The sequence below is a fragment of the Glycine max genome, chromosome 3 (genome assembly GCF_000004515.6).
Source record: "Glycine max cultivar Williams 82 chromosome 3, Glycine_max_v4.0, whole genome shotgun sequence".
Taxonomy (NCBI): Eukaryota; Viridiplantae; Streptophyta; class Magnoliopsida; order Fabales; family Fabaceae; genus Glycine; species Glycine max.
The window spans coordinates 31,791,739-31,863,827 of NC_016090.4; the positions used below are offsets into that span (position 1 = coordinate 31,791,739).

Consider the following 72,089-nt stretch of genomic DNA (forward strand, 5'->3'; position numbering starts at 1 on the left):
AAAGAAGTTTAACTACGCACTCCTTGGAAAATGGCAATGGAATTTATTCCATAACCAAGGGGAGTTGCGGGCTAGGGTGCTAGTTTCAGAATATGGTGAATGGAGGAATTGGGATGAAGAGAGAAGGGGCAACATTGAATCGTCATGGTGGAAAGATATCGAATCTATAGCTCATTCCACTGAAGAAGGGAGTTAGTTTGTTAAAGGGATAACGTGGAATCTTAGGTGTGGAGCAAGGGTGTGATTCTGGGAGGATGGGTGAAAGGATGATGGTGTACCACTTATGTTGAAGTACCCCAAACTGTACTTTATCTCCTACCAGCAACAACAGTCCATTCAACAGATGGGAGGTATCACAAGGGCAAGGTGGGAGTGGAATTTCCAATAGAGGCGACCACTTTTTTATACTGAGTTTGATTTGGCAACCAAGTTCTTGGAAGAAATGGATGATATCATCATCTATCCAGATCGTGTAGACAACTGGACTTGGAAGGAAGATTCAAGTGGTGTATACACTGTGAGGAATGTGTATACAATGCTTATTGGCGACTATATAGACAAAAATCAGGATGGGGCTTTCAATGTGTTGTGGAAAGTAAGGGTCCCAAGCAAAGTTTCCTTTTTTAGTTGGAGATTGTTAAGAGATAGACCGCCAACTACGGAAAACTTGCGTAAGATACATGTGGAAACCAATGATCCAATGTGCCCATTCTGCAAAAGTTTCGAAGAAGATGCAACATTTCTATTTTTTAGCTGCAAAAAAATTCTGCCACTATGGTGGGAAGCTTTGTCTTGGACAAACACATCAAAAGCATTTTCCCAATGTCCAAGACAGCATTTCCTTCATCATGCGCTTGGAAAGACATTTGGTGTTTGGTTCCAATGATGGCAGTGCTGGAGGATATCCTTAACCTGGAATATTAGGTAGCATCGAAATGTGATTGTTTTCTCAAATGGAAGATTTGATGCCAATAAGATGATGGAGGAGGCGATTTTCTTGTGCTAGACATGGCTAAAAAGTTTGGATAAGGGCTTTGATCTACCTTTCCATCAATGGTCTAGTAACCTTAGAGAGACATTTTGTAATCAGGGAGGGATGAATATATAAGTAAAGGGTAATACTGGGCCAAAATATTGTCATATTTCTGGTTTCCTAATTCATGTTATACAAATTTTTGTAATTAGCTTGTATTAGGGCACCGCATTTCCTTATTTTGGCCTTCACTTGTATACTTACCAATACATCTTGTATTGCTTTAAATATAATATATTATTAGTTTTATCGATTCAAAAAACAAAATCACAACCTAAGTCAAGATAGTGCAATATCCTCGACAATATTTTTTAATTTGGGTATAAAGAAAGAGTGTTAATTGTTATATTTGAAAAGAGATGTTCTATACTTGAGAAAATGTGGATAAAAAATAGTGTTTATTTATAAGTTAATATTTATAGAAATCTCATGCTTTAAAAAAATTTATTCTCTTTTATCAAACATGAAAAACTTTTATTTCCACAATTATGTTTTGATGTTAAAATATTTTCTATATCAATCGATATCTTAATGACAAAAAAAAATTAAATTATTTTAAGTTTAAATAATTTTTTAGTCTACTATTTCATCATTTCATACCTCATTTTTATCTTTTAAAGAGTAATACCTATTTTGGTACTTCAAATGGGCTACCAATCCAATTTATTAATTTTGTCATACATGAGTAATATAATTTACCAATTAAAGACCAAAGTTAACTTGACTGTTGAGGTTGTATTTCATATTCTGCACTATGAAAATTCAATCTTGTTGTTCATATAAATTGCCGTACATCAAAAAATTGTTTAATATATTTGCATGGGTTAATTCTATGCATAGAATTGTTCAAGTTTGATGATTGAGGAGAATAATTTGCATTTACGAAAGACATTGACACAATTAGACATATGACTAATATTTGTGATAAGGTAGAGGGGTAAAATGTCTTAATAGTAGTTTATTTCACTAACTAGAATGTTGTCTGGAACCTATTTTGGATCATTTGACTGAAATACTTTTTTACATTGACACTAAGGAAATAAAAAGAGTTACCATTAGACAATATGGATAATGGTGTTTTACTAACTTCTATTGTGTGCATAGTATGCATGTTCAAACATGATATGGATTTGTTTGCATGAAATTAAAATGAAAAAAAAAGTTATATATCGTTACCAACTGATGAAGTTGAAATTGCACCTACATGTTGGTCAGGTAAAGTAAACTCCATTGATATAGTTCTTTTAGTATTTTATATATAATTTCTATCTTTGCGGAAAAAAAATTCTTCTCGTATATTAAGCATTAATATTCTTACTTTCTTTTAAAAAATCATATTTATATTTTTTTATCTTTAGTAAAAAAGTTACTCCTCTTATATTAAGTATAAATTTTGTTACTTGCTTTAAAAAAATAATCTTTAGGATAGTATTTGAGTTTAACGGAAATAATTCCCGATCAGACTTTGTTTACCCCCAGGTTGAACTCCAAATTAGTCAAGGTCCATTTTTCCTAGTGAATTGGATGATTAAGACCAGGAAAAAAACATCCTAATATTTTATATTTGAATATATAATTTTTATCTTTAGTTGAAATTTCTCTCCCCGTAAATTAAGTATAAATTTTCTTACTTGCTTTAAAAACAAGTATAATTTTCTTAATATTTTATATGTTATTTCTATCTTTAAAAAAATGTTCATCTCCACAAATTAAGTATAAATTTTGTTACTTATCCTAAAAATATCATTTTCATATTTTTTTACATGATTTACTGGGAGTAAAAGAGGAAAGAAAAACCCCACCTCATAATTTTACATATAAATTTTAGACATTAATTTTACTTATACTTGGTGTTTTAAATAAATAAAATATTCAATAAATCAGTTAAGTGAAAAAATAATAAGCAAGAAATAAACCAAAAAAACATGTACATTAATCCCATTAGTTATATTTTATTCATATTCTTCATACAAAATAGTTTATGTGTATTCTCCATATTTAGTAAAACAAAGTATTCAAAAAATTAGTTAAGTATAAAAGGAAAGAAAGAAATACATTACAAATATTATAAAAATGAATTAAAATATATTCTTTTATCATAACAATTTATATGCTCATTTGATTTCAAGTAAATTGGTCATACTGGTGAATTGAGTGAAAGTTTTTTCTACTTGTTTTCATAACACAAATTATTCATCCATGTGTTTTATATTTTGCATATATTATATATTTAATAAATTTTACATCAAATTATTCAAGTATTTTTTTTAAGAATTTACATATATGAGTAAGAAGATAATAAATAAGAAATACATAATTTACCTATAAATTAATTTTAGATATTAATTTTACTTTTACTTTCTATGTTAAATAAAATAAGATATTCAATATATTAGTTAAGTGAAAATAAAATAAGCAAGAAAGTAAAAAAATTATTTACACAATTCTCATTTATTATATTTTATCCATATTCTCTATATTAAATAACACAAAATATTCAACAAATTAGTTAAGTTAAAAAAAATGAAAGAAAAAAATTTATATTATAATAATTTTAAAAATGAACAAATATCCCAACACTTTAATATCATAGAAAAATTACAATATGGTATATTTTTTTCTAGAAAATTAAATTTTAAGAGGACATAAAAAAATTACATAACAGAGAAGTTTATTATGTTTGTTTAAAATGATTTAAATTTTAAAAAATTATTATTTTCCTAAACAAATACTGTAATATTTCATAGAGAAGTTAATAATCATAATTTTATTGATTTAAATTTCTTAGTTTTGTAATTAAATATATATTAATAAGGAAAAAAAAATTCCTCACAAATTAAATATAGATTTTTTTACTTTCTTTAAAAAAATCATTTTTGTCTTTTGTATTTTATATATGATTTCTATCTTTGGGAAAAAAAAGTTTATTCTTGTATATTAAGTAATGATATTCTTAATTGCTTTAAAAAATCATCTTTATATTTTATATTTATTTTTTATCTTTAGTAAAAAAGTTACTCCCTTAAATTAAGTATAAATTTTGTTACTTGCTTAAAAAAATCATCTTTAATCCAAGTTCAACGAAAATAATTTTCAATCAGACTTTATTTATCTCTAGTCGAACTCTAGATTAGTGAGGACCTCTATTTCCTTTGATGAACGGGAGGATTAAAACAAAAAAAAAATTATCTTAATATTTTATATTTGAATATATAATTTCTATCTCTAGTTAAAATATTTTTCCCCATAAATTAAGTTTACATTTTATTACTTGCTTTAAAAATGAAATTTATATTTTATATTATATATGTTATTTTTATCTTTAAGAAAAATGTTCATCTCCACATATTAAGTATAGAGTTTGTCTCTTGTCTTAGAATTATTATTTTCATACATTTATTTAATTGACTGGGAGAAGAAGAGGAAAGAAAAATCTCACCCCATAGTTTTACATAAATATTTTAGACATTAATTTTACTTATACTTTGTATCTCAAATAAGATAAAATATTCAATGAATTAGTTAAGTGAAAAGATAATAAGCAAGAAATAAATCAAAAAAAATATTTACTTTCCTTTGATGAACAGGAGGATTAAGACAAAAAAAAATTATCTTAATATTTTATATTTGAATATATAATTTCTATCTCTAGTTAAAATATTTTTCCCCATAAATTAAGTATAGATTTTATTACTTGCTTTAAAAATGAAATTTATATTTTATATTATATATGTTGTTTTTATCTTTAAGACAAATGTTCATCTCCACATATTAAGTATAGATTTTGTCACTTGTCTTAGAATTATTATTTTCATACATTTATTTAATGGACTGGGAAAGAAGAGGAAAGAAAAATCTCATCCCATAGTTTTACATAAATATTTTAGACATTAATTTTACTTATACTTTGTATCTCAAATAAAATAAAATATTCAATGAATTGGTTAAGTGAAAAGATAATAAGCAAGAAATAAACGAAAAAAAAATATTTACATTAGTCCCATCAATTATATTTTATTCATATTCTTTCGTAAAAAATCAGTTTATCCGTATTTTTCATATCCAGTAAAACAAAGTATTCTAAAGATTAGTTAAGTAAAAAGGAAAAAAAATGCATTACAAATATTACAAAAAAGAATTAAAATATATTCTTTTATAATCATGATTTATATATTTATTTGATTTCAAGTAAATTGTTCATGTTTATGAATTAAGTGTAATTTTTTTCTAATTGCTTTCATCACACAAATTGTTCATCCTTATGTTTTATATTTTACATATATTTTATATTTAATAAATTTACATATGCACAATATAAAAAAAGTTAAAATTTGTCCACGTATTCTTTTTTAAGAATTTACCTATATGAGTAAGAAGATCATAAATAAGAAATACATAATTTGCCTATAAATTGATTTTAGATATTAATTTTACTTTTACTTTCTATGTTAAATAAAATAAGATATTCAATATATTAGTTAAGTGATAAGATAATAAGCAAGAAAAAAAAATATTTACATAATTCTCATTCATTATATTTTATTCATATTCTTTATATTAAATAACACAAAATATTTAACAAATTAGTTAAGCTAAAAAAACAAAGAAAAATCATTTATATTATAATAATTTTTAAAATGAAAAAAGATCCCAACACTTTAATATCATATGTTGATTGTTTTGGTGAATTTGTTTAGGTATTGATTGTGTAATACTTTTGAATGTCACAGCAACTAACATATGTAACAAAAAAAAGTCTAGCTTGGCAATGAACCACGCCAACAGTTAATATAGCAGCATCCACAGTAGAGTCATGCAGTTCCTCTAAAGATGGAGCTTGCCAATAAGATCAGCCACAAGATTTTCCAGCTTTCTTTTCTTCCTTTACCATCGGAGCAAGGTCATACATACAATGCTTTCTTTTCTTCCTTTACCATCCAAGCAAGGTCATACATACCATTCTTTCTTTTCTTCCTTCCAACTTCTTTGTTTGTGTAGGATAAGATAGATAATGTAACGCCTTAAAATTTCGCTAACTGTAAATTGATGTTTAAATGTATTTTTCATGTTATTCGAATATGTGATTTACTTAGATGAATTGAGGTATTGTGTGAATTAACCATGTGTGATTTGCTTGATGTGGAGTTTTATTGACTTAAGTCAAAATTATGAGATTTTAAGTTTTACCTCAACCTGTTTAGGTAAAATCGCGATCCCAAATTCGTCAACCATTGGATCACCTTCAAATTTGGACTGTAGGTTCATAACCCACGTCTTCATGTTTTAGCCAATGGGATTTCAAAAATAACAATTTCTCACATCTCGCTTAGCGTGAGAAGTGCGCTAAGTGCAATTCCAACCCGATAGAGAATTGTGCTCAGCGTGAAATGTCGCTCTTGGTGCAATAGAAATTGCACTCGATGTGAATTGTCTCACTCAGTGCAAATCCCAACTCGAGAGGAATTGCGCTCAACGTGAAAAGTCGCGCTTAGCACCAAAAGTGGATTTCCACTTAACGAGACAAGCTTGTTAAGCAAGATCTATAGATTATAAATATGTTCTTCAGCGTAAAAAAATATGATTTTCATGCCTCCCTCTCTCAAAACTCCGTCAAACCACCCTAGAAACTCCTCCTCCACCACCGGTGGCCACCACGAGCCGCCGTTGCTTGCTACCAAACCATCATATGGAGAGAAACATTTTAATCGGAGCGGAATCCTCGGAATCCATTTCAAGAATTCAGTGGAGAACAAGCTCTCAATCCTTTTTTCGTAGTTTCTTTGAGGTAATCTTGATTTCTATATCTTTCTCCTAGTTAGTTTGAGTTTTTCTTAGTGTCTCTTTTGTTTTGGGCACCATAATAGAATGTTTTTACATTTCCTTTGAAAAACCCTTAAAAATGAAACGTTGTAAAAATTATCTTTTATAAAATTGATATTATTTTTGTGATCTTCACCAAACCCCAGTCACATTTGCGTGTTCAGAATTTCAAAATGACATCTCCTTGTAGTAGAACCCAAAAACCCCTTGGCCCATTTTGTTTTGATAAGGGTAATTGACCCCGAATATTATTATTAACCTTGTTTTTTAAATCTATTCTAAATTCCTTTTGATTTGGTATATAAAATCTTGTGTTTGGACCAACAAACGTGAACGAGAGAGGTCTCTAAGCAACGCAGAGAGGAGCTGACGAAGAGCTCATGATAGGTGAGGAGAGTTTATTATAATTTTATGGCTTTGATACCATAATTGGGATCAGGGAATCCAATTATGGGAATGTATGTATGTCCCTATGTATGCTGGCTTTCAAAAAAAAATAATGATTTCGACTAATGGGATGTGATGCGTCTATTATTGATAAATGACATTATTGTTTTTATTAGACTTGTGTTGTCTAAAGACATGGGGAATGTGAATCTCAGGCATGAACTATGTATGCATGTATGTGCGGAATATGATTTACTGATGATATTGTTATTGATGATATTAATTTATATGAGGTGACGTTGATGTTTTATGATAATGTTGATAGAAAATAATGTTGTCATTGAAGATGATATTGATAATAATTGATACGAGACAACGTTGGTGTTTATTATAATATTGATATGAGATGTTGTTATTGATGATTATGTTTATAGGAGATGATGTTGTTATTGGTTATAATGTCATTGAGATGAGATGATGTTGATGTTGATGTTGAGAATGACATTGAGATGAAATGTTATAGATATTGAAAATGTCATTGTGATTATGTATGTTGTGTATGTACATAGGAGGTGCAGTGACCATGATGGATATCCCTGGGGAAATAGAGTAGTTAAAGAGTCTTAAGCATCTCTAGAGGGGGGTGACTTAGAATTTTTAATTATACATGGCCAATGCATTGATGGTGCTCATGTTTAATACTTCGTATTGCATAGAAATAGTATAAACTTTGTTAGTAAGTACTTGTACTTTCTCATGAGGGGGAATACTTGTACTTTGAGGCATGTCAATTGGTTTGGAACTTCCTTGAGACTCAGGTTGATCACCATAGGAGGGAGTTGCCTGTGCACGACAAGATGACCTCGACACTTGCTGCCTAATTTTCCTGAATGACAATGTCACGTGGACACGCTTAGGCTATTTCTTGATGAATGGTATATCACATTGCATTTGAGAGTTGATATCAAATGCAGACATCATACTGAGCATGATTGATTGGAATTGTGGAAGGCTGGTGACTACTCGTTGAGTGTATGTTGGACTAATGGATGTTTGTATATGATTATGATATTTGTTAATGTTTTCTTACTAATCATGGTCATTTGATTATTGTGTTATTTTTTTATAATAAACTTACCCTTACAATTTTTGTATCGTGTGGTTGGTACCTGTGATGATCGCGAACCTTCGTTCATGGGAGCAGATGGACAACAATAGAATACATGAATTGAGATTCTTTTGTGGAGCCGTCAGACCTATGTGATGATGTTAGGATTATTTTGAAATAGAGTTGTGTTTTGTTAATCAACTCCTTCGTAGTTGGTTTTACAATTCTTTTTGAATTAAAGATGTAAATCACAAATTTAATTATATGTATGAACTAATTAACTTTTCGTTATGTGAATGATATGTACTAAGTTAATATATATATATATATATATATATATATATATATATATATATATATAGTCATTTAAGTAATTGTGCATTGTTTGGTGAATGTATATCGCACAAAAATTACTCTCATTTTTCATAAGTAAATTAATGGAGTTTTCATTTAAAAATTGAAATTTACAAGATTTGGAGTAATGATATTGTAGTGATGAGACGGGTTGTTACATATAATGCTAGAGTTTGTAGTGTGACTTGGATTTAGTATTGCAACTCTTTACTAGGTTCACTTTTTGGGAAGAAGACTTAACTTTAGGAAGATTTTTCAGAAATTTCAAAACGACAAAACCACATGCCAATAGGCATACATACCATGATATTTTTAATTGTTCATAGCCTTTGTAAGAGCTACACAAACAACTAATATAGTAGCATCCACATCTTCCAATTTTTATTCTATCAATTCTTGCTTCATAACAATTAACACAATGAAGCACAACAATTCAATAATACATTTAGAAACACAACAATTCAAGAAATTGATGTCATTGTCAAATAACCCCAAATCTATCCTTCCACCTACTGCAAACCAATTTCAAGCTTAACATCCAGCCAAACCAAAGGCATTCATTACAAATGCTACCCACCCGTTTCATTTAATTGAAATTGAAAAATGAAGTAGCATCATGTAAATGATATCAATGAAAATATTTTTAGACAAATTCCAGCCACCACTTTCAATTAGATCTTGAATGATAAAGATGTTATCCACCCTTTTCAATTAATTGACAAAAAAAGTAGCATCACGTGAATGAAGCAAAGTATAGTAAAACAATGTATGTCATGAAGCTTTGAAGCCAAAATCATATAAACTATTAGCAAGGTTTTACAAAATAGATTTCAGAAGACAAAAATAAATCAGAGGTAAGGATCTTTAATGGAAAAATATATTATCCCAACCTGACTCTGATACCAATTATTCTTGATTTTTTAGAGTTCTCACAAAGTTCTCTTATGTGAGACAAAGTAACAATAAAAACTTGATAGATGAGAGAGAAGTTATTCCTTTTGTAAAACAAACTTTTTGATAACTTTTTCCACAATTTCCTTTTTAAATTTCTTTTTCTTTAATGCTAATATTACCCTTAATGAAGTGAGAAGAGAGGGAACTAATTTTAATAAAACTAAAATAATCTCCGATGACTTTAATACATTTAAGTCTAACAATTATCACATTAGACATATTTTCATTAAAGTCATTCTATAATTACATGAGCCAATATTATATTAAAATTATCATTCTGGTTCAATTATCATTCTTAGTAGAAATTTCAACACACAATTGAGACTTTAAGAATTCAAGCAACGTTTTCATGCAATAGCAAAGTACATAAAAGTCTATCTTCAATAGCAAAGTACAATAGTAATAAAGCACACAAAGTTTGTCTGCAATAGCAAATTACATTTAAAAAAGAACTATCCCTAAGCAAAGTTTCTTCTAACTTGATAGTTAGAAACATATTCATAGCTAATGTATCTCAAAATTTTGTCCACTCCTCAGTAGCTTGAATAGTTGTAATATCATCTATGACATTATTTTGAACTTCTTCTCTTAATTGATGGACTAACTCTTCATCAACAACAGATAAGAATTCTAAGTCTTGAACTTCTAAAGGCTAATCAGTTTGTTGTTCGTCTCTTATGAAATTGTGTAACACAAAACAAGCATTGATAATTTTTATTTGTGTCTTTATATCAAAAAATGAAGGAGTTCTTAATATACTTCATCTTTTTTTCAAGATCCCAAATGACCTTTTTATTGCATTTCGGGCACTTGCATGACGATGAGACTAATGCAGCATGGATTTGAATAGTTTCCAATGCAGCAACGATGTCTATATTATGATACTGACATACTCATGAAGTGTTATGCTCTAAGTACTAAGCAGTATGAGATAGGAGTTGGGAGTGATATCCATTGATTCTGTTTGCATATGTTTGGTATGCAGTGTCCCAACTATTTCCTTGTAGGTTATGGACTGGATTTCGCTGAACTCTATAGAAATTTACCTTACATTGGTGTCTTGAAGCCTGAACTTTACAAGTGATCTTATATTTCCTAGTGAAACCTGTGACACGTGGTTCTAGAAGTTTTTCTGCCACACATTCTTCCAAGAATAGCAGATAGAAACTAGAAGAAAATTAATATCATGGACTTGCTATGCGCTTTCCTTGGCTACCATGAAATAAATTGTTTCAGAGCTTTTACATTTTCATTTTCACTATTATCTTGTTAAAGTAACGTAACAGTGTGTTACTTGGACCAAGTATTAGACAAGGAAAATGTTTGTCAATACAAGATCAAATCAACAATAGTGTGTTACTTGGACCAAGTATTAGACAGTGTGTTACTTGCCACCCTAAACTAATTCAAGTTCCAATCATTCATTATTCTGAGCATAACCTAGAAACTTAAGAAACCTTCATGCGAAGCAGAATTTTGACACGAGGGTATAATGGTATATTTGCTTGATATATACATATCAGATAATTTAAGTACAAAGAAATGATAGTATAGGCACACTATTGTATGTATTCTTATTTTTTTTAACTATAGCTTATTGGTATATTGCAGTATTGTATATTTTTAATAGATGATGGTAATCAATTTGTTGTCACTCTCATCTGCAGAAGTAACAGATCCGGGAAGTCTTACTCTAGAAATAGTCCAGCAGGTAGGTATCTAACTTAAATGATCCATAGAAAATATCAAAAACTCAAATATTTAAAAAGCCTACAACGTTTTACAAGACTGAAGCTGAAGTAAAGAGATTGGATCAACTAAAAGCAAGCAAGATGAAGGAGCTATTCCAGAAGAAGCAGGAGGAACTGAAATTGATATGCAAGAAATCACATGTGGAGATTCCTTCAAGGGAAGAGATGAAGAATATAATTAACCTCATAAACTCAGGTGAATCTAACTAATGTGTGTGTATTCAATTTCAAAAAATGTAGGTGTTTATTTACTTTAAAGACCAGCCTAGAAATTGACTTACATCTACAACGGGGGAGATTGATCATTCTGATCTCCTCCTGAGCATGGATGAACAGATATCAAGAGCAAAAGAAAAGGCTTCTAGTAGGAAGGCTATCATGGAGAAAGTGGAGAAGTGGATGTTAGCATGTAATGAAGAGCATTGGCTAGAAGAATATAGCAGGGTTAGAATTTTCATTTGAATTAATATTCATAAATAGGTTTAAAGGGTGATTGTATCTATTGTATTGTATGTTTCACTATCCAAGTATGCTATATCAGGATGAGAATTGATACTGGTCAGTAGAGGAGCTCACAAAAACTTGAGACGTGTCGAATGTGCCCGCATAATGGTCAGCAAAATGCCAGGTACACACACATATATGATGAAAACAGATAATTTGGACCAATTGGCTTGGCAGCAAACACACTAAGCTTACAAACAATTCACAAAACCTTCTTCTGCTCCTTAGTCAGAGAACCATTCGGGAAGAAGGCACGTCAATCCCTATTCACATTTTCAATCCCCCAATAAGACAATTGTGACATAAAATAGCTCAACAAATAATAACTCCCAGTTTAATCAACACAAACCCCTTCATTGACAAAAAACAAACAACAACAAAAAAATTGATTTGCTCCGGTTAAATTACCATATCCAAACGCAAACTTAGGGATTTTATGAACAACCGAATATCTTTCCGTATACTCAAAACATATATAATGGAAGAGGTTGTGCAGGCCCAATTTGAAATCAATCTGCCAAATTTTCATTCAAATTTCAAATTTTAGAATTACACTACCTCATGCTATTTTTCATCGCACTGTCAGGTGTCAGCCTCCATGACTGTCTTTGTTCAACTTTGAAATTTCCTCTCTCAACATTCTTCACTTGGACTAGTAAGAACTAAGAAAGCATTACCTATTGCTTCTTTATTATGCCTGAAAATTTACCTCTTATAAGTCACAGCAAGCATCGCATACGTACTCAGGCTTCTCTTTTGCTTTACTTGGACAGCATAAATATTTTGTCCTGTATCACCTTTGAAAGGCTTTTGTTTAGGTTTATTGGACAGTTTAGATTTTCTTTTATTTATTATTTTTTTAGTCCTAATAGATTTCTTAAAGTGTTAGACCTTTTATTTTTATTTTTTACTTTCACATAAGGCTACAGTAAAATTTGATTTATAGTAAATAAACAAACACTTTTATTTTAGCGTAAATAAAATAATAGTTAACTTTATTATTTTCACAAAATAATTAAATCAAATGAGGTATTTTTTTCATTATCAGTATAAAACGTCATAAATTATAAATTAAAAAATTAAACTTATTTTAAAAAAAGGTAAGTTAAAAAATGTGAAAATGAAATATTTATAAATAAGTTTTTTTTTAAAAAAAAAAAAAAAGCTATTATCTTTATAAAGTAAAAATTCAAAGAAAAAATCTATGTAGCTAATCTAGACATAAGAGATATAGCAAAGTAATCATTAGCATGCAAAAATGTACCAAATCATAGAAGCCAAATAAGTTGTGTAACAAAAAATCTTCAACGAAAACAATCTTAAAAAAGCACAAAAAAAATGCTAGATAATTACCATTGTAAGTCAAAGATTTACTAAAACATACAACCAATAAGTATAACATTAAAATGCTCTACACAAAATATGCAAGAAGTATTGTTTGACCAAGCACAAATAACTTACTTGAGGGAAAGTCTGCTATCAAAGTACCAGGAACCCAACCTTGTTCGTCCATTTTAGACCTTAAAAATGCATCTTTCACTAGATTAATATCACCAAAAAAAAATGACAAATGAATAGAAAATTCAATTGTCAAAGATTTATTGACAAACAAAATAATAAAAAATAGATTAATGTTAGCCAAAGTAATATTCAATTTGGTAGACTATCATATTAGAGAGAGGAGATTCTGCAGCACAGAAGAACGGTGTAGGAGGAGGGTTGTGAGTGAAGAATGACATACCCGAAAATTGTTCTAATGTTACTGGTTGATAGTAATAGAACACTAAAATGGAAAAGAAAAAAAATATTTATAAATAAGTTTTATTTACCTTACTTTCTTCTCAAGTAGACTCAATAAAACAAAGCTAAATCATATATCAAACGCAAATCTTGCAGAATCAAAACAAAACACTAACATCAATTTCACAAAGCTAAATCATTTAGGAATAGTATTTAGCCTATTAATTAGATATATTTAGAATTTCTAATTTAGGTTGTACAAATCAGGAATTAGGATCAATTGTCATTAAAGAAGTTATAAATGTTATGTATTATTTATAGAAATGAATGGAGAGAAGAAAAAGGCAGAAAAGCCAAATTTCTAACATGGTATCACGAGTCTCCTTGACAGTGATGTGAGTCTTTCCAATTTTTTGTTTGCACTTTATTCGTGATTCTGTTTTTGTTCTTTGTCTTGGTCCTTGCTTGGCTGCACGCACGACATCGACGCTCATTTGTTTGCGTGTGCTCCTGGTTTGTTCCTGTAACTCTCTCATTCGTGGTTCGTGTTTCAGTTCCTGGTTCTTGTCCCCTTTTATTTTTTGGGCACGAGCTCTTGGCTTTTTCTTTCCATGACTATGGAGAATCTTTGTGTTCGTTTTAACGACAAGAACTATGCTGCTTGGGAGTTTAAGTTCAAGATGTTCATGAAAGGGAAAGGCATGTGGGGAAATGTCAATAGGTCCTCCTCTAAACCCACAACCATGGCTGAGTTGGCTGCTTGGGAGACGCAAGATGCCCAGATTATTTCTTGGCTTTTGGGGTCCATTGAGCCTTTAATGGTCAATAACCTGCGATCATTTTCTACTGCCAAAGACATGTGGGACTATCTCAAACACATTTTCAATCAGGACCATTCTGCCAAACGCTTTCAATTGGAATTGGACATAGCCAATTACAGTTAGGCTAATTTCTTTATTCAGGAATATTATTTTGGTTTCCTGAACTTATGGGTTGAACATTCTGCTATACTTTATGCTATTGTTCCGAGAACTTCTTTGGTTGTTGTTCAAGAGGTTTATGAGGTCACTAAACGGGACCAATTCCTCATGAAGCTTAGACCTGAATTTGAAGTTGTACGTGCTGCTCTCTTAAATCGGCACCCACTTCCCTCTCTGGATGTATGTGTTGGCGAACTGCTTCGGGAAGAACAACATCTTCTCACTCAAGTAGCTCTATCGCATGACTCTTCTATTTCGAAAGCTATTGTTGTTGCCTATACTGCCCGGGATAATGGCAAAGGTCGTGATACATGACAAGTTCAATGTTATTCATGCAAGCAATTTGGTCATATTGCTCGCCATTGCACCATGAAGTTTTGCAACTATTGTAAGCAACATGGCCATATCATCATGGACTGTCCCACTAAACCACCACGGCTTCAGGTGCAAGCTTTTCATGTAGCTAATTCTATGAGTGAGACACCCACTTCTATCCCAACCAATGTTGATGCCTTAACTCTAGAGAAGGTGCAGCAAATGGTGCTTTCTGCATTATCTACCTTAGGCATCCAGGGTAAGTCTAATGATATATTTTCACCATGGTTTGTTGATTCTGGAGCCTCCAATCATATGACTGGTGCCTTGGAACATTTAAACAATATTCACACTTATAATGGCACTCAAAACATTCAGATTGCTGATGGTAATACTCTTTCAATCACGGCTGTTGGTGATATTACTCCTTCCTTTCGTGATGTCTCTCCTAGACTTGTTTCTAATTTAATTTTGGTTGGACAATTGGTGGATAACAATTGCAATATTAATTTCTCTCGGGTTGGTTGTGTGTGCAGGATGACGTGTCGGGGAAGGTGATCGCGACGGGGCCTAAAGTGGGCAGATTATTTCCATTCTGGTTTACTCTACCTAGACTTTTGTCTTTTAATTATACTGGTGTCCCAAATAAGTATGAGGATTGGCACAAAAAGTCGGGTCACCCAAATTCAGTTGTTTTGTCTCATTTACTGAAAAATGGATTCTTAATCAATAAAATTACCATTCCTGGTTCATCCTTTAACTGTCCTGTATGCAAACTTGTTAAAAGCAAAACCCTCCCATTTCCTTCTAATGCTCATTGTGCTGACAAATGTTTCGACATTATTCATAGTGATGTTTGGGGTATATCGCCTATCTTATCACATGCCAAGTACAAGTATTTTGTGACATTTATTAATGATTATAGCCTCTTTACTTGGATATATTTTCTCTGTTCTAAAGATCAAGTTTTCTCCATGTTTAAGACATTTTATGGAAGCTCAATGTTCCACCTCGTGTGAAGGTGAATTTATGCAAAAACTCATCCATGAGTTGCAATGCTACTTTGGAGGCGCAGAAACCATTAACTATGAGAGGATACATATAAGGTGTACTAGGATATCTCTCAATTTTGCATAAATCTTACACATATTTTCAAGATTGGTCTAGAGCTAAAGACTACCATGTGAACACTGAGTAGGCACATTCTCCATATATTTGTTGCATTGCAATGCCTAACTAGTCGGTAACCCGTGCGCATGCACGGGTCTTTTGTCTAAATGATTTTCGATGGAAGAATAATAAAAAAGACATTATAAAAAGATAAAAGAAGCAACATTCATATTAAATCGTTGTAATCTCAAATTGTTTGAAGATAAATATAAAGACGTGTGAAATAAACATAAACAAACATTGTTTTGCAAAATGACACCATAGATTTTCCTGCTAATGTTTCATTTTCATGGATAATTAACAGCAAAATAAAAATATTGTTTGTTGCACCAGCAAGATAGCAAAATAAAAAAATTGTTTGTTGCACCAGCAACATATTAACAGCAAAATGATAAAGACAGCCTAGTCACTGTCATCATCTTCCCAATCCTCCTGCCTCCTGATTATGATATCCAAAATTTTTTCATAATACCTATAATAAATATAGATTTCATCTCCATCATCAAAATCCATTTCTTCAAGAAAATCATACCATGGTTGGATAACACCTTTTCCACCAATAGCAGGATTCAGCGTTTCAACTTTCCATTGCAGTGGGGGGCCATGCCGCCTTAAGACTGTCATGTGGTTGTCGCAAGCTCTAAGAAGAACTTCTGTACAATGGGGGAGTTTCTGTAATTTGGAAAAAGTTAAATTCTTAAAATGGTAAAAATGTGTTTAAAGAGATTAAGATATGAAAGTCAGCTTACCAGGGGTTCAGGATGATCCAGCATTTCCTGAGTAAGTTGAAGAGTCCATATGTGCTTCCTGGATGAATGCCTCTACCTGCCGCAAGTTTGCCGCTCCAGTGGTGGTATGAAATGTATGTCAAAAACAGAGTGATGGCCACATGCAAAAAAGTTGATGTTGGTTGACTCATAGATTTTCAAATCTTTTCAGAAGTTTTGGAGTCCATCTGCTAAATACACTTTGTCTCTGCGTTGTCTGACTCGTATTTCATAAATGGCTCCATTGTATCTGAGATGAACAAACTCAGGAAAGTTTGGTGCCCATTGAGTATGATAGAAGGCTGGAAATTGTATGGTATCCTGAAAAAAAAGTGGGAAATATAAATGCATGTATATGTAACAATAATAGTAATGGAAGAATTGAGAAAAAAGATGACCTTGTCATTGTTGAAGGCAGTGGTAAATTGCATGATCAGTGGTCGCCGCATGATGCCATTTTTCATCTGTAATCACAAGGATATAAAACCAAATGTGAAAAGAAACTTGTCAACCAAAGGAAAATTATAAAATGACAGGGATGCACAATATAAAGGTTTGTAAACAAAACACCAAAAAAGAAAAACAGCGGAAAGGACTAATGTACATATAAACCGAAACCAAATCAAAGGCAAAGACATTAAACGAAAAAACAGAACAACGACAACAATAGAACAAAACAAAAGTGGAAAACAAAAATGAAAATGATAGCCATGCACATAAAAGTTAGAAAAGAAATGACCAAGCCATGCACATAAAAGTTAGAAAAGAAACGACCAAGGAGGGCCGGACACCTTCAAGTCCAGTTTTGTTTTCAAACTTGAAAAAGAAAGAAAGGAAAATGACACGACAAAAAACAACGGCATTGCACAAAACCCCTAAACCACGTGCATCAGACACATAGCAGAAAAACTGCAAACCAAAAACCATGAAAATGAGAATAAACGCAACAAAAAGGTAGGTGTCGTGAAGAGAAGAGTAGAAATGATTTACCTCAGTTGATGCGGTTGAAGATGTGGTGCTCATTTTGTGTATGGCGTGAAAGTAGAGTTTGGACAGAGGAATGAAAAAGGATTTGCAGAAGAAAGTAGATGATAGGCCTTTAGTGTGGTATTTAATATTTCCTTCTTTCCAATGCCACACGGTTGTGAATAAATGTGATATCAATAACTGTGAATTGAAGAGGTACGAAGTAGATGAAGAGTTTTTGTTCGAATTTGAAGCCTAAGACCGTTGGTATTGTAGGGCAGTAACTATCTAAATTTATCTTGGGCCAAGATATGAGCATTGGGCTAACTTCTAGAATTGCTTGTTAACATTTCATTTTTTATGTATTGTAGAGGGGGGTATGAACGAATTATTTAAAGGTGATTATGTCATCTTGCATAACTACATTTTTTAAATGTAGTTTTTTTTATGTAAAATAAGAATGATGTTGGTTTGAAGGAATGCAGTATATGCTACATGATGTGCTACATTTGGACGATTGGCATGAATGATTTTTTAAAAATATTGTTTAAAGCATAATTATCATATAAGCAGTAACATATGAACGCTAGATATTTCATCATTGAACTTCAGCAATTAAAATTTCTATATTTCACAGAGAAATAAAGAAAATTTGTACATGTAAATGTCAAAGCAAATGTTAAGCTGTGATAAACTGCTAAATAATATAATGTTAAGTAAATGAAATTATAAATGGAAGATATTAATGTGCTGATTAAGATTGCATACCTGACAATGTTAAATTTAACATTGTAATATATGATATCATCTTTGGTTGTATGTTAGAATGTATATTAGTAAGATAACAGTTTGGAATTATTGCGGCTGCCTCTTGGAATGACTGGCAGGATCTGCCGGAAATCTCCACCAAAGACCATGACTTTACCTCCAAAGATTGTATTGTCCTTTGAGTTGTGTTTGATGATATCTCTAAGACTGTGATCAAGTGCCTCAAAACAGAATTTGTGAGCCATGGGTGCTTCATCCCAAATGATTAGACTTGTCTGATTTAATAGCTCGGCTAATTGAGTTCCTTGATGGATATTGCAAGTTGAGTCTTCAAAAACTAGAACTGGAATTTTAAATTTTGAATGTGCAGTTCTACCTCCAGGCAATAGCAGAGAAGCTATGCCGCTAGAGGCCATCATTATTACAATTTTATTGTCAGCTCTTAGTGAACTTGCAAGTGTTTTCCAAATGTATGTTTTTCCTGTACCTCCATATCCATAGAGAAAAAACATACCACCTTCATCTTTATTAACAGCTTCAACAATCTGGTTGTAAATTGAAGCTTGTTCATCTGAAATCATCGATATGTGGTGTTAGATTTAAAGATAAATGAATGAAGTTAAAATACTAATTTATAGATGAGAAAAGCTAAGAAGGAAATGCACATAATAATTTTTAGAGGGGTAAATTGCTCTGTACTTAATGTACCTGTCATGTGAGAAAATAGATGTTCAAACTCTGATCTAAGTTCTTCATTGTTGTAGTTCAGTTCAGCTAATATAAGGCTATTGTCTAGATAAGCTGGACAATTCACATCCTCTGGATATGGCATTGAAGGATAGTCTCTTAGCGATCTTTGATTTGCTTGCAGCAGTTGTTCAATTTCAAGCAAGACCAAATTTTGAAGAGTTCTATCATCAAGCTGCAATGCTAATACACAAAAGAGAAAAAAGTCAAATTATGTGCCGTATCAATATTGATTTGTCTGATGGGAAATTAGCACAAACCTGGACTTGTTGATGATTTTTTATAATTATAGACAATGTCATCAGCCATCCAATGCCAAGTTTGGTCCCAAACTTGTTCAGGTTTGCTCATTGTTGCAGATAAAAGTAACAACACAAATAGCTTTCTTATATAATGTGCTGAACCCCAATCTTTTGCTTCTTTGATTGCCTCAATAAATTCTTTATCATCTTGTAAAAATCCCATATCAAAACATGCTTCTTTATATGTAGAATATTGAACATTATCAACTGTTCTTAAATCCTCAAATGAGGTAGGTCCTTTACAAATGGAAAGCATCATTCTCAAATAAAATAATTCCCCTGTAATTGGTGGAACCCATAGTAATCTGCCAATGGTATAGCCTTTCTTCCTAAGGTGCCAACATCTTTTCTTCTGATTGTATACAAACTTAGAAACAAATTCTGCATAAGTAAGATTTCTCCCTTCAACAGAATTTTGGTTGGTGTTCATCCATGAAATAAACTTTGAATCAGAGATACTTGGCCTAGACAATACATCATCAATATGATCATGGTCTTCATAGAGAACACTATGTTGGCCTGGAAGATGGAAGTGTAATCTTTCAACAGCAGGTTTTCTGCCATGTATTGGAAATCCAAAGATTCTCCAAGTAGATTCACAGGGACATATGTATTTGTTAGGAAGATAGAATTAGTTGTTATAACAATGATGATCAGATAAATTAGAGATCAAGTTTTAAAAATATCTGCAATCTAGATATTCTTTGATCTCATCATTATGGGTGCCACCATTCTCAGTTTGATCGTTATCTTCATCAATCAAAACAACAGTCACCCTATCATATCCCTTGTTGATGTACTTAAATAAATATTTGATAGAAGTGCTTTGGTTACACCATTCAATATTGATATGCGCTTGGTATTTTCTGAGCAATCTTGGATTGTAAGGTACAATATACATGTTATCAACTATAACACCATTTTTCTCAATTGCATTACCGTTGTTTCTTCTACGATAGACTGGAAAACCATCAGCATCTAAAATAGTATGCAGCTGGAACATTTTAGGATAGAAACGACTACACTTGCCTTTTTTCATGCATGGAGATCCAGGATTCAGACTTCCACATGGACCATGAACCATATGGTTTTTTACTAATGAATACAGTTCTGGATCATCTTGCTGTGAAGGTATCTCTGCCAATACAATTTGATCAATTTCATCTGAGGATGGGTATTTGTTATCAGGATGTAAAAAAAGCAACAAATGGACATGAGGTAGGCCTCGTTTTTGAAATTCTATTGTATACATATATGCAATTTATTAGTAAGTCTGTTAATAGAAAATAATTAAAGTTATTAGATATGATTGTGTGATTAATATTGGCAATGTAAAATAACAATGTCACACATAATATAAATTCAACAAACTTAGAATCAACTTACATGCAATAACTTTGCCTAGCATGTGATTCTTTGTCAGGTTCATAAGCATTTGTTCATACTTTAGTTTGAAGACTCTGGAGATTATGTCTGGCCTATCTGCTGCTTTCATATTCAACGGATTCAGCAATCTATGGATTTCGGGCCAGTTTGGATTGTAGGTTAAAGTAATAAAAAGATTTGGGAAGCCCACATGGCTACATATGGTCATACCATCAAAATAAAGTTGATCCATATAGCGCGGACTGCCAACAAAAGTTGAAGGCAAAATGACTCTTTTACCTTTATTTAGGTCTCTCCTACTTCCATCATCCAATGACTATAGTAAGCTACAAAACTTGTCAACTCGAAGTTTTTTTTGGTTGTTTCTGATGTAAGAAAGTCTTTCTGACTCAACCATAGTATAGCCATCAACAACAAATTGTTGGAATAGTCTCCTAGAATTCAACAAAGTCATAGATTCATTTGATCTGCACTGTAGCCTATAAGAAAACCACTCCCTCATTGTAAGACGATTTCTTTTCCTTTTCTTACCATCTGATCGACTGCTATGTAGAATATCAGGTCTATATCCATTTTCCCCGTAAGGAAATAAGAGAGGGTATTGTAGAGGTAGATAGCTAGAATGTAATTCATGGATCCTTTGTAGTTGTCCATGCTGAGTTTCAATAATAATATCTCTTTTTGAATTTGCATCAAAATCGCCTACTATTAGTGCTGCAACTTCAGGAACAGTAGGTACATTATATGTACGACCATGTTTCTCACGATTAGCAATCAATTTAAACTTGATATTATTCACTTGAACATCTTGTAATCTATCTCTGGCCATCCTGAAAGTTTTTGCATGCACGTTGTATTCATCTAGCATCTCACTAAGTTGTGAAACAATGTGTTCTTGAATTTGATTATGTGGACTGCTGACCAAAATAAACAATTATATATACGATGATTGGAAGATTAGTAATGCAGAATAAACAATTGAATCATGTTTAAATGTAAGATTGTTGATCAATGTTATGCATTTATAATAATAATAATGAAAGACTAACTACCTTATTGCATTAATCCTATTATGCACTTCATTTTCTGTGTCAAAGATATACAATTGTGCAAATTTTGGTTCTTTCCCAGGCATCGGTAACATACTACCTATTCTATGACATGGTTGACCTTGAATTCTTATTGTAGGAGGTCCTCTTGAATGATTAATTGATTTGTCAAACTTAATACCAGCAGAAGTAAAGGCAAACATCATGTTATATGTCCTTATGTTCTGTTGGTAATTTTTACTATCAGATGTACCATGATCATACAAAAGTTGGTAGAGATATTTAGGTGGACTTTGTAACAATGGAAGTTCAACCTTGTCATTTCCACAACATAAACTGAATCTTGGATTTGTAGTTCTTTTATCTTTTGAGACTCTTTCATCATACCACATATTTGCATTACAGTGACTACACTGCATATGGCAAAGTGAAGTTGGTCATTGAAAATGTTTTAGGAAAACATGTAAATTGAAACACGATAAACAAAAGCAGTTTTGTAGAGTGAAAGATATTCGACAGCGAGCTAATAACATAGTGTTTATCAATATTAATTGTTACCTTCTCTATTAATTGCGGGCTCATTTCTCAAGTGAAGAAACTGAAACACAGCCCATGAAAATTGCATTTAGATTAGATTATAGCATTATAATGTAGAAAATTAATTTGATAAAGTCTATTTTAATTGGTACCTTGTGTTGATTCAGAACTCTCATCCTCTGATGAATCACGAATATTGACTAAAAAAGTGAATTGAATCTAAGTTTAGTGGAATTTATTTAATGTGGAATGGATTCACATAATATTGAATGTACCTTACAGTTTGCTTGTCCTTGTGTGAAAAAAATTATGGATATTGTATTACTAAATCAACAAACTAATTAAAATTATTAACTGTAATTTGGAACATAATATTTTGAATTGCTTACAATCAATATTCTGAGCCAGATCATTAACTTTGTGCTGCCTAATACCTTTATTCTTTATCCTGGCTTGTGCCGTATCACGATGATTTGCATGCTCATGGTTATCCATGTTCTTGATGGTTGTTGTTAATCTTGACTGAGTTATAAAATTTTCGCTGACTTCTTGTTTTAATATATTACAATACATGCAAAATTAAAATTGCAAAAGTCCATGGACATGCAGAAAAGGAATGTTATTCCACTCGAACCAAGACATAACTTGACTTGTTGACTAAAATTATAAATGTTGACACCTTGTTAAATGGATCATACTTTGATAAAAATGATTAGACATGCATGTATAGCCATGATTATAGTCATGGTTTTGACGGCCACATTAAAACTTGAAAAGTAAGTAATCAAAAGTAAGCATAAGGAAAAACACTAAAATTATGAATGCTGACAGCTAATTAAATGCACTAAATTGATTAGACTTGCATTTATAACCATTATTATACCTATGCTTTGGCACCATCGATAAGAAATATGATATCGAAAATGCTATGCATGGCAGAATTAGGATGTCAAGCTAAAGAGAAATTGTTTTTTTACTTGTTTTATTAATTGTACATCATATTGAGACATATGATGAAAGATGGAGTAAATTTATCAAATATCCGATTCTGCATTTGCGAAAGCAAAATCAAGCAAAAAATGCTATCTAAATTAACAAATCATGCTAAATAATGATTGATAATAAAGAAACGCTTAATTACATATCATTGATGATCCAAGATCATGTTTCTCAAGACTCCAAAGCTGATACTTTTGTCTTGGTGTGTATATTCTACTGTTAGAAAATTAATCAGATATGAATGCTGATTTAGTTGTGCTAGTGATCAATATTTCCTGATCATCATTTCTAACATTTTAATTTGTTTCCCGTGAATACTTTGTGCTCAGACAATTAAGGATGCACAACATAAAATCAGATGAATTAATCATATATTAATGGTGATTTAGTTGTGCTACTGATCAATATTTCATGGTCATTATTTCTAATATTTTAATTTGTTTCCCATGAATACTTTCTGCTCAGACAATTAAAGATGCACACCTTAAAATCAGATGGCTTAATGGCCGGTTAAAACTTTAATTGAATTTTAACTTATCATCATTGTGAAGAACATGTTTTCTGAACTTTCTGTCTGGCAATCTCTAATTTTTATTTTCAAATCTTACTTGTTCTATCTCTCACGATATATTTCAATTCATAACATTTGCATAGCTCGATTTCTTTAAAGATGGCTTTATAACCATTAATATAAGCATGGTCTGTCGATAGTTATTTTAACAATTGAACAAATAAGGATTTTGAAATATAGTGCAATAGTTAAGGTGACATCGGATAAGCCACAGAACTAAAATGCCAGGATACTCGCATACAAACTAAGATTAAAATTTAAACAAAAGTTCTGATCAGAGTTCAAAAGCAACACCACCACAACAGAAATAAGGTAGAAGCCAATGTACAATATACAAATACCAAGGGGGGGGGGAATTGTTCAACACAACTTGGAAACAACCAAATGCACTAAATTCAGGCATGCTTTTTTAATTTGTTGGATGAAAGCTGCGCAGATGAAATTTGAGAGATCCCTGGTTCATCATCACAATCCTGAAATGCCTGCCGCTTTGTAGGTGTCAAGGGGAGTCCAAGCAGGGGATCATGATCTGGATTGCTAGATAAAACAAATGGCAATCAATAAGTTGAATGCTAAGTTGAAAGTCATGAAGTGTCAAAATGCAAGAATTGCAAGAAAGATCATATTTAAAAATGAGAGCAGTCATCAAAACTCAGATTCATGTTGAACAGAATGATTCGAATCAGAAATCGGGATATCCATTTTTGAAGATGTCTGAATAAGACATACATTGAAGATAACACAACCCATGGAAAACAGATAAATATGAATAGAATACATACTTTTCACAATAGTTAATGTCAAATAACTTGCACTGAACATTACCTCAGCATCAGCTAGCATATCCATCACAACATTTATCAAGCTCGAGTCAGCTGAACACTTCAAAACAGCAGAATTCCTGAACTTGGGTTGCACATTTATCTTGAAAGCAAGTTCATGACCCAGCAGCTTATCAAGTGCTTGGGGTGAAGCATTCAAATCAACATCATCATCCTTGTTCAAAGAGAATAATTGTATTACACAAACAAAAAATAACATATCAAACATAAACAGTTACAGTTGAATCCAAAAACACACTTCAATTTTAAGCTTATTAACTGCATCAGCTGATTGGCCAATTAATTCACTGCATTCACGGTCCCAAAGCAGGAATTTTGTGCTTTCATTTCCCTGGTTGATCATCACCTCAAGCCTATACCTGCCACCATATGCACCAATAGTCAAAAAATGATGAAGGCATAAAAAATACACAACATTTTAAAAGATCACAATCACCTAAGCACAGCTTCCTTATTGTATTTGCCGCATGCACATGTAAAGGGCGCCATCTCTGCATCACTTTTTTATGGCACTGAATGCAAGCTGTATAACACCATGAATGATTGTCTAGAACAATCCTAGTAATTGTGCCAACAGTGACACAAACAATTTCCTGCATGAAACAGCATAGACATCAAATAAAAAACTTCAGATAATGCACGACAAAGAATTAAAATCTATATAAGATCATTACTTCAGAGATGGTGTTAATCTCAGCAATAGTCTTTGCCTCAGCCTTGCCAAAGAATGATTCTTTTGATGATAATTGGATAAAACCTGAAAGTTGTGTACTCCCTTCACCATGGGATTTAAAAAATGACCGGGCCTCAATGCCCAACTCTGCAAGCCTACAAATATACAATGAACAACAAAAATAAGACAAAAAATAATCAACATATATTACATAACACATACAAAAAATACCGTTCATTGAATTCTTGAATCTCCATCACAGGCTGGTTAATAATTAACTTTGAAGCCTTGAAAGAATTACTGATCGATGCAGGATAAGATCTTGAATCATTTTAAAAAACAGAACCATAACATGCAATAGCATAAACAGAGAAATCAATAAATTCAAGATGAGGATATACCTTGCGCTTCCTTGATCCTACAATGACTTAATAGAACTGCAATTGGACCATCACCTTCATAATCATCTAAGAACTTCACAAACTGCAAGCAATAATCATCCCACAAAGTGAAAGATAGCAATTGCTGGCTATCAAAAACAAATAGTTATGAAACAATCAGTTATTAATAATAATATAATCATAGCCACAACTTGACAAAGCATATCACATAAATTGTCACCAAGAATCGAACTTCACCTCAAGTCCTTTAATTTGAAAACTACCCTTCTACCTTTTCCTGAAACTTGCCGAAAACCTCCTCCACAACACCAATAACATCTAAAGCAAGTAGGAAAATCAAGGAATGTTATTTAATTCCAAAAACAACAGAACTTTCAAAATAAACTCAATTGCAAAAATATAACTTAACATACCAACCAATAGTCCACGTTCAAACTGGCCATCCACAACATCTGCAAATCTAGCAAACCTGTATTTTCTAAAAGGGATGTCCCCTAGAACACACTCCCTCACAACAGTAACCCCAATAAACACTAATTTAAATTGATGATCACACACTCTGTACTGACCATTGTTTTTTAGCACTTTAAAATTGTGCATGACATAAGTACAATTTTCTTTCAAGTCCATTTTTTTACTTCAATTGGTCTTGTTTACAAACAACGTGGATCTCATCACCCTGGATTGCATTAAGGTTACAACACAATGAACTGAACAATGAGTAATAAGTAATAAAGCTACAAAAAAAAAACACAGAATTGAAGCATACATCGGAGGCCACAAACACCATTTCAGCTTGCTCAGATTTGTTAGGCATGCCAATAAACCATAGATAACTGATCCTCACACTGAGTTTAAGAGTTTCTTTTGAGCCATCGATGCTCTTTATCTTGTCTAGAGAACGTGCCATAACACTGCAAAAAAATACAACAAAGCCACCATCAAAACAGAAACACGATAAGCTAAACAAAAATCCAAAACCTCGTTCAACACACAAAAATGAGAAGCTAACATGCATGTAAGAAAACACACATGAAAACAGCACCAGAACAGAACATCAAAAGTACCACCAGCCCTAAACCAAACATGCAAACCAAACATCGTCCAACACAACAAAATTAAAAAATAACATGCATGCAACAAAACAAACATAAAAACACCACAGAAACAAAAGCCAAAAACCCTGAAAGGTAATATGCATGTAAGAAAAGAAAAGCCAGAAAACCATAAGCTAACATCGAATATAACAAAACATACATCAAAACAGCATCAAACAGAACCCAAATTAAACTGGTCTGTATCTGCAAAAATGAAAACCAAAAACGCGCAAACTGAAGAATGAAGATTGAAATGCAAGAAACCACGTAAAGAAGCAAAGGCCAGCACATGTACAACATGCAAAATAAAACACATGTAAATGCCATAATCAGCAAAATTAAACACCTGTAAGCATCAAAAGAGTGGTAAATTAAGGGCTAAAAGACCAAAAAACCAACAAAATGGATAGCTGTCACAATCTTAAGCAGGGGTATTTCAGTAATTTCCAGAGAATTCTCTTTTATAGATAATATATAAATGTAGTATTTTTTATTTATTTTATGCAAATTGCACGAGATTCGGCTTATGTATTAATTTTGATCATGAAGTCATAGTCATATCTAAGACTAACTGCAGGAGCTTGTGTCTTAGTGTGTCAAGGTATCATATCCGCTTTGGCTGTAATATATATGTTATCTCCTTGGGGCTACATAATGTGCATTTTGAGATGGATTGTAAGGTCATTATTGATATATAAAAAAAACAAACAAATTTAGATGTTTATGATAGTTAGGTAACATTCTTGATGAATGCCAAAGTTTTATCCCATAATCATGGCTTTAGCCCTGGTTATGTGAGGAGAAAAATTGATATTGTTGCTCATTCTCTTGATAGAGTGGCCCCATATATTTATTACTGTGTATTAATAAAATTAATTTTAAATATAATTGATTTTGAAGTGATATAATTTATATTTAAATATTTTTATTATAAAATTAAGTTATAAATAAAATTTAATATAAAATTTTGAATTTAATACATAAATTAGTCAAAGTTACTTCAAATCATAATTAATTTTCAACTATTTCTTAACATCAAACCAAACATATAAAATATATTTAAAATTAATTTTAGACTTAATCAATTTCAATTTTTTAACATAAATCAAACACACTTAATTTCATAATTTTCAACATGTTCCTTCATATATTGTCTCGTGATTATTAATAAATAACTATAACTTGTTTTTGTAATATATATATATATATATATATATATATATATATATATATATATATATATAATCTTTATACTTTTAATTTTTAACTATAACTTTGATTGATTTAATATATCAACTTTACAATTCATCCCTCCTCACCGTATGTGATGAGGGACAAAAACTATTATTTTTCTAAAGTTAAAGTGCCAAATTGATTAAAATAAAAATACCATCACTAATACCATATTTTACCCCCAAAAAAACTTATACTAGTCTCGAAAAAATAATAATAATAACAATAATAATAATAAAATTAATCTATCAGACTGTAACTAAAAAATAAAGACTAATCTCTTTTCAAGTATTAAATTGAATTTTGTTTTTCTAATAAAAAATTTATGTACAGAAAAAAATTAAAATCCTAATCTATATGATGAAAAAATCCAACCATCTATTTTATTAGTGATAAAATATTTTTTTATACTTTACAATAGACTTGCAGGCCAAGTATCGAGTTTTCCGTACCTAATTTGAATTCAACGTTATAACATCAGCAGTAGCAATCCATTTTTTTTTCCCTTAAAACTATTCTACAAAGGATTGTTGACCAAATTATTATTCACAAATAAACTATGTTAAGTTATTTTTAATACATATTGTTTATTCATTCCCGCAATGGATGACTACGTCAATTCAAATGCAGACAAATTAAAAGGATTGAAATTAAACCAACGACACTTCCAAGGCACAAAGCTATTGCTTTCTTTTCTTTCTAATAATGTTATCCCGAATTCAGAAGTTTTTTTTAAGAATAATTTTTTGACATTAGAAGAAAAAAGAATTAAAAAATTTAAATCCTTCAACTATTTTCTTTTGCTAGTTTTATACTTATTAAATAAAAATATTAAATATGTCATTTCCATTTAATATTTTTATAAAATATTAAGATGCTTAATAAAAAATCTCATAAAAATACAAATAAAAAACTCAATTTTTACCCTTAACCTTTAATTGAATATATAGTTCCAAAACGTTAAATTTATCTTATCAAATCAATTTTATATGAATTCCCTTACCTCACTTGTTTTTTCTTGGTGAATAACTCTTAGGGCAATTTTCAAATTGAGTAATAATAATTAAGTGAAACTGTTTGTGATTTAGGTTTGTATAATAATCTTCTAGCAATCAAAGTAAGTCTATACTGGCAATCACAATATGCCATCAAGCCTTGCTTAGCAATATTGTACGTGCTGCTCATTCTACCATTTTTTTTTACAGTTCTTTTCTATTTTTAATCAAATAATTTGATGAGATGAACTTTTATGTCAAATAAAGTTTATAGAATATCAATAAATCAAAAATATGTATAACTTTTAAAATAATTATTATTTCTTTTTATAAAAAAAATTATTTATTATTATTATTTTTGTAGAGATCACACTTTTCTGAGTATTTAAAATAATTATGATAAAAATTAATAAATTTTATTCAAAAGAAAAAAAACAAATTTATTGCAACAAATTTTATCAGTTAGTATTAAAAAATCATTTACATTTTTATATGTTAACTTTAAATAAATAATACTACTTGTTTAAAAAAATTTTAAAATAAATTTGTGTACATGTTTTTTTCTATAATAAATAGTGTATACATTAATACTACAATGTGATTCAAACTACATTAGCCACAAATTTAATAACCTTTATAATACTGATTACATTTTAATTAATTAAAAGTGTATTTATTTGTTAACATGCTCACATTTATTAAATTTAGCTAACACAATATATATTATCCTCAGAAATTTCCAGTGATTTTCCTTTCAAGGAAAATTACTCTCTTACCCCCCACCCCCACCCAGTTGCAACTTGCCGCAGTTCTTTCTTTTTTCCTCCAAATGCCAAGACTTTCTCACCATTCCTCTCAGCATTCATCGCATTGCCTTAACTAATAAATAGACACGGAAGGAAACTCAAAAAACCACCCAAAAAAATTCAAAAAACACAAACAACAACCTTTGACACAACATAGTGGAGCAAGAAGAATCGAAGTTGTTTGGTTTCTGTTTTTTTTTTTTTTTCTTTTTCTCCTATGTAATGCATCAGAAGAAATCCGAAGTCCAGATCGGAAAAGAAAGCAGTGGCGTCTCTTCCGATTTCAACCACCACCCACTCCCAATCCTAACTCCGAACCCAAACCAAGATGCTCTCCAATCACTAACCTCCACCGCACCCTACAAAAGACCTTCCCTCACCACCCAACCCCATCTTTCCAAATCCCCAACCCTCCACAAATTCCCAACCCTAAAACCACGCCACGTCACCACCACCACCGCCGCCGCCACCACCACCGTTCTCTCCCTCCTCCGCCGCCGCCTCCGCCACCGTCTCCGCCTCTTCCTCTTCCTCTTGCTCCCCTTCTTCTACTTCCTCGTCTCCCACCCCACAAACTCCTTCCTCCTCGATTTCCTCTCCGCCTTCTCCTTCTCCGCCGCGCTCTTGTTCTCTCTCAACCTCGCCCTCCCTCGAATCCCCTCCCTCCGCCTCTTCCTCAACCTCAAGCCCAAGGCCAGGTCCGGCCTCAAACTCCCAATCTTCTGGACCGTGGGAGCCCGCCCAGGCCCGGCCCAGGCCCAACCCCAGCCCGCGGGCCTTCGCTTATCCGTGGTGCCCTACGCGAACGGCGACGTGTACGAGGGGGAGCTGAAGGGAGGGAAGTGTTGTGGGAGTGGGGTTTACTATTACAGTATGAGTGGAAGGTATGAGGGGGATTGGGTGGATGGGAAGTACGATGGGTTCGGGGTGGAGACGTGGGCCCGGGGGAGCCGGTACCGAGGGCAGTACCGGCAAGGGTTACGGCACGGGTTCGGGGTGTACCGGTTCTACACCGGGGATGTTTATGCCGGGGAGTGGCTGAGTGGACAGAGTCATGGGTGTGGGGTTCACACGTGCGATGATGGGAGCAGGTATGTCGGGGAGTTCAAGTGGGGCGTTAAGCATGGCCTTGGACACTACCATTTTAGGTATGGATTGCGGGAGGTTTGTGTTTAATTGAAGTGATAGAAATTTTGTGTTTGAATGTTTTTATTTTATTTTAAAAGTAAGTTGGTAGTAAAATTCGATATAATTTTTTTTGTAATCTAATTATGTAATAGTTAGGTAAGGTTGTTTTAATTCACAATCAATTCTGGACTCAGAATTGATTTGCCAGTGTGAAACTGAACATGTGAATATTTACTTAAGATTGGGTTAGTTGGTGTTTCGATGTGATTCTGGATTATCTTACTTGAATCCAAACATGTCTGAAATCAGTTGGTTTGTAGTAGTTGATGGCTGTTTGTTGGCTTGGATTTGTTGGAAGTTGATTTTGGTGTTATTGATTGGTGTTTGATTGGGATTTGGATGTGAATTGGTGGTGGGTGTGTTTTTTATTTGGTTTGTTGTGTGTGTGTGAATGTTTTGTGAGGTGTTTTTGGAATGGTGTTGGTGCTTGGTTTAGTTTTGTGGTTTCTTAGGTTTGTGGATTATGGCAATATCCTACTTCTTGAATGATATTTAGCTGCTTGTGTGTGCGTGTTTGGTGGCGGGGGTGCTTTGTTGTTTAGGGTTTGAGAATTGAGGATGATGTTATGTTATGGAGGCTTTTGTAGTATGTAATTATAAAGTGATTGGATGTTTGTTTTGCTTTGATTTGTTGTGTGTATGTGTGAAGCTTTTGTGAGTTAGTTTGGCAGGATGTTGGGGCTTGATTTGGTTCTGTACTTTGTCATCAGTTTTGTAGGTTTGCCTCAATTTCTTCATTCAATAACCTTTTACTGCTCTCTGTCCGTGTGGGTTGTGTTAGGGCATATAATCTTGAATGTTGGAATGCCATTCATTTCTATTCAGTTTTTACGGTTGAAAGCATGTGCATAGGGGATAAAGATACACAAGAGCTTGATTTGCTTCAGTTGTCAATTGTTAGTTGTGACTTATGCGTTGTGTGCGTGTGGTTATGAACTTATGATTTTGTTGATTGGTCTTTGGTGTTTAGCAATCAAGCATGGTTTTGTTGGTGTTGATTTTTATTTTGTTTGTTGTGATTGCGTGCATGTTTTGGTTTTGTTTGTTTTGCATGTATGAAAGTTTTATAAGATGACTTTGGCAGGTTGTTGGTGCTTGATTTGGTTTTGTGCTTTGCCTTTGGCTTGACAATTTCTTCCTTCTGGAATAGTGTATGTTGCTCTAGCTGTCCATGTGGGTGTAGGTCTTGCTTTGTTGTTGACATGTTGCTTGGCTATTGGTGTTTAGTGTATGACAATTGAGAATGGTGTGATGGCGGCTTTTTTATTGGATGTAAACTGATTGCTTCCCTGTTTTGTTTTGTTTTGATTTGTTGTGTGTAAAGCTTTTGTGAGTTACTTTGGCTGGATGTTGGGGCTTGATTTGGTTATGTACTTTGTCGTTAGTTTTGTAGATTTGCTGCAACTTCTAAGTGTAACCTTTTGCTGCTCTTGTGGGTTGTGTTAGGTTTTATTTTATTATCTTAAAAGTTAGAATACCAGTCATTTCTTACAGTTGAAACCATGTGCATAGAGGATAAAGATATAGAACATGTCTTTGATTTAATTTGCTTCAGTTGTGGCTTCTGTTTTGTCAAAAGTACCTGTAGGCCTTTGAAATTATACTTGGCTTGGGTCGTGTATCAGTTGTGTGTACCTATTGGTAACAATTGTTGGGCATAATATGTCATGTACTTATTGCAAAGCCATTGTTTTGAGATTTTTGAGGATGTTCATTTTTACTGTATCTTTAGCTTTTCCAGGAAGGAAGTAAGATTTAAATAGACTGAATACCCGTAACATACTATTCTAATGGTAGTTTGTTTTACCTACATTGGCATTTGTCTGCCAACTGACTAGCTGTGTGAAAGCTAATAAATGGGATTTTAATATTGAAATCAAAGAAAAGATGCAGTAAGCATGAAATCTCATAATGAAGTTGGTCAAATTGCTTTGAATAAATGGCCTGAGACTGATGCTCTTGGTTCAAAAGCACCTGCACCACCCCTGATGGGACCTCATATGGGGAATTAAGAAGAAAGGAAGAGGCAGCAAGAAAGGAAATGCCACTTCTTTGTGGAAGTATACTACTATTATATGAAAAGCCACATTCATTTGTGGTGTCTGATTACTAATTTAATACAAAACATCAGTCTGAAAACCTTTCCTTCTTATTGTACTACATTTTAAGTTTTGAAATGGTAAATGTCTAGTGAATAGCAAGTATAAGTTTATAAGTTTGTAGGGAGAGAGGCAAGCATACTTCTTACCCTGATCATGATTTAAACACACCCGCCATAGCAATCATTTCGAACATGTTTGGATCAGTAAAACCCAAAGGGAATGGAAGGGGTAAAGATTGTAGAATTATCAATGGCAGTATGAAATAGGATTGATGGATATCACATAAAGGGACCCTTTCCATCAGAGTAAAAGGAAAAAGGAGGTGATGGAAGTATTTTATGATATTATTGTATTTGCTTTTGAGGTGCTCTCTTTATTTATAGTACTGGTTGATGAGAATGAGTTCATTTTCATTATCTGGGTGAACAAATTTTTATGTCCTTCTATGGAAGAAAGACCAATACAAGAGGAGAGTAGAAAACCATTTTGAGGGAATACATTATTTACTTGTTATTTTATATTTCTTTTGTGATTCATTTGAATAAAAGATCAAATAGTTATCTATAAAAACCCCTAATACATTATTTATGTTTCATAAATTTCAAGTTGGTGAATCTTGACACAAATTAAGGGTTTGTGGATTTTTGTTTATTATGAATACATGAGACAACAAATATAATTACTAAAATGCAGTAAAAACTGAAAGATTAAAAGTGTAAACTTGCATATGACCCCTATTTGTATGTATTCATGTTCTTAGGACTTATCTTCATTATTGCTAATTTCAGTTTACAAGGGAAAGAGTATCTGCTCCCAAGGATAGACTCTGTTTTGAAGGTGCTTTATACCTCTCAAACTTTAAAACAATAGGTTATTCCATAATAATAACACAACACATGTTCTGAAGGGACACATAATCTCGAGTTCCTTGCAAGGAGCTAATTCCACAAGTTGGCCTTTGTTAAGCATCTACAATCTACACTGATTCCTTCTGTTTTTTCATTTCAAAATGGAATGTGCTGTCTTGGGCGTGCATTTTATGAAAATCGGTGCTTAATCCTATGATGCATGAATACATTTTTCTGATTTTTTCTTGAATGTGGGTTCCTCTCTTCTCAGGATCATTGGTGCATTATTTTTTAATTGAATTACACTGGACTTTGAGTGGCTGCTTTTTCTTTGCTCACCAGTAAGTGTTTTTATTTTTGTTGGAACTAATTATTTCTGTTTTTATCAGAAATGGCGATACATATGCTGGCGAATACTTTGCGGATAAGATGCATGGATTTGGGGTATACAGTTTTGCTAATGGCCATCGTTATGAAGGATCCTGGCATGAAGGCAAAAGGCAAGGTCTTGGAATGTATACATTTAGAAATGGAGAAACCCAGTCTGGTCACTGGCAAAATGGAGTCCTTGACATTCCAAGCACACAGAGTACCACCTATCCTGTTTCCCCTGTTGGGGTCAATCATTCCAGAGTACTTAATGCAGTCCAGGTACACTCTACATTTTATGATTTAGTTTACCTTAATATATTGCTTAATATTATTTCTCAATGTATCATTAAAGAACAAAGAAGTCGGCATAGAATAGTCTGGGTGATATTTATGTCAATGGCATAATGATGTGCCAATTTTTTCTGAGCAAATTGTTTTACCCTCTCTTGAGAGAGATGCTTAAATGACACTCCCCTCTCTTAATCGGGGAATACAAGTTGCATCGAAATAATTTTCAATATAAACAAACCTCTTAAACAATTGTAAACAATTATTAAACAAGAGAAAGAAAAGAACTCTAGAAAGTTCATTTACATTAAAATAGACTCAAATGTAACTTATATCCATCTTTCAAGGAGGAGTGCATAATTTAAGCATTTCTCAAAGTGAGAAAATTGTACATTCTCTCTTTTGATGTAAAATGTGATATACTTTAGTTACATGCTTTATTGTAATTTTTTATTTCTGAATCTACTAATTTTTTATATTGGTTTCCTTGCTCTATGTTTCTTGGTTTCCTATCACTGCATCTTAACAATTGTTTCACTAATTCCAAGTAAAAAATAGTATTACTACACCCCTAGAAATAAATAGCCAGAATTCTCACAGATTTTAGCTAGATTCAAGAGTTGTTGGATAAGATAATACTAACAGTCCCTCATTTATCCAATAGTCAATAAGTTTGCCATTCATTTTGTCAAAAATTCTCTCTGCCTACAATTTTCCATATTATTGAACATTTACTTCTATACGTGTAAAATTAGCTCATTTGTGTAGAAGAAGAGACAAAATCAACTGCAAACAGTTATGTTTGCATCATTAGGAGCTTTCATTATTAGTGATGTGTTTCCTTGTAAAAAACAGGAAGCAAGAAGAGCAGCTGAGAAAGCCTATGATGTGGCCAAGGTAGATGAGAGGGTTAATAGAGCAGTAGCTGCCGCTAACAGAGCAGCCAATGCAGCTAGAGTAGCTGCTGTCAAGGCCGTGCAAAACCAAATGCTTCATAATGTTAACAGCACGAGCATCCCAATTCCCATTGTGTGAGGCTGTCAGCTGCAAACTTTTGATAGTAGAGATGCACGAGATTGTCAGAAGAGGTCGGTAGTTTAAACTGCTTTGTTTACACCGTCATCATCACTGCTGGCTGAATGAAATCAAGCAGATTTATTATCCATCTGCCACGAGTCTTGTATAGAGGGAGGAAGGGTGATGGCTTCCACATGGTAAAATACTACATATACATACTATATTTTTTCCCTTTGCCTACATTTTGTAAATTTACTTAGATGTAAATGCTGGTGTGCGGGTGAAACCTCAACCCAGCTACTGTTGTAAGATCGCTTGGTAAAATAAGGAGAGAAACAAACATCTAGCCTAAAATATTCTATTTTTTCCCACTTGCTATTTTTGCTTTATCTGACTTTGGAATGAGATATGTTTCATGTCACGTGTTAACCAGAGTTTTCTATTGGTTAGATAATGCATTGTGTTTGTTAAAATTAAATTGTAAAGATGAGGGTTTATAACTATATTTTATATATCAGTAATATAAATTGATATAAATTAAATTGTGTTTGGTGTAAAAGGTTGAAAGCATGATTGGCTTAAAGAATTTTGGGTGTGATGTTTTGCTTTATCTACCCAAATGTCTGCACCTTTAATGTAACTGAAAACAATGCTCTTTATTGATTGGGTTACATCTTTAGTCGGTGGGACTGGGAGAGCATGTGAGAAAAGCACAGTAGTGAGAGGAGGTTTAGATTCTATGTTTTCATATGCCGGATCTGATTTTTTTGCTGTTCCTTTTTCAGTTGTTTCTATGCTGTCCATTAAAAATCACACAATTTTAAAATTGAATCATTAAATTAAATATTAATAAAATTAAATATTAATACAACTACATGAACAGTATAGGAACAGTTGGAAGAAGGACAATAGAAAAATCAATTTTCATAAGTCAATTTTCATATGTTTAGTGTGCATTTGGTTTAGCACTTTAACGAGTTAGAGGAGGTTTAGATATTATTTTGAAAAGGTTGAGAAAGAAATTCTAATCAAACGAGTTTTTTTATTATTACTGGGAAGTGTTAGAATCTATTTTATATTAGAACTCAATTATGAGTTGCTTCTTGCCAAACTTCATTTTGGATTCTAGAATCACCAATTGAAAAACCCTAAGGGCGAAGCTAGATTACATATAAAAAAAAAAAAAAATTTGGGGAGGGTGTAGTTTGGCTATAATGAGTGCCAATCCAAGAATTGCTTGTTGAGTATAGTTTTATACTGATTGCAAGTAAAATTTCTATATCTTTTAAAATAAATTGTTTATTAGTGCTAGTTAAGAGAAATATTAACAATATAAATTTTAACACTTCTAATCATAATTTTTTATCATCAATTAAAATATATTAAGATTAAGAGATGATGTGGATTTCAATTTTTATTTACTAAATTTTACTTGATTTTATAATTTTAATAAATTTCAGTTAATAACAAAAAATGTGTTTAAAAACATGTATTAGAAAGTAAAGTGTTAACACTCATCTAAATGTAATTGTTAAACATTTACAAACTATGAATTTATCAGAGCCATAGTGAGTTTATTGTGTTCCGTATGAATTTTCTTTTGTAAGAATACAACTTTTTTTAATCAGAAAGTTGCTTATTTATTAAAATGAATATTTATTTTAACAAATTAATTTAAACAAACTGATACATGACTGATCCAGTTATGAGTAATTGATAAGTGAGTGGTGATATGTGAATGTTCTATCATTCTAAATACATTATTAATATTTAATATTTTTTTATTACTCTTTTCTTATCATATATATATATATATATATATATATATATATATATATATAATCAATCTTTATTGTTGATAGTTGAATAATTTTATTTTAAAATTCTTTTACCACTTTGAAAGCCCGCAAGGGGTGGGCCTGTGGTAGCACCTTCTGTCTGAGACATCCCCATCAGCTGTTATTCTCTTGTCACCTCACGCCACCTCATCCATGTTAATCCCATTATTTTTTCATCCATGTTGGCTTCACTTTTGAGGGGTGTTTGTGTGTGGTTTGAGGTGATTTTAACTTAATATTAATCAGAATCAAATAAGAAAATTAAGTCATGGTTTGGTTAGTTAAGATTATTTATGAAATTAAAATTAAATTATATCAATCTTTTATGCTTTGGTTCAGTTTAATTTTTACAATTTAAAAATTCTGCTAATAAGTATTAAAAAAATATTTAAAAAGTTTTTTTTAATTAAAAAAAACTTGAATAATAATTGGTTCAAGTTGTAATGATTAAACTTAAAAAAAAAAAAGTAAAACAAGGAGCTAGACACGTGGGAGAGAAACATTGGGGCAAACGAAGAGAGGATCACAGAGAATGATTTTAGGCATTAGTCTTAGGGTTTCAATTTTAGGCATTAGAGGAGAGAGTGAGAGTCCGAGCGTTAAGTTTAATGTTTTAATCTTAGTGTATGATTGTATGTAAGTGTCATTTTCACAAATGTTTAAATTAAATGTTGTGCACATATATAAGTTCTATAATTATTAAACTGAGTGTGGTTTAATTTGATTTGGATCAATTTTTAATGTCAAACAAAAAATCGATCTGAATCATTTAATTTGGGAAAAATAAAACTAATATCCTTCAATTATTTTTTGCTCTATAATTTTTTGGATTGATTTTTTATTTTACTTTGATTTGGTTCGGTTTTCAACACTCATACAATCATAATTGTGTACATTTTCTTTTTTGAATTTTGAAAACATTATTTTAAATAAATTTGCATTTAAAATTATTGAACGTAATTAAGCCATGTGTTTAAATTTTAAAGTAATATTATTTGTAAAAAAATACCTTTGATCCAGAATCAATAAGAGAAATTTCAATGGAGAAACTTTAAGTGAAATAAACTAAAATGAAGCATCATAAATAAAATAATTATTTTATTTTTTATATATTTTTACTGTATAATGCAAAAGAGATTAATTTCATTTCATACTTCTAAATTTGAAAAAAAAAATAGCGATGCTGAATGAATTTCGTTGTATTTTTTTATTTATATACCTCTATCAATAAAACCTAATACATCTTTTTATTTAATCTCTTTATATATCTTTCTAATAATTATTTTATAAGCACTGCAATCTTTTTATTAATTTAGATGTTGTATGAGTAATTAGTAGTATACTTATATAACTTATCCAATAAGTATAGCTCATGTGACAACATTAAATCTCGGACAAAAAATTAATTTCATAATTGACTTAAATGGCTAAAGCTTGTAAGGATATATTGGATATTACCGGGAAACCAACGTAAATTTTTTTTTATAGTGATCTTAGCGACAACGTTAGTAATGGTATTAATGATAGAGATTAAAACACAGTAAATTTAGTGGTCCAGACACCAAACTTAATTTTTCTACATGTATGGTCGAAATAGTAAAGTACAGATTATTAATAATTAAACTTACTATTCAAAAATAATAATAATTAAACCTAATTTGTAATTTCTTTGTACTTTTCTGAATGATAAAAAAACTAATTTGTAATTCAAATTTTTTTTATGGAATGGGATATATGTTTCTTTTGGAATGCTAGCATGCGTCTAAAAGAAAAAGTGGATATATGCAAGTATTTTCGTTTTCGAATTCATGTTAGCATGGGAGCTATATCAAAAGAGTAAGTGATATTAAATCAATGTTAGTTATCTCATACAAGAAAACTTTTATCGTGGGAGACTTTGTTCTATCTCCCAAGTTGTGATATTTTTATAAACCATTGGATGAAGAACAAGATAATCTGATGGTCACAATGAGACTAAGTAAGTAGTTTATTCCTTAATGATGTTGATCAAAAACAAAATTAATATTTAGTTATATTCCATGTGTAAAAAATTCACAACATTATATTGTCAAAACCTTCGTCCTCAACCAATATCTTCTGCTTGAACCTCATCTTCTTCATCATTCTCTAAGTTGTTCATTCATTTCATTTTCAACTGACCCACAAATGAAATTGTCCTATACAGCCCATACAATAGCAGCAACTTACTGGGGTAAGTTGTTTTTCCGAAAAACTCATTTCCGTTTACTTCAATTTGGCTCTTAGAAATACTCTCACACCTAAACCAAAGGCGGTTATTTTGGGCATCTAACATTTTTACTGGGACACCCAGCAACTAAGGTGAAAAGACTAAAATATTCTTTATCTTTTCTCTATAACTTCTTCCTTCATTGCTAGCAACCAAGGTGAAAGGGTCGAAATGCCCTTTACCTTTTCTCTATAAAAAAAAAAGTGACTCGTCCGTATACGAGTCACTTCTTCCTTCATTGGTGCTTCTTCTTCCTTTCTTCTTCTATGTTCCATGTTCTTCATTTCTTCCATTCAGCAAGCTTCTTCTCCATTCATTGGCTTGACACATTTTTGTTCTCCTTCGAGATAAGTTATTCTCTTTATCATTTTCGATTTGTTTGTGCATTGTTTTATTTGAATCATTGTTTTGGTTGTTGGTTGTTTGAATCATTTCCCAGTTGGTTGTCGCACAATGTGAAAATGACATTTTTTTTAACAAAATGTCATACGGATTGGCAATCCTTATAAATCATACGGATCAGTAATCCTTATGGGTCATACGAATTATCCGTATGACATTTTTTTTAATTCTAAATTTATTTTTCTGATTTATTTTTTAATTTGTTTTGTAATGTAATTTTTTATATTAGCAATAGTTTTAGCAATTTTATAAGTATTGGTTTGGTGATATTATTTTATAGTGGTATAAAAACAATACAAAAAAAATTAATTTAGTAATTAGATTGGTAAAAAAAATTATAATATATATAAACGAATTTAGAAATAACAATACTGTAATATTAAATTTGTTTAACTTTTAAAAAATATTGAAACCAATATTTAAAAGATATTAAATTTGGTAGTTATAAAAAATATTGAAACCAAAATTTAAAATAATTTTTTTAGACAAGTGGTCTCAGATATCTTAAGAAAGGAGGTTGAATTAAGATATTACAAACTATTTCCCCAATTAAAAATTCTACTTTGATTTTAATGCAAGTTCCATGTTCCCTTAAAGATAGATTTCTAAAAGATGATTCAAAATAACCAATTTGAATGTAAATGTAAAGCAACAATAAATAAAAGAATTTAAGGGAAGAGAAAGTGCAAACTCAGTTTTATACTGGTTCGGTCACACCCTTGTGCCTACGTCTAGTCCTCAAGCAATCTGTTTGAGAGTTTCACTATCTTGTAAAAACCCTTTACAAGTTCTGAATCACACAAGGACAACCCTTTCTTTGTGTTCAGATTGCTTTACAACAAGAGACCCTCGGTCTCTTAATCCCTTTTCAGAAGTAAGAAGAAGAGAAGAAGAAATCTCTCTTGAAAGAGATAGATTGAACAATGAAACACTCAAATAATTTCTTATTGAATTGCAAGTGTTTTGGCCAATGAATATTTTAGAGGATAAGACAATTTTGCTTTTGAGAGGATAAGACTTTTTGTTCAGAAAAACTCTAAGCAAATTCGTGTTCCAAGTCACATATAAATAGACCTTTGATGGTCATTCAAAAACCATTTGAATAGATGTGACTCTTGAAAATTATTTTCTGAAAATCTCCTCTGGTAATCGATTACAAGACTTATGTAATCAATTACAGGCTTTAAAATTTGAATAAAAAACGTTCAATAACTGCTGGTAATCGATTACCATCTAAGTGTAATCGATTACACATTGTAAAATTTGAATTCAAATTTATAATAGTTGTTATAAATAGTTTCAACTGCTGGTAATTGATTACAATACTCATGTAATCGATTACATGCTTCCAAAAGTATTCAAAATTATTTTAAAAGCATTTCAGGAAGTAATTTGGCCACTGGTAATTAATTACATCCTCTGGTAATCGATTACCAGAGAGTAAATCTTTTGTAAAAACATTTTAGCGTAAATTCTTTGGCCAAACCTCTTGTTGTTTCAACTTGGAATTCCCTTCCTAAGTCTCTAGAGATTATCTTGATCATATATCTTGAATTTCTTGGATTCTTGTCTTGAATTAAACTTGAGAAGCGCATGATCCTTTGGCATCATCAAAACATCAAAATGTCTTTGCTTCTACAATCTCCCCCTTTTTTATGATGACAATTTAATTCCTGAAATCAAGATACAAGATAGAATATATACAAGATAGAATGTTCACTCATCCCATACTCCCCCTATGTTTTGGAATTTATGATCTCTTGATTTCTAAGCTCCTAATCCTCGTTTCTCTCCCCCTTTGGCAACATCAAAAAACCAAAGTACGTGGAAATTAACATAAGGCAGAAAATAACACAGCCATAACCATTCACAAGTTGAAATCAAGCACAATAACATATTTAATCAATCAACACAAACAATCAATCATTAAACATAAATATTTCAATCAACCAATCAATCCTTATTTATCCAAATCACTAACATCTAAGAGGCCTAATTCTCTTCTAATGGCAAAGAATGTTTCCTTGGGGAGAGGTTTTGTAAAGATATCAGCAAGCTGATTCTTTGTATCAACAAATTCTAGCACACAATCTCCCTTCAGAACATGATCTCTTAGAAAATGGTGCCTAATTTCTATATGCTTGGTTCTAGAATGTTGAACTGGATTTTTGGAAAGATTAATTGCACTTGTATTATCACACCTAATAAGTATATAGTCAAGAAGGATTCCATAGTCAGAGAGTTGTTGCTTCATCCATAAAATATGTGCACAACAATTGCCGGCAGAAATATATTCCGCTTCTGTAGTGGATAAAGCAACACTATTTTGTTTCTTACTATGCCAAGACACTAGAGCTGATCCAATGAATTGACAAGTTCCACTTGTGCTCTTTCTATCTGTTTTGGAACTGGCAAAGTCTGAATTAGAGTATCCTATTAAGGTACGTGTGGAATTCCTAGGATACCATAAACCTATATTCATAGTGCCTAACAAATATCTTATGATTCTTTTAACGACACTAAGATGTGACTGTTTGGGATTTGATTGAAATCTAGCACACATACACACACTAAACATTATATCAAGTCTGCTAGCAGATAAATAAAGAAGGGATTCGATCATACCTCGATATTGCTTAACATCTATTGACTGACCGGTTTCATCTTTATCTAAATAGCAAGCAGTGCTCATTGGTGTAGTCATGTGCTTAGCATTTTCCATCCCGAATCTGTGAATTAACTCTTTGCAGTACTTGGATTGATTGACAAAAATTCCAGTCTTGGTTTGTTTAATTTGTAATCCAAGAAAGAAATTAAGTTCTCCCATCATTGACATTTCAAACTCACTTTGCATGTCATGAGAGAATTCCTTGCACAATAATTCATTAGTAGATCCAAAAATAATATCATCAACATAAATTTGAACCAATAAAATATCATATAATTTTCTCTTTATGAAAAGAGTAGTATCTACTTTGCCTCTAGAGAAATCCTTTTCTAAAAGGAACTTACTCAGACGCTCATACCAAGCCCTAGGGGCTTGCTTTAAGACATATAAAGCCTTTTTTAATCTAAAAACATGATTAGGCTTGTCTAAGTTTTCAAATCCAGGGGGTTGATCTACATATACTTCCTCTTGAATAAAGCCATTTAAGAATGCACTTTTTACATCTATTTGATAAAGCTTAAAGTCCATTATGGATGCATAGGCTAATAACATTCTGATGGCTTCTAATCTAACAACTGGAGCATATGTTTCCTCATAATCTATCCCCTCTTCTTGATTATATCCTTTGGCGACTAATCTAGCCTTATTTCTAATAACTATGTCATTTTCATCTAATTTATTTCTAAACACCCATTTTGTTCCAATGATTGGGTAGTTTTCAGGTTTCTCAACTAACTCCCAAACATTATTTATTTCAAATTGGTTTAGTTCTTCTTGCATAGCTATTATCCAATTTTCATCTATTATGGCTTCATTTAAATTTTTAGGTTCAATCGTAGATACAAAACCATGTTATTGCATAAATCTTTGAGAGAGTGTCTAGTTATTACCCCTTTTGAGATATCACCAATAATGTTGTCAAGGGGATGATCTCTTGAAGCTTTCCACTCTCTTGGAAGATCATTATTTGCTTTGACTTCTACTGGAGAATCTTCATTGCTTCCTTCTCCTTTTCCTTTAGAATCTTGTCCATCAATATGCATTTGTTCTAAAGATTCTGCAATATCATCTAAAATATCCTTTCTTGGAGAAATAACATTAGACTCATCAAAGGAAACATGAATCGATTCTCCAATTGTCATTGTTCTCTTATTATATATTCTATAAGCTTTACTATGCAAGGAATAACCAAGGAAAATTCCTTCATCTGACTTAGCATCAAACTTTCCTAAGTTTTCTTTTCCATTGTTTAATACAAAACACTCGCAACCAAAAACATGAAGATGCGAGATGTTTGGTTTCCTAACATTGAACAGTTCATATGGAGTTTTCTTTAAAATGGGTCTTATTAAAGCCCTATTCATGATATAGCATGCAGTATTAACGGCTTCAGCCCAAAAATATTTTGGAAGAAGAGTATCATTTAATAAGGTTCTAGCAATTTCTTTCAAAGAACTATTTTTCCTTTCAACAACTCCATTTTGTTGAGGGGTTCTAGGTGCAGAAAAGTTATGTTCAGTGTCATGCTTATCACAAAATAAATCAAATTATTTATTTTCAAAATCACCCCATGATCACTCCTAATAGATATAATTTTGAGATTTTTCTTATTTTGAATAACTTTTGCAAGTTTCCTAAATGCTTGAAATGCATCATTCTTATGAGTGATAAATAGTGTCCAAGTATATCTAGAATAATCATCAACAATGACAAGTGCATAATAGCTTCCACCAAAACTCATAATTCTAGAAGGATCAAACAAATCCATATGTAACAATTGTAACGGTTGAGTAGTTGAAACAATGTTTTTGGATTTGAATGAAATTCTAGTTTGTTTTCCCTTTTGGCATGCATCACACAGTCTATCTTTTTCAAATTTTAGTTTAAGTAAACCAACAACTAAATCTTTTGAAATTAATTTATTTAAGTGTTCCATGTTTATGTGAGCAATATGTTTATGCCATAGCCATGGATCATCATCTTTGCTAAGAAAACATTGATTATTATCTAGTTTTTGACTTAAGTCTATCATATAAACATTGTTGATTCTATATATGCTTTATATTAGTATCATGTTTATGTTCAATGAGACATTTTTTAGAATCAAATGATACTAGATAGCATTTATCACATAATTGACTAACACTAAGAAGTTGTGCTTAAGGCCTTCAACAAGTAGAACATTTTCAATGGAGTTTGAAGAATTCGTACCTATTTTTCCAACTCCAAGAATTCTACCTTTATTGTTATCACCATAAGTTACATGCCCACTTTTCTTGGGAGAGATATGTGTGAACTTTGATGCATCTCCGGTCATATGTTTTGAGCACCCGTTATCTATGTACCACTTTTTCCTCAATGGTTCCTACAAGATTAACATTGTGACTTAGGTACCCAATTTTTATTGGGTCCTTGAGTGTTAGTGTGAACAATGGATCCTTTTGGGACCCAAATCATCTTAATGTTGTTACAATTTTTCTTAAAATAGCATGTAGATGTTCCATGTCCTTTTCTTCCACAATAAAAACATGTAATGAAAGGAGAATTATATTTTTGTGAGGAAGAAAAGAAACTTTTGTAAAACTTTTGTTGTTTTTCTGGTTTGTATCCAATTCCTGCTTTATCAAGAATACATCTTTGATTTCCTAATATGACATCTAGGTTATTCTTGCCAATAGAAAATTTTGCAAGTGAGTTTTTCAAATTTTTAATTTCTTCTACATATTTGATACAACATTTACATGAATTTACTTTTTCATTAGTCATAGTAGAAACATGAACTTTATCACTAGATTTAGCGATTGAAACTTCAGTTTTAAGAAGATCTATTTCTTTGTTTAATTTTGAAATTTCTTTCTCTAAATCTGAAATTGTTTTCTTAGATGAAGAAACAAGTTTTGCTAGTTTAATTGATTCACTATGTAATTTAGCAAATGCATCTTGTAACTCATCAAAAGAAATAGATTTGTTAGAAGATGTTACCTCTTCGTCGCTTTCATAGTATTTGCCCATTAGACATAGATTAATCATTTCTTTTTCAGAGTCATCAGACGATTCTAAGTCTTTATCATCCCATGTGATGTAGGCCTTCTTTGCTTTCTTTTCTCCAATAGTCTTCTTTTCAGACTTCTCTATTCTTTTCTTAAAGATTGGACAATCAGCCTTCAGATGTACGGGTTGATTGCACTCAAAGCATTTTGGAGTTTGAAATGACTCTTCAGTCCTTCTTTTAGGTTTGAAGTTTTGTCTTCTTTGATTTCCTCTCATTCTAATAAATTTGTTGAATCTTTTGACAAAGAGGCTAAGATCTTCATCTTCATCTAAGTCAATTGAATCTTCTATGTCACTTTCCTCTGGCTTTAAGAGCAATTCCCTTCTTCTTATCATTTTCTTCATGTTGATTTAGTCTTTGCAGCTCCATCTCATGTTCCTGTAATTTTCCAAATAGTGTAGCAAGAGACATAATAGACAAATCTCTAGATTTTGTGATGGCTGTTACCTTTGGTTGCCACTCTCTACTTAGACATCTTAACACTTTATTTATGAGATCCTCGTTTGGAAATATTCTTCCTAATGATGCAAGATCATTAACTATATGTGTGAAACTTTTCTGCATATCTTGTATACTTTCATTTGTCTTCATCCTAAATAATTCATACTCATGAGTTAAAGTATTTATCCTAGATCATTTGACATCAGTTGTTCCCTCATGTGTAACTTGTAGAGTGTCCCACATATCCTTAGCACTCTTACAATTTGAAACCCTAAAATATTCATCCATTCCTAGGGCAGAAGTAATGATGTTTTTAGCCTTTTAATTATACTGCACTAATTTTATGTCATCTTCAGTCCACTCTTTTCTAGATTTTTCTATTGTTGCATTTCCAGCCACCATGGTAGGTGATACAAGCTCCATTGGAGCTTGTAGGCCTAGGATCTTCTTCATCAATGGACTCCTTAGCTTCTTGGAAGATGAATGGCAGCGGAATGGAGAAAGGAAGAGAGAGAGGAGATGCCACTTCAAGGAGAAGATGAGTCTAGAAGAAGCTCACCACCATAGGAGGCCATGGATAAGAGCTTGGAGGAAGAAGGAGATGAATGAAGGGAGAGGAAGAGAAGAGCACGAAATTTTGTGCTCTAAATGAGCTTTGAAATCTGAATTTTAATATTTAAATGATCAAAGTTAAAAAAATGCACACACATGACCTCTATTTATAGCCTAAGCGTCACACAAAATTGGAGGGAAATTTGAATTTCAATTCAAATTTCACTTGAATTTGAAATTGAATTTGTGGAGCCAAACTTTGGAGCCAAAATTTCACTAATTATGATTAGTGAATTTTAGTTATGGTTCAGCCCACTAATCCAAGATCAATTCCAAGATTCTCCACTAAGTGTGCTTAGGTGTCATGAGGCATGTAAAGCATGAAGGACATGCACAAAGTGTGACTATATGATGTGGCAATGGGGTGTAGTAAGCAAATGCTCACCTCCCCCTCTAAAATTTAATTGGATTGAGCTTCTACCAATTCAATTAAATTTATTTCCCAACACACATCAAATATTCACTTAGTGCATGTGAAATTACAAAACTACCCCTAATACAAAAACTAGTCTAGGTGCCCTAAAATACAAGGGCTGAAAAATCCTATATTTCTAGGGTACCCTACCTACATTATGGAATCCTAAATACAAGGCCCAAAAATAATGAAACATTAATCTAATATTTACAAAGATAAGTGGGCTCGTACTTAGCTCATGGGCCCGAAATCTACCCTAAGGCTCATAAGAACCTTAAAGTCTTCTCTTGCATCTTTGGCCTAATCTACTTGGAGTTTTCTATCCAATGCCGTTGCGGGGTAGGATTGCATCAGTGGGTACATAAGGTCCTACTTCTATGGCTTCCCAAATGTTTAAGTCTATTGCCTAAGGGAAGATTTGCATTCGGGTTTTCCAGTAGTGGTAACCCTCTCCATTAAAAATAGGAGGCCTATTTATTGAATTTCCTTCTGGGAATAAGAAGTTTGCTGAGGTCATTATTCTTGAAGCTTCTAAACTTTATACAAGAATGAAGCTCTGATACCACTTTTCAGACAAGTGGCCTCAGATATCTTAAGAAGAGCGCTTGAATTAAGATATTACAAACTATTTCCCCAATTAAAAATTCTACTTTGATTTTAATGCAAGTTCAAAGTTCCCTTAAAGATAGATTTCTAAAAGATGATTCAAAATAACCAATCTGAATGTAAATGTAAAGCAACAATATATAAAAGAGTTTAAGGGAAGAGAAAGTGCAAACTCAGTTTTATATTGGTTCGGCCACACTCTTGTGCCTACGTCCAATCCCCAAGCAATGCGCTTGAGAGTTCCACTATCTTATAAAAGCCCTTTACAAGTTCTGAACCACACAAGGACAACCCTTTCTTTGTGTTCAGATTGCTTTACAACAAGAGACCCTCGGTCTCTTAATCCCTTTTCAGAAGTAAGAAGAAGAGAAGAAGAAATCTCTCTTGAAATAGATAGATTGAACAATGAAAGACTCAAATAATTTCTTATTAAATTGTAAGTGTTTTGGCCAATGAATATTTTAGAGGATAAGACAATTTTTCTTTTGAGAGGATAAGACTTTTTGTTCAGAAAAACTCTAAGCAAATTCGTGTTCTAAGTAACATATAAATAGACCTTTGATGGTCATTCAAAAACCATTTGAACAGATGTGACTCTTGGAAATTATTTTCTGAAAATCTCCTCTGGTAATTGATTACAAGAATTGTATAATCGATTACAGGCTTTAAAATTTGTATAAAAAACGTTCAATAATTGCAGGTAATTGATTACCATCCAAGTGTAATCGATTACACATTGTAAAATTTGAATTCAAATTTCTAATAGTTGTTATAAATAGTTTCAATTGCTGGTAATTGATTACAATACTCATGTAATCGATTACATGCTTTCAAAAATATTCAAAATAATTTTAAAAGCATTTCAGGATGTAATTTGGCCACTAGTAATTGATTACATCTTCTGGTAATCGATTACCAAAGAGTAAATCTTTTGTAAAAACATTTTAGCTTAAATTCTTTGGCCAAACTTCTTGTTGTTTCAACTTGGAACTCCCTTCCTAAGTCTCTAGAGATTATCTTGATCATATATCTTGAATTTGTTGGATTCTTGTCTTGAATTAAACTTGAGAAGCGCATGATCCTTTGGCATCATCAAAACATAAAAATGTCTTTGCTTCTACAAATTTAAATTTGTTAGTTTTGAAAAATATAGAAACAAATTTTAAAGTGATAATAAATTTGTTAGTTTTAAAAAATGATTGAAATAAAATTTTAATATATTTTAAAATTGTTAGTTTTTTAAAAAAATTAAAACCAAAATTTAAAATATATTAAAATTCTTAGTTTTAAAAAATGATTGAAACCAAATTTTAAAATATATTAAATTTGTTAGTTTTAAAAAAATGTTCAAACCAATATTAAAAAGATATTAATTTTTTTAGTTTTAATAAATATTGAAACCAAAATTTAAAATAATTTAAATTTGTTAGTCTTAAAAAATATTGGAACAAATGTTTAAAAGTGATAATAAATTTTTTAGTTTTAAAAAATGATTGAAACCAAAATTTAAAATATATTAAAACTGTTAGTTTTAAAAATGATTGAAACCAAATTTTAAAATATATTAAATTTGTTAGTTTTAAAAAATATTCAAACAATATTAAAAAGATATTAAATATTTTAGTTTTAAAAAATTGTTGAAACTAAAATTTAAAAGATATTAAAATATTTAGTTTTAAAAAAATTGTTGAAACCAAAATTTAAAATATATAAAAATTTGTTAGTTTTAAAAAATATTGAAACCAATTTTTAAGAGATATTAAATTTGTTTGTATTGAAACCAAAATTTAAAATATTTTAAAATTGTTAGTTTTAAAAAATATTGTGCAAATAATGGTTAGAACTAGATGTCCTTGGCGTGCTTTAGGCCGAGACCAATAGGAAAAGCCCTAGGTAGAAGAGGGGCTAGTGACGATGATAATGATGCCCCCACCGGTGAAAGCTTACCGCATCTACCCGTAGGCAGCAACAAGAGGCGCATGTTAAAGAAGGTGTTACTGATGTTGAGGATTTTCCATACAGACCCCATGACATATCAGTTTTGAGAGATTTTGAAAATCACATTGCTTTGAGAATTTGGAATGGAGAAGTATGTAAATCTTAAAAGAAAAAACATAAAGCACGTAACTTAGAACTTATTATTTTTTTGTTACATGATTGATATTATTGTTTTTAGGAACATCCTGAGCAAAAGCTATCTTCCCACGGAAGGAAGATGACTAAGTTCAGCTGGCCTGCTCCAGAGATTTAAGGCCTTGTGGCTGCCAGCCGACTAAGTCCTTTGATCCCATGTTTCCTAGATACGGGCGATTGAGGACTTATATTTGCTTTCGTGGAATGCTAGCATAAGGAAACTAGTAGTTTCCATTTTCTCGTAGGAGAGGTGACTATCAACTTGGATGACGTGGCATCGTTGCTGTATTTGTCGATCATAAGGGTGTTCCATAGCTTCAAGCAGCTTCATGTCGACAACATTGTCTATATGTTGGTGGAATTACTCGAGGTTAGCACTGCAGAGGCAAGAGCTGAGACGATTCAATGTCATGGCTCTTATGTTCGACTATCCTGCCTATGAGACATGTATTAGATGAAAATCAACGCATGTCACTGGATCATAGCAGCGCAAGCGTATTTGCTACATCTGCTTGGATGTATACTCTTTGCTAACAATAGTGTCACACACGTGCACGTGGTATTCTTGGATGCACTGTGTGACTTGATGCAGAGTGAGACTTACACTTGGGGTGTTGTTGCACTTGTGTATATGCATGATAATTTAAATAAGGCATCAAAGAGCACGACGAGGCAACTTGTAGGATATATCACTCTGTTACAGGTTAGTTGACATGTTAATAAAACATTTTTTTTCATTGGCTTTGGTTATTATATGTTGTCACTTATTTTAATGAATATGTTTGCAAAATATTTGTAGTGTTGGATCTACGAGCATTTCTTGTTTATTGGTTCTGCCATAGCTGTCAAGGATTATGACTAGCGGAGACTGCGTGCATGTCGATGGACCTCTAGCAAAGCATTACCTATGTCGACGTATCGTTGGCATCTAGATAGACTGACCCCTAATGTTGTGTGTTGGATTCCATATGGTGACCACCATTCATTTAGAGAATTTGAGGTCATCTCCTTGTTTTCTGGCCATCTCAGATGGGGCCCCTTGACGGTTGTTCACCAACCGAAGAGGATTGTACGATAGTTTGGGTACATCCAGACCATTCTGCTACATACAGTTGCGCCTTCGACTTCTGTTGAAGAAATGGATGTTAGATGGATGCAGTTCAGTGACTATATTGCACCTATAGGGCAAATTTGTGTAGTATATGGTCAGTGTTTGCCAGATTACATGAAGTGGTTCTACATGATTTCACACCCGCTTATGACTCCGGCACAGCCAGGGGATCCTCCTAGAGTTCTGCCGGTTCAGCACTATGACACATTTGTTAAACCAGATGTGTCTCAGCAACTGGTGGTGGTAGCGGCACCTAATGAACCAGACGTTGATGTGCATCATCCTCGACATGTAGTGGTAATATATTTTTTCTGTTTTTTGTGTTTGTTGTTTTGTTTTTTTATTTTATTACTAACAATTTTTATGCTTGTTTTTTTCACTTACTGGGATGGTTATGTAGCAATTGTTGATAAATTGGAGAGGCTACTAAACCTGAGGATCTTGATCGAAGGAACAAAAGTCTATATTGTTACTGAAGAATGTCTGAGCATCGTTAGAAGCTACATTGGCCAACCAACTAGAGGTCACAAATCAAGGCATAGGCGGCATATGGACGATCATTGAAGTTTTTTTTGCCTTATATATGTTATTTTTAATTTTATAGATATTTTTTTATTTGGTACATTTATTTATTGACATGGACATTTGGTTAATTTATAAATTTGGTATGTTACTTACGGACAAGTGGTTAATTATTTTATATAAATTTTTTGTTATCTGTTTATCGTTAATTAGCCATTAATGTTGATTTGAGCAACAAATTAATTTATCACTAACAAATTACGAATGCATGTTTTTTGCAACATTTAAGCATCATAAATCATTTTCAAACTTGACAACACATTGTGAATTGCATGCGTCTATTTAAAAAAATCAATACTACACCTACATACTGACATAGAAATGACTACTCAGTTATTTTAGTTCTGATAGTAACAATGCATGTCTGATGCAACATTAAAGCATGAAACAACATTATTGTACTTGACAACACATAGGAAGTGGCACGCGTCTATTTAAAAAAAATACTGCACCAACAAAACTAACATTCAATTGCCTACTCAGTTATTTAAGTCTAATGGAACAACATCTATAAATACCACAAAAACACTCTCAACAATTACACATTCTCACGCAATCTACCTTTAGAAACCAAATCGTAATCTCAAAATTATGACATTTTTGGGAGAAACAAGCAATCAAACCATTGTCAACACCATATTAGCTTTTATTTTTCCAAATGGATCAATTATTCACAACGAGTCTGGTGTTTATTTCCAAAGTCCCACTCCGATACCCATGAGAGTTCCTAATGATTGTAGTTTTGAAATACTAAAGAGCGGAATGCACAATACACTTCAACTAACCAACGATCAATATTTGGATGAAATTTACTACTGACAATCATTCGCAGATGCAGGTAACCAATTTGTCTTTCAATCTATGCAATTGAAAAATGATGATGATGTTAACACAATGTTAATGTGTAATGATCAATACTCATGTGTTGGCCTGATTGAGTTATTATGTACCATTGATAGAACATCGAATGGTATATTAAACTTACATCAAGTCACTATAACTCCTACTCATGATGTCCTCCTATATTACAACGGGAGGTGGTACATGCCACGCCAAGGCGACTTTGTGGGTTACTCGTTCATAGGAAAAAATCCAAAAGAATTTGACATTCCTTCGAGATGTAGCATTGACGGACTCAAGGATGTGATCAAGCAAGTTGCACCTCAAGGGATTCCCCCTTATGGTATTCATGAATCACAAACAATAAGACAATTATTTTTTGACAGCCAAGTCATTCTGAGTATTCATAAAAAGTTATCAAATTTGAAATAATTAAGTTGAAAACTGACGATGACGTGCTGAAGGTCTTAATATAGTCTAACTACTGGAAACGATTTTGCTCAATAGAAATTTTAGTTGTTTTTAGTAAACAAGTAACCAAAATGGAAGGCAACATGTCTCGATCGCAACATGATTCAATGCAAAATTAGTATTATTTAATTGTATTTTTTGATGCATTTTCGGTTTGTTTCAACTCTCTTTTAAGTTAATGTAATGCTTAAATTGATGTCCATTAGCTAATGGAACCAGATGTTTATTATTTTCAAAGTACTTATTTATGTCCTAACTTTTTTAAGTTATATTAACAAAGCAACACAATTAGTGGAAATGACATGGATAACATAACAAAATGCCAAGAAAATAAATATTTATAGAAACGTCAGTGGAAATAACATATTTTATTTTCATTCTTTACCTAAATCAACAAATTCAGTTTTTAGCTTGGACAAATTTGTGTAACGATGCATTCTACCTATGTATGGGGTGGTCCACTACTTTGCCTGATAATGGCAATGTGTATTCCACAACAACACGAATGGTGGTAAAGAATAATGGTCTCATAAAAAAACTTGTTACATAACCACAAACAAATTCAATGTAAGATAACCAACAACATAGTCAACATTTATACTAACATAATAATTATGCAATTACCTAAACAAAATAATTCTCATACACATGATCAATGCATATTACACGATGCACAAAAGAATCTGGTGGTGGTTGACTTCTAAGAGGAAAAAATGTCATGTTTTGTTTTTGTGAAAGAGAAACAACGATCACGTTGTATCATGAAGCAATGACATATCTCATATCCATAATATTCATCCACTTGTCTATGGTAACCTACATGTAACAGACAACACATACCGGTTACTTAAATGTTATTTTAAGAAAAAGTTACATAACAATAAGCTTACGCACCATAGATAATCCGTCAACAAGTAGGGAATGCTTTAATTCCTTAAATCTCTTTATGCCACCAAGCAGGTTGATATACTTTTCCGACTAGCTTATGAGTTCTTTATGCAGATGATTGTGCACCAATGACCATGAATCTTCACCTATACCCAATAAGGCAACTATTGCACGGTAACCACAATTACCATCCACTTTGACATCAATAATGTTTTAAATAGAATCCTGGATGCACGGATGAAATTGATCCAACATTGGAATATTTTGTCTCTATATTGGATGCTCAGATGATGACGCACTACGTTTCACTGAAGAATTACTATTTTGTACAGAGTGTAATGCATCAACATACTCCCAATAAGACGGATTACATTTTGTTGACTTTTGTTGTTTGGTCAACGATTTTTTTGGAGCACCTTTGGTCTTCACCTTTTCTGGAGAAGGACACAAAGTTCAGATCAGGATAAGCAATTTCCCGAAGCTTTTTCTTCAAATGTACTTTGTCACAAACATCGAGTTGCTCAAATCATTTTGATATGATTTCCATCTCCTCAGTTATGGTCACCTCAGCCTCACATAACCCTTGATCTGAAAAACTGAGTCTACGCCAAAAAATGTGGATTGTCTCTATTGGTATGGAGCCAACAACATATTTAGACAACTCACATGCACATGAAAGACCATGGGTAGTCCTCATGACACATCTACAACGTGAAGGGTTTTTGTCTGCATAAGTTACACGTTCATACTCAACAGCAATTTCATTTAAAGCGTACCTTGATACCATGCCAAGTAATTTTTTTGTACAAGGTAACTTTAAACACATGTCCACTGACGTGCGTACTTGTCTCAAAAGATGCTTTAATTTGGGTGTGTTGAAGTGTCATCATGTTCATTGCTTCCCAAACACTGCATATGTCACCAAAACTGTTTTGTAGAAGTCTCTTTAATGACCAATGAGCACTCTCAATCCTACAAATGAAATATACAACAACGTATAAGCAACCGCAACATTTTCAATTAAGGCAACACTTAAACAAATCAACACAAACAAAAAATAATATTCATACTTGTTAGTAGTTGTGTTTCCTAGATGCATCACTTTGTTAGTCCATGTTTTAACAAATTTTTCTTTGTGTGGAATCACCCATGTTTGGCACACATAGTCGACAAACATAGATCATGGAGAGCAAGTCATTTCAAAGTTCTTAAGATACTCATTAAAATCACTCTCACATGGACAGTCAACCAAACTCCCCCAATCCTCCATCATATAATCCCATGCATTTTTTTTGTGTCTAACCTCATTATCACGGTAACAAATCCAATTTCATGAGTCACCAATCGAGCCCAATGTAAAACTTCATCACGGGAACCAAACAAATATAACATAATTCAAAAAAGGTCAGAGATTAATGAACATTTATGTAATATAATTATTGTACCAACAACAAATTAGACAAATACTTGAGAAGTATTAAAGGCATCAAAGCAATCAACGTGTTCTACTTTCACGTCGGTATCTTCCTCATTTTTAACATTCATATCAACTTCTTCAGACATGATGGTATCATACATCCACTGTTCTTCATCCATTTTAATAAAACATTTAACAAATACATATATATACAAAAGACTATATAAAAATATATACATATATATATATATATATATAACACAAATATAGCTCTTTACAATATATATATATATATATATATATATATATATATATATATATATATATATATATATATATATATATATATATATATCGCCACAGAATACATTTTCACTACATATTTTCATAAATATATTGAATTATAAAAAATAAAAAATAATATTATAATTAAACAAATGACTAATAAATATCATATAAATTTTAATAAATACATCATTCAATTAAATATTAAATTTGTTTAATTATCATTTGTTGTACTAAGCATCTAAATACATCATTCAATTAAATATTATATTTGTTTAATTTTCAATCATTGTAATAAACATCTAAATACATCATTTAATTAAATATCAAATTTTTTAATTATCAATTGTTGTAATAAACATCTAAATACAATATTCAATTAAATAACAAATTTATTTAATTATCGGTTGCTATAATAAACATCTATATACATCATTCAATTAAATATCAATTTTTTTTAACTATCAATTACTATAATAAACATCTAAATACAACAGTCAGTTAAATATCAAATTTGTTTAATTATCAAATTTTGTAAATAAATTAAATGTATAAAAAAATTCTAAATAAATTATAATTTTTTAAAAAATTCAAAACATACGGATTGACAATTCGTATGGCCATACGAATTGTCAATCTCTGTGGTTCATACGTATTAACAATCCATATGAACTATACAGATTGTCAATCTGTATGTTCTGGAAAAAAATTACGCATCTCTTTTTTTTTGGCGATGAAAAAACGCCAAACTTTATCGTATATTCGTAAACAACGCACTACACCACCGAAGACAACAAAAGCTCAAAAAATGACGCTAACAGAAGCAAGTTACACTAAGAGAGTGCGACGTAAAAAAAAAGACATTGTAGAAATGAAAAACCTGATTTGCTATTTATAACTAAGGATATTTTTGATATTTTAAAAATTTGTTGGGTGTACCAGCAAAAATATTGGGTGCCCCAAGCAGTTTCCTAAACCAAATTACCAAAAACACATTCTCTCTTCCAATGTTTTCCAACTTGGGAAACAAAACAATGTTTCGTGCGGTAGAAGTTGTCCTCATACAAATGCATACATGTATCTTTAATATAAATTTAGCCCTGCAAGTTCAGGATTTTTTAATTTTAATCTATAAAGCACAAATTTATGAAAACTAAAAATAAATAAAAAATATTAAAGGGACTAAAATTAAAAAAAAAAGGACTATAAATGAAGCAAAAAATTTGTAGGATCTAAAATTGAAAAAAAAAATATAAATTTACCGTAAATAAATTAAAATTTAAGCATATAAATTTAATACATATATTATTAGTTTACATGATAATATTAATGGTATGTATTATTAGTTTTGTTAACGGAAAAATTTGAATTTACAACTTTTTTTTTCTTTTATTCTCTTTATCATTAGACCAATCATATATTTCTTACTTAGTCTCGAGTTTAATAACGCTGTAAAAGACTCTACCATCTCCATACGCCCACATTTTCCTACTTTTGCATTTTAGCACTTTGCATCGCCAATAAATATGATCAGGGTGTAGTATAGTTGATGAGACGTGGACGTTGAGTCCATGGAGCACGTCACATGTAATATTCTAATCGCATGAAATTATTTGTGATGGCCTCACAAAGTTTACATGTTTATTTGACGAATTAACCAGAACTGGCCTGGAACAATGATTGCATGCTTTTGGCAAAAGAAACCAAAAACCACCAAACCAATTATCATGGATTTATTTTGGTTTATTGGCAATGTGATGTCATTTTATCTTCTTTTTTTTGTGTTTTCTTGTTGTTCCTGTCATAAATAGAACGGGTAATCATTTTTATGGTGAAGGGTCTCTTACTTTATTGAAGGGCCTTTTGTTTGATGTTTCTTACCAAAGTCTTGGGAGTGTGAGGATTTGACCGAGCCAAGTGGTACATACAAAAGACATTCTGATGCTTAAGTGAGTATTCAACTTAGAATTATTGATGATATATAATGAGTAAGTGAAAATGAATTAATCCTCTTACCCAAGGAGTTCACCCTTTTTTATACTAACCTTACTAAACCGTCTATCACATCATGATTACTAGTTGAGTAATACTCATCCTGATCATGCTTAAACACTCTTAATCAAGTGATCACCCCTAAGCAGTCTTAATGGTGATTATCATAACCGAGTGGTGCTCATTGTTCACACATGTTGAAGGCCGAGATATATGAATATTTAGTCGAATGATGTGTTCAATTTAAATGTGTCAGATGTCTCTTCGGCCTGACCGGATACTTTATCTGGTATACTTGTATTTTAATTCCTAAAATAATATTTTATTTATGTTTAATTTTGTTTTTTTATTGAATATTATACTATGCATATAAATTTAATTATATAACACAAAGAATCGAAGTATCGAGAAATATCAACGAAAGGTAGCAAGATCAACAACTTTAGGCTGTGATCAATTTTAAAAACTTTTTTAGTGATTATAAATAAATAGTTATAAAAATATTATATTAATTTTTTATTTTCTATTAATAGAATCAATAATGTGAGTACATGAATCAATTCGACAGCATCCTCTGAATATGATTGAACCTCCACTGCATGAAAGCCACCGTTGCTAATCTATAATGTTTATTGTTAGAACAAAATTAATTTAATTTAAAATAAATTTTATTAACATTCATTTAATCGCATACTTAATGATCTATAGAAAACCAAATACATTGACACTCAAATAAACAATGATATGTTTTTCCTTGTATATAAGATTGATTATATATTTATATTAATTGTTTGTCAAGTGTTCAAAAATCCTTAAGTAGAAATATTTCTTTTACCAATATTTTATAGAAGCAATCGTATATATAGTTTTATTAATGATAAAACTTAATTGCAATATTATATTTAGTTTGTTCTGCAATTAAAATAGAAATTTTATCTCAATAACTTATACAATATACGCATGTTATTAAAGTAAACACTAATTCTAATCGGAAAACCACAGTTCATATACTCTAAAAAATTCCATGCAACTTGAGCAAGGACATTTTGAGTAGCAACTTTGAATTTCTTTATTGCCTCAACAAGAGGTTTATAAAATGACACTCATGACACACATTCATATCTAACCAAGCGCAGCAAGAACAACTCTCTTTCTGAATTCTAACTAAAACTAATTCTTTCTGCCCCTCATAAATTTCCTTTTGTTTTATCCTCTCGATGGTCACACTAATACTTCATAGAATCATTTGTATAGTTTGATGTGAAACCAATAATTTTTAAAGTTTGAGTTTGAACTTAACTGAGAATTCTTCTTTTTGTAGGAAACTAGAATAGTACTCGTGCTTTGCACGATGGACAATTCAATTTTAATAAAAAATTAGCCAAGGCATCGACAACTTGATTGACTTCACGATAAATGTGCCTCCAAGAAAAAGTTTCATTCCTCTGAGCAATTTCTCTAATAGAGTGAACCATCTTTCAGTAGACAAGGGAATTAGTACAACCCTCCTCAATCATTTTTTTATTAATAAATATTAATTATTAATTTTTTTTAGTGAGAGAATCGAACCCATGAACTTCTCTTTTTTTTTTTTTATTATCAAATCAATCTTGTAACTCTTACCTCAATCAACTTGATGGCTGTTTTAGAGTCAGATTCATTCAACAATCAAACCATTAAAGCCTCTGGCTGTTTGAGTCAGATTCATTCAACAATCAAATCATTAAAGCCTCTAGACCAACACAGACACCCCACCCTGAAAATTGAACATTTTGAACATCAAGACATCGGGTAGTCCGATAATAGCCCAAACATTATGATTTGCATAGGTGAGTGTCTTTCTTCAAATCTATGCTATCTTGTTTGGATGGTGCCATGGTGAGTTTTCTTTCAATCTCCTTCCTGAAAAAAGTACCATCTTGAGCCATCCTCTGGCTTCACTTAGGAGTATCTTTGAGAAATACCTTGACAAGTTTCATGATGAGAGACATCACCAACCAACAATCCAGCATCCAGCCATGTGATGAAGTTCATCAGTTTTGATGTATACCTGTATTAACATTTCAGAAAGTAATGTAATGATCACGCCACTAATATCAAGTGTTCCCTGCAGTAAAAGGGCAATTCTAGTGCCCAAGGAGAATTTGACGATAACACGCCAAATTTTATGTGTTTCTACTTTCTTGGTCGTTGCTTCTGCCAAGTAGCTAAGTATGAATTGTAGCTTCTACTTGACTCTTGATGGTTCTAGTTATTTTTGTATATCTTTCAATCAATGTATTTTTATTTTTTATCTTTGACAATTTTCGTAAATGATATGCACTTGTATTGTTTATTCCAAACATTATGCCTTAAGTAAAGCAATTTTTTATCCATTCTATTCTATATAATTCCCCATTTCTCTTGAGTTTATGTTTTGAACCATGTTTTCTAACACCTTCTCTAGAGTATATGATATTTCTACTCAATTAGGAAGTGATTCACTTCTTTTCAACTATATCATGATTTAACTATAGCCTCAATAGCCTTTAATTCTACTGCTGTCTCCTTTTATTTTTTTCATGTTCTGCTTATCTTTTTATGCACTTATTTTTGTGCTAATACTGATGGATTTAGACCGGCGAATTTCAATTGTTCCCGAAAACTGAATGGTTTTGGAAAAACAAATGGTGAACTCATTGTTTTGAAATTGTGGCTGGATCATCCCCAGCACATATTTCAAGTAATTTTGCAAATTTTCACAAAAATTTGTAAAAAAAAAAAACAAATATGCAATACTAACAAGTCAAACTCCGGCATTAATTACAAACTTAATCACTACCTGACTTATCTCCTACCCTTTGACCCTTTCTGCTTAAAATTTCAAATTCAAATGCAACCCACTTTCAACTTTGTTTTTATCCCCTAATAGCTTGTAAGTTTTCAAGTCAACAATAGTTAAATTACCATATAAAACCTGTGACATTAGCACAAGAAGAATAATGCGAACATTAACAAAATATTGAACTACTGAAGTAACGTCTTAAATTCACCAAAAATAAAAAACAGTAACCTCTTAACTTTAAAGCATCAAATTGATATGATAATAAGTACTAGAGAGTAATTTAAGATGTTATACTTAAAATCATCAATTTAAATGCTAGCACACTTTCTGCCATCACTAAATATGCTTGTTTCGTTTCCAAACTAATGGGACCACATGAATTTCAGCCAATAAAATTACGTTTTAAAAGTGTTAAAGTGTGTGTTGTCAGCACTCCTCTACAACATGTTACAATGATCGTGAAGAAAAAAGATCAGACACAGCATATTTTCTCATAGATGCAGACAAAATGCAGGTTTAGCAAATCAAAGAGGATAACAAAAACTACTAATTATTTCACCATCAAAATGACTCAAGAATATAAAACTAAATATCATTCCAGAACTTTAAAGTAGCACATTACTAATATTCCTAACATAGACCTGCCAAAATTGTATGATAATTTTAAAATAAGCTTTGGAAACAAATGAAAAGTGTAAACTGCTTTCAACTCTCAGTCTGCTCTCTCAGCCTCCGAATGGTGCTCCGGACAGTGACAGCACTCGCAGTACTGTCAAGAAGAAAATGCACAAACAAATCATATCTTCAACCACAATAAAAAAGAAAACTATTAGCTGTAAAATACAGTGTGAAGGAAGATTCGTACTTCAATGTGTAAGCACCTCCAGCCTTCACTTTTCCACAATCTTTGCAGCCCCAAATACCCACGGCCTTCCTCTTAACAGCGTACTGAGGAAACAAACATATCATTAATAGTTGATCTTAGGCCACAGCAAATAACAGAGATGTTTATGACCCATGATATATCCCACCCTCTCAGACCAAAGTTAATTTCAACAAGTTTGAGTCTTAAAATTAAACCCAATATGTTTTTAGGATGAGTTCATAACCTCAAAATAATAATTTCAGGTTATCAGAATCAAGTCTAATGCCTTATATTCTTTTAAAAACTATAAGTTTGTTAAACAATTATGTATTAATAGACAAACTTATTGACTGAAAGAAACTACTTTGAACAACATGATATTACATATTGATATTGAAATATATTGTAACATATTCCTTTATTTATAATTCTATACATAATATTAAGATTGATATAACTGGTGCGTAACTCGATCTTATCTCATAGACTCTTATTATTGGGTGTGATTGAGATTCAGATCAGATTCAAATGAATAACTCTATCAACATTTTTGGACTGATAAACACAAACTTATCCCACAAACATTCCTATAGCCAATAGTGAACCCCAAAAACATTAGAAAGAAAAGAAAAGAAGAATATACCTTTCCACAGAACTCACAAAAGAATTTACTGTGCTGACTAACTTCCATCTTCTTGATTTGCTTCCTTAAACTAGCACCATATCGGGTGCCTGTAATTTGACACAGCATAAACATTAGTTATCACCTCGTTTTTTTAGACACGGATAAAAAAAAAAAAATTGTCTCTAACAGGTAAAGGGGCATCAACATCAACAACAACCCTTGATTTAATTTTACATAGACCATAGTCTAACATTCAAAACTCACTTTAGAATAAACACCGAAAAAAAAATACCCAAAAGATTCAACAAAGAATGCAAACAACTACGTACCGTATTTTCCAACAATACCGGCCTTCTTGGTTCTCTTGGTCTGGTCACATGCACACACACAAAAAAAAAAAACATAAATCATGTTAAAATCTCGAATTAGAAGAAACCTTAAAATTCCAGAAATACATCAGAAATAGACAGAGAAAGAGACAGCACCATTTTTTAGTGATAAGAGAAGAGGTATCGCTGCTACAAGTTAGAGGCGCGGCTGCTGAAGTTGAACCGTGAACGAGGGTTTGTTGCCTGAGTAAAAGTATAACAACGCTTTTGAGGGTAGATAGAATGATGGGCCGGCCTATTGCGGCCCATCTGTAAACCCATACCAATTAATTATTTAATGCACCAATTCTTTGCTTGTTGCACCTCCAAACTTTCCAATATCCCATTTTTACCCTTCTTCTTCCTCTCTCCCACCTCCCTGAACCACCACATTTGCGTGACCTCCACCACTCACACCCTCTTTCCTCTGTGCTGCCAGCCTGTCACCTCATCACCACCCAGATCTGCACACGCAAAATAAAGAAGGAAAGGTTGAATGAGGTGATTCATTATGGATTGTGTAATATGTGCGCTTATGTTGGTACAGATTGATCAATCCATAATATAGGTACGATGACAAAGTCTGCAGGGTGCGATGTGTGAAATAGACAAAAGAGGGAATAGGGTGTTGAAAGAACATGAACTGAATTTGGAGAAAAAAACAGTTTCTGGAAAATTCTCCTTATGCAATATTGTGCATTGATCAATCAATCAAAAAAGATTACAAGAGTTGCTATATATACAAGCAAAGCTATGATTAGGAAGATAAATAACTAAGAAGTTAAGTCAATAACTAACAAACAAAATTAGTTATTAACTAAAAGACTAAAAAGAAATACAAATGACAAAGAAATCATCTAATCCTAATACCCCCTCTCAAGTTGGGCAATGTATATCAACAAGGCCCAACTTGCACATATTTTGCTTGAAAGAAGTAGGATACAAGGCCTTAGTAAACATATAAGCAAGTTGACAACATGAGACAAGAGAATAAGGCCTTTGTGAATCTTGATTCAAATCAAATGACAATTCACTTCAATGTGCTTTGTTCTCTCATGAAAAGAGGGATTCTTTGCAAGTTGAATTGTAGATTCATTATTAGAAAAAGTGCAAAAAGGAATAGGAAGGGAGAGATGAAGATCATCACAAAGATACTTTATCCATTGTAATTCACAGGCAAGAGAAGTAAGAGCTATATACTCAACTTCGGTAGAGCTCCTGGAAACTGTTGATTGCTTCTTAGCCTTCCAATAGATCAAGGAATTACCAAGAAAAACACAATAGCCAGTGACTGACTTGCGACTAACTGGACATGTAGCTCAATCAGAATCAGAGAAAGCTTGGATCTTCAGGTCATTATCAACAGGATAAAAAAGACCTAAGCCTGGAGCACCCTTCAAATATCTTAGAATTCTTAAAGCAGCCTGTAAGTGAGGAGTTCTAAGCTTGGAAATGAACTGACTGACTTGTTACACAGCAAAAGCAATGTCTCGTCGGGTATTGGTTAAGTAAAGAAGTCTCCCAATAAGCCTCCTAAAAGAAGTGACATCCTCTAGAAGATTTCCCTCATCATAGTTCAATTTAATAGATGTGAATCATGCAGGTTTTGATGATGCTGAAAAAAATTCACTTGATAATGATTGTTATCATAAAAAAGGGGGAGAATGTGAATGTATGAATACATGATTTTGATGATGCCAAAGAATAATCAAACAAGGTTGCGGTCAAGATTACTTCAACAAACATTCAAAGGTTAAAGCATTGTTTCAAGATTAATACAAGGTTGCTTCAACAAACAAGCATTGCTTCAAGATTAATTCAAGATCAAGCTTTGCCTCAAACAAAGTGTTTCCAAGACATCCAAGGCTATGGTAATCGATTACCAGGCAGTGTAATCGATTACCAGAAGACAATTTTGAAAAAAAAAAGCTTTTAGAAGGGTTTTGAAATTTGAATTTAAAAGTTGTAATCAATTACCAACAAAGGAACTCTTGAAATTCAATTTGAAAAGTCATGAACCTTCAAAATATAACTATGTAATCGATTACCAGAAACCTATAATCGATTACCAGTGAAGAATTTCAGAAAATGATTTTTGAAAAGATACATCTCTTCAAACCATTTTGAAAAGGCACAAAGGGCAATTTGAAAAGGCACGAAGCGCCTATATATGTGTGTGTCTGACTTTGAAAAACAAGAGAGAGATATTCTAAGAAAACTTCATTGTCAAATGCTCTCTCAACAACTCTTAGGCAAGCACTTGCAAATCTATTGAGAGTTCATCCAGGAACTTCAATTTGTATCATCCACTCTAAATGAGAGAAATCTTTCTGTTCATCTCAGAAAGTCAATTGTAATCAAGAGACTGGTTGTCTCTTGAATTGTGAGTTTCCTGAACACAAGAGAAAGGGATTCCTTGGGTGTTCAAAAGTTGTAAAAAGGATTTTTACAAAGTTAGTGAAAATCTCAAATGGGTTGCTTGAGGACTGGACATAGGCATGGGAAATGGCCGAACCAGTATAAATCGAGTTTGCATTTCTCTCTTCCCTTATCTCATTTATGTTATTGCAATCAATTTTGTCTTGGACATAGGCATGGGAAATGGCCGAACCAGTATAAATCGAGTTTGCATTTCTCTCTTCCCTTATCTCATTTATGTTATTGCAATCAATTTTGTCTTGGACATAGGCATGGGAAATGGCCGAACCAGTATAAATCAAGTTTGCATTTCTCTCTTCCCTTATCTCATTTATGTTATTGCAATCAATTTTGTCTTGCACGTTTAAAGAACATTATTAAATTGATTGTTACTTCTTCTTCTGCATTCTGAGTCTATCATTTAGAAGGGGGTTAAAAGTTTGTTAGTGGGAAATTTTGAAACTTAATTCACCCTCTTCTTAAGTTATTGAGGCCACATGTTCAACAATAGAAGCATTGGCAGAAGAATTGGCTGGTTTGCAACCAGTAAGACCAAATTCATAAAGTATTTCTAAGCAATACTTTCTCTGATTCAAAATCAAGCCATTCTTAGATTGTGCAACCTCAAAGCCCAAGAAAAACTTTAAATCACCCAAATCTTTGATGTGAAACTGATCATGAAGCTGTTGTTTGACTGCATTGATTTCAACTAGACTATTTCCAGTAAGGACAACATCATCAACATAAACTAATAATGTTGTAAAGGAAGAAAGAGTTTGCTTGACAAATAAGGAATAATCTAAAGTTCTTTGAACATAGCCAAGTTGAAGAAGGGCAGAAGTCAACTTCTGATTCCATTGCCAACTAGCTTGTTTGAGGCCATACAATGATTTCTGTAGCTTACATACAAGACTAGGATCAGAAATGGGCATTCCAAGGGGAGGCTTCATGTAAACCTCCTCATGAAGGTCTCCATGCAAAAAGGCATTATCCACATCGAGTTGCTAAAGAAACCAATTATTTGAAACAACAACAGATAAGAGAAATCGTACAGTGGTCAATTTGGCAACTGGGGAAAAAGTTTCAAAGAAATCAACCCCTTCTGTTTGAGTGAAACCCTGAGCTACCCACCTAGCTTTATATCTTTCCAAGGTACCATCTACTTTGTACTTAACTTTGTAAACCCATCTACAACCCACAATAGGTTTGCCTGAAGGAAGTTGAACCAAAGACCAAGTGTTGTTAGCCTAAAGAGCCTGCAGTTCTGCCATCATAGCTTCTTTCCAACAGTCAAGTTTGTTGGCCTCTTTGAAGGAATGAGGCTCAGAATGAGCAGATATAGACATGCAAAAAGAAGTATGATTAGCAGAACATTTAAAATAAGAAAGAACATATTGCAAAGGATAAGGAGTTGTAGAATGAGTAGAAGTAGAATGAGAAGAAATATTGCCACAGTGGTAATCAAACAAATAACTAAGAGGTTTCTTGAGTCTAGTAGAAAATCTTACAGGACCTACAGTGATTGGAAGTGTATCATTGTGAGAAACAAATTTAGTAGAAGAAATGGACAAAAGGTCTATTACATGATTTTGATCAGATAAATGTTGATGAAATTCTTGAGTTTGAGTAAAAATATCAGCATCAACAAGAGAATCAAAATTAGACAAATCAGTAGAAACACCATTGAAAGTTCCATGATCAGTGTTATCAATAGCAAAAGGAAAAACTTTCTCATAGAAAATCACATTTCTTGAAACAAGAAAGGAATGAGAATGAAGATTAAAGAGAAGATAACCTTTTGTACCAGCCTTGTAACCAATGAAAATGCACTTGGAAGCCCTTTTATCGAACTTAGTTCTGCCTGAATCCAAAGTGTGAGCAAAAGCCAAGCAACCAAAAGTTTTGAGGTTTGAGAAATTAGGTTTAGAACCAAAAACAAGTTCAAAAGGAGTTTTATTAAGAAGTAAAAAAAAGGATGGTAACCGGTTGATAATATAGACAACATGTCTAATAGCATAAGACCAAAAATGAATAGGGAGTTTAGATTGAAATAACAAAGCACGACCAACATTTAAAAGATGTTGGTGTTTTCTCTCAGTAATACCATTCTGTTGAGGAGTCTCAGGGCAAGTATCACAAGGCTTAATAGAATCAAATGAAATTTCATTGTATTCAGAACATAGTTGTTGCAAAACTTTATTTGAGGTATGGCCTAGCCTAGAATGTCATAACATGGAACTATCAGTAGCATTTACAATAGAATCTGTAGTAGAATTTTTGTCCAAAACAATACAAGAATCTCTAAAAAAGGAAAAAGACTTCAAATCACTGGAATCCTACAGATGAAAAAGACCATGGTGTTGCTTAGCTACTCCAATCATTTTGAAGTTGGAGTTTCGCACAATGAGACAAAAGGATTTACAAAAAAGAACTAAGCAATCAATGGTATGAAGCAGTTTAGAAATGGAAACTAAGTGAACAGAAAAATTGGGAATATACAGAACATTCTTCAAAAGCAAATCACCTAAGTGAATATCACCAGCAAAGAAAGCAGTAACATAACTATTGTTAGGAAGTCTAACATGAATAAGGTTGATTTTCTTAAGAAAGGAAAAGGAAGATTTATTAGGACAAATGTGATTTGTGGCACCACTATTAAGAATCCAGAGAGAAGGGTCAATACCTGACTGATTAGCCACAGATGCTGAATGTGATTAACAGAAGTAGAAGAATCTTTGGTCTGTTGAAGAAGAGCTATGATGGCATTGTACTGGTCTTTGGACAAACAAAACTGATCTCGGGTTGAACTATCATCCAAAGCAGTAGTTTGTGAAGTTATATCAGAATCTACTTCAGCCAAGCTAGCAGAAGACTTGAAATTTGAAGATCCTCCTTTACCACGATTTCTATAACCAGCAGGAAATCCATGCTTGAAAAAGCATGTTTCAACAGTATGGTTGGTTTTTCCATAATGAGTACAAAGCTTATTGCCTTTAGGTCCTTTACCAGAATTACTAGGAACCTTGTGATTATTGGAAAAACTTTTATTGGAAGAGGTGACATTGGTATTGTCATTGACTGAGGAAAAAGCAACAATATCCGTAGGTGATTGTGAAGTAAAATCACCAACAAACTCTCTTTCATGTTGAAGCACAAGAGAAAAAGTTTTAACCAAGGAAGGCATAGGTTCTATAAGCATGACTTGAGATCTGATAGGTGCATAGACATCATTGAGGCCACACAAAAAATGGATCACACAGTCATCTTCATGTTCTTTCTTGAGTTTGGAAATAAGCCCACAGGAACAAGGACTAGAACATGTACACAGCAAGAAACATCTATACAATTCTAGTTCTTTCCATGGAATCTTTAGACGAGTATAGTACTCAGAAATGCTTGAGTTACCTTGCTTACAATTCTGGATTTAATCTTGAAGATTAGCAATGCAAAACTTATCAGAATGCGAAAATCGTTCTTTGAGATCTTTCCAGATTTCAAAAGTTGAATCCATCCACATCACCAATTGTTTGATAGCAGGACTCATGGAACGAGTGAGCCATGACATCACCATGTGATTGCAATGCCGCCAAGCTTCATGCATTGGATCTGTTGGTGGAGGACAAGGAAGTGTGCCAAAAAGAAAATGCTTTTTGTTCTTGGATTCAAGCGCCACAACCATATCACGTTCCCATTGATGAAAATTGTTTTCTGTCAGTGGTGGAAAAACAAGAACAATGGCAGGATTTTCTCCAAGATGAAGAAAATATGGATTGGCAGGATTGACAAGGTGATCAGAGGTTAAATGCTGATTTTTACAGCCATGATCGATTAAGAAAAGTAAGAAGAATTGAAAATGAAACTGAATTTCAGATGAACAAATGCAGAAGGATGATAAATGAAAAAGGCTTCGTGTGTAGGGATGTGTTCGAACTCTAGGACAGTCCCTAACTTTATCGGAAAGTGTAACGAGTCGTTAAAGTAATAATAAAACGGTAAGAAACCGAGTATCAAACTCAGGGAACTTGTTTCATTTGGTGAAGTTTCATTCAACAAGCATACATTGATATAAAGCCATGTAAACAGAATTGAATCAAAGGTGTATGTGTTGTAAATCTAAAAGAACTACAAATATGCTTATCAAAACGGGAGAGAAAACAGATGATTAAAATGTTCGATCCTTCTACTAAACACTTGATGTAATTAAAATATTTTTCTCTATTTAATGTTATTTCTATGTTCTATGTTGAGGACTAAAATACCAAACACCGATTCCTCGCGTGAATGGACTAATTCTAATTAAACTTCGTTCTCGGATGTCTCGTCAAACTTAGCCTAACCGAACAACATTACAATCACAACTTATCAAAAACTAAAACCCTACACTCTATGTCTAGCAATGCAGTTATCTAGCCTTGCTCTATCCAGTTCTAAGGATTAATACATTTTCCAATGCTAAAAATCCTAACTTTACACACCAATAGGTGATCAGACCAAAAGCATGCAATAATTAAGTGCAGATAGAAGCAATGAACACATACAACAACTTTAAATAGATAGTTAAGAATTTACATCAAGTTTTAGCAGAATTTCCCAACAGAGATACTTATCCTTCCATCACAAGGCAGCACCTTTCAGCTACAAGATGAGGGTTTAAGAAGAAAATAACAGATTACACAGTGGTGGGGATGTCTCTTCCACCTCTAGGAACCTAGAAATTACTCCTAAACCTAAGATCCTCTTGAAAGCTGAGGTTTTTGGCTTCCTTGCTCTGTTTTGCGCCTCTGTTCTGCTCTCTACATTCTAATCCACACTCTTTATCTACTTGATTTTTCCAACTTCAGCCTTAAAAAGGGCTTTCTGTCCTCGAAGGCTCGCTTAGCGCCATTTTTGTGCTTAGCGCGAGTTAGTGAATATCCGCTGAGCGAGCTGGGTGCGCTTAGCGTAGGAAGAGACAAACGTCTCACTGAGCGAGCTGATGACACACTGAGCATGCAGATGCTTCTAAGATTCTCCTCCAGATTCTCCCAACTCACTAAGCGGGCTGAGTGCCTCGCTTAGCGCATGATTCTCGCTAAGCGCACAAGCCTCGCTTAGCGAGACACCAATTGCTAGCCTTCACAAATTTCATCCTTTTTACCTGATATTGAAGTTGAAACACATTAAATTCACAATGTTGGGCATTTCTACTGAAAAAAATTAAACTAAACCTAAAAATATGTACAAACCTATAAAAAGAACCATAAATTAGGGAAAAGACAAACATTTTATAAAACTTTTCTATACAAAAGTTAGTTGTAAATGACGACTAACAAACTTCCCCAGATTTACAGTTTTGCTTGTCCTCAAGCAAAGAAAGAACAATTCACTTATCCTTAAGTGACAAAATCACAGTGGTTATTCAAAATTATGTTTGTTTCCAAGCATTCAATAACATGACACAAGTGGCATACAATGCTTCAATCAACAGCTTTTCACAAGATATGCAGTTTTTGAAAGATATGAACATGATAATTAGGCACACAAGTGAAGTGAGCTAGCAGACAAGACAAATATCAAGGAAGATTCAACAAGCCAATGCCTCACGGTCACTGTTCTCTCAAGCACAAGTGTTTAAGGCTTTTTCTCAATCAACAACCAACACAAGTCTCAATCTTTGCAATTCATCTCATATCATTCAGTCACAAACACACAAATTGAATCCGAAGGGCTTTTCTTGGCTTGTAATGAGGCTAGGCTGCAAACAAAATGTGGTTTTTCTAGGATGCAAAAATCTTAAGTTCTAGGAGAGCATTCATCCTTAGATCAACCCTTTTTCTCTTTTATTCCAGCTTTAATTACTTGCCTTTTTCATTTAAGGCACTTAGCTTTGACAACAACACACTGTTAGCTTTTATTTTTTTAAATTTCTTTCTTCTTTCTTCTTTTTTATTTATTTTATTTTAGCAGCTTTTACTTGCTGCTTATTAATTTTGCTATGTGTGTTGTCATCTTCTTACCACAATTGCTTTCACCCAATAAACTCCCCCAAATTTGGGACAAATTTTCCTTGAACTAAGATGCTCTCCTACAACCTAAGACAAGGTAGATGGAGATTACAATTTATAGGCTCAGGGTTCAAGTCAATCAATCAAACTTTCTACTCAACATGGGTGCAAGGGATAATTCATTCATGCACAAGGTAAGATTTTTGGCTAAGTAGCTATTTCAGTCAATCATGGCCTTCATCATCTTCAAACTCATGCATTCATTCAGTAATCAGTGATTCATGCAAAAATCAGTACCCAATGTTAGTCGTTCCCTCACAATTAAAGATCACACACTCACCGGGTTGTGGCTAGTGATTATCTTCACATTCAATCTGTCAAACCAACTAACATTTTCAACCATGAACCTAATGCATGTTCTTTCTCTTCTAATTACTGAATATTCATTCAAAGCATAAGATCTACGCATTACAATTCACTCAATTCATGCCATTGATTAATCCAATTCATTTAACAAACATAAGATTTTCAAATCAAATCAACCCACTGCAATAATAATCAAAATGCAAATTATTCAACAAGCTTTCAAAATTTTCTAACTAAATAACTGAACATAAAAACTATACTAAAAACATAAACTGAAAATAAAATGTATCTAAAGTAGAAAAATAAATGAAAGTCCTGTCAACAATCAACCTAAGAAGTAATGGGCTCGTCCTGAGCTGGTGCAGGCTCACCATAAGGTGAAGAAGGAGTATCCTGGGCTGGCTGAGGTGTCTCCAGTGCTGCTGTAGGCCAAGGATCCCAGGTACTCTGCGCCGCCTATAGATCTGCTGCATAGTTGGTGCCCTCGGCGCCTTCTTCACCCTAAGAGACCTCCACAACAGGTGAAGTAGCATGTGAAACCTATAGAGTCACCTCTAGAGTGGCCTCA

General features: G+C 32.4%; 3 protein-coding genes across 3 annotated transcripts; 1 reads left to right on the forward strand and 2 right to left on the reverse strand.

Moving 5' to 3' along the window:
- Positions 1 to 24,853: 24,853 nt before the first annotated feature.
- On the reverse strand, positions 24,854 to 30,315 carry LOC121174572 (uncharacterized). The gene is made up of 12 exons (XM_041013936.1): positions 30,226 to 30,315; positions 27,382 to 27,425; positions 26,894 to 27,038; positions 26,782 to 26,803; positions 26,538 to 26,618; positions 26,396 to 26,442; positions 26,125 to 26,206; positions 25,725 to 25,870; positions 25,495 to 25,643; positions 25,289 to 25,409; positions 25,034 to 25,204; positions 24,854 to 24,922 (listed from the first exon to the last, which is right to left on the reverse strand). Exons 1-12 carry the CDS (start codon positions 30,313 to 30,315, stop codon positions 24,854 to 24,856), a joined length of 1,167 nt encoding a protein of 388 aa, XP_040869870.1.
- LOC100784010 (uncharacterized) lies at positions 30,257 to 36,424 on the forward strand. Its single transcript, XM_041013979.1, has 3 exons — positions 30,257 to 31,403; positions 34,783 to 35,044; positions 35,909 to 36,424. The coding sequence occupies exons 1-3, from the start codon at positions 30,478 to 30,480 to the stop codon at positions 36,086 to 36,088; spliced, it is 1,368 nt and encodes a 455-aa protein (XP_040869913.1). The 5' UTR covers positions 30,257 to 30,477; the 3' UTR covers positions 36,089 to 36,424.
- A 25,005-nt stretch (positions 36,425 to 61,429) lies between these two features.
- Positions 61,430 to 63,016, reverse strand: LOC100784543 (60S ribosomal protein L37a). The gene is made up of 5 exons (XM_003521005.5): positions 62,871 to 63,016; positions 62,715 to 62,754; positions 62,404 to 62,492; positions 61,761 to 61,843; positions 61,430 to 61,664 (listed from the first exon to the last, which is right to left on the reverse strand). The coding sequence occupies exons 1-5, from the start codon at positions 62,871 to 62,873 to the stop codon at positions 61,601 to 61,603; spliced, it is 279 nt and encodes a 92-aa protein (XP_003521053.1). The 5' UTR covers positions 62,874 to 63,016; the 3' UTR covers positions 61,430 to 61,600.
- Between the last annotated feature and the right edge of the window lie 9,073 nt (positions 63,017 to 72,089).

Bases quoted from the DNA above. Each gene is read 5' to 3' on its own strand.
- LOC100784543 (XM_003521005.5), bottom strand. The intron at 62,493-62,714 runs GTACGTAGTTGT...GTCAAATTACAG, and splicing joins CGGTATTGTTGGAAAATACG to GCACCCGATATGGTGCTAGT. The intron at 61,665-61,760 runs GTACGAATCTTC...TCTTCTTGACAG, and splicing joins GGAGGTGCTTACACATTGAA to TACTGCGAGTGCTGTCACTG.
- LOC100784010 (XM_041013979.1), top strand. From the start codon at position 30,478: ATGCATCAGAAGAAATCCGAAGTCCAGATCGGAAAAGAAAGCAGTGGC. The intron at 31,404-34,782 runs GTATGGATTGCG...TGTTTTTATCAG, and splicing joins CTTGGACACTACCATTTTAG to AAATGGCGATACATATGCTG. The intron at 35,045-35,908 runs GTACACTCTACA...TGTAAAAAACAG, and splicing joins GAGTACTTAATGCAGTCCAG to GAAGCAAGAAGAGCAGCTGA.
- LOC121174572 (XM_041013936.1), bottom strand. From the start codon at position 30,315: ATGAATGCTGAGAGGAATGGTGAGAAAGTCTTGGCATTTGGAGGAAAA. The intron at 26,207-26,395 runs GTAGAAGGGTAG...TATTGCTTGCAG, and splicing joins TCGGCAAGTTTCAGGAAAAG to TTTGTGAAGTTCTTAGATGA. The intron at 25,410-25,494 runs GTGCTTAGGTGA...ATATGGTGGCAG, and splicing joins GCAAATACAATAAGGAAGCT to GTATAGGCTTGAGGTGATGA.